Source organism: Lampetra fluviatilis, chromosome 24 (assembly GCF_964198595.1).
Source record: "Lampetra fluviatilis chromosome 24, kcLamFluv1.1, whole genome shotgun sequence".
In the NCBI taxonomy this organism is placed as follows: Eukaryota; Metazoa; Chordata; class Hyperoartia; order Petromyzontiformes; family Petromyzontidae; genus Lampetra; species Lampetra fluviatilis.
The window spans coordinates 6,805,304-6,865,939 of NC_136298.1; the positions used below are offsets into that span (position 1 = coordinate 6,805,304).

At 43.9% G+C, this 60,636-nt stretch overlaps 2 protein-coding genes and 1 non-coding gene across 3 annotated transcripts; 2 read left to right on the forward strand and 1 right to left on the reverse strand.

Annotated features, from left to right (window-relative positions):
- Window positions 1–5,215: 5,215 nt before the first annotated feature.
- Window positions 5,216–17,233, reverse strand: LOC144941098 (von Willebrand factor C domain-containing protein 2-like). Its single transcript, XM_078867581.1, has 3 exons — window positions 16,297–17,233; window positions 8,644–8,773; window positions 5,216–5,632 (listed from the first exon to the last, which is right to left on the reverse strand). The coding sequence occupies exons 1-3, from the start codon at window positions 16,651–16,653 to the stop codon at window positions 5,388–5,390; spliced, it is 732 nt and encodes a 243-aa protein (XP_078723707.1). The 5' UTR covers window positions 16,654–17,233; the 3' UTR covers window positions 5,216–5,387.
- Window positions 17,234–19,682: 2,449 nt separating this feature from the next.
- TRNAQ-CUG (transfer RNA glutamine (anticodon CUG)) lies at window positions 19,683–19,754 on the forward strand. Its single transcript has one exon. It is a non-coding gene; the product is annotated as a tRNA-Gln (tRNA).
- A 5,224-nt stretch (window positions 19,755–24,978) lies between these two features.
- CCDC24 (coiled-coil domain containing 24) lies at window positions 24,979–49,434 on the forward strand. The gene is made up of 9 exons (XM_078867583.1): window positions 24,979–25,231; window positions 28,551–28,737; window positions 32,422–32,603; window positions 37,009–37,248; window positions 37,677–37,781; window positions 43,047–43,101; window positions 43,764–43,824; window positions 47,760–47,856; window positions 48,410–49,434. Exons 2-9 carry the CDS (start codon window positions 28,558–28,560, stop codon window positions 48,978–48,980), a joined length of 1,491 nt encoding a protein of 496 aa, XP_078723709.1. The 5' UTR covers window positions 24,979–25,231; window positions 28,551–28,557; the 3' UTR covers window positions 48,981–49,434.
- The last annotated feature ends 11,202 nt before the right edge of the window (window positions 49,435–60,636 follow it).

Here is a 60,636-nt window from a genome sequence, read left to right on the forward strand (position 1 = left end):
CCATGTGGAGGGACGGCATCAACACCCTGGAGTACAAGCTCATTAAGGCGGAGCAATGGCCCTTGTACACCAAGGTGATCATGGAGGTGGGCAAGCGGTCACCGGGCAATCAAGCGTGGGGGCACCGCAACAAGCGACAACGCCAATGAGCGTCCAAGCCATTCTATATTGGAGGGCACAGCTTCCTCCTTGGGGCAGCCAGAGGGTGGCAGTGTAGGTGGTCCTTTAATTGACGACCGACTGTTCTGTAATTCACGGTGTTCTGCCTCACGGCAGGTGTGTTGCTCCATGCGGGAGTGGGGGTGTGTGTATACAGGAATTTCCTGTTTTGAGGTTGAGGTTGGTCACGTGACCAGGAAGTTCCGATTTGACAGCCCTTCAGCCACGAGGCTGGTGGGTCCGCCATTACACAGAGTTCAAGATGGCGGCACACATCGTGTCCCAGTGAAGCCAGCTGTAATTGGATATTGTGGGACTTTAAGAAGCATTGTCTGTAAGTTCGTTTATGTTCTTATAATACTGGGGATGCTGTTATAATGTTAGAATGGCCGTTATAATGCTGTAAATGCCTTTATAATGCTGTTAAATTGTTATGATAAATGCGAGACCTAGTTAACAACGAAGCCTGCAACACAAATTTTCTTGCTGTGGATTTCACACCTGATGATGATTGCTTGTGTTGCAGTCAAAACGTCGTGAGAAATGTTTTTGTTTTATATTTATATTGTTTTATTATTTCCCTTCTACGTGACTTTACCGAAAGAACCAATAATATCATTTCACTTTGTTTACATGCTTTTTAAATGACAGTAACAATAACATAGAAATCATCAGCTGATGTCCGTATCATTTTGGGGGAAAACAACATATTAACTGGAAAAAAGCTTTTCAAAGGATTTTATTCTTCGACGGTTCAGTTGCTCACATCTTGTTAATAACAACGCTGTACTAGACAAGCAATACATTTGCACGTGTAAACTTATGCAAATGCCAGGTTTACATGAATAATGTGTATAGATTTATAAGCAGATAAAGCAATGTAAAACGATTTTCACAATAAGGTGACCAGGTATCCTTGCAATTTATTGACAGGTTTTACAATTGAACATGCACTATGTCAAAGTAAAAAAAAAGGAATAAATAAGATAAAATAATATTAAAACCATATGCTGCTCTATTGATTAACTACGTACGCAAGATCTGCTGTGCCACATCACAGCAAAACCTATACGTGTGTTCTTGCAATACATTCTGTGTAACCTTAGACACATGTAAAAATAAACATTAAACGGTTGACAGTTAACGTTTTTGCCCACAAACATTTCTGGGCACAACTTTTTCCGTAACTTCTGGCCAGTGTGATATTGATCAAAGAGCCCATTTTTTGCATTATTTTTGTATCACCATATGTAGGGCTTAATCCTTTTGTTTTTACTTGTTGAATACCAAACTAAAAACAAACGTTGTGTTATAAACTGTGCTTTTGGGTTGTACAAGGTGTAGTTCGGCATTATGTCGGACGTTTCGCTGCACTGAATTTAATGCAATACGTGTAGAAGCTCCTGGAACGTGGAGTGAAACGTCGGACCACATACCAAAGAACACGCGGTAACAACCCAGAATACTTTAGAGAGCTACCCTGCCCAGCCGCGACCTGTGCCGGAGTTCATATCTAAAATTGCCCTTCTGTTCAACCAATGGCGTTCATTTTTAGAAAGTAAATTATAATAATTTAACTGTCACTTCAAGAGCAAAAAAAGAAAAAAAGTAATTATCTGAGCTCTGCATCAGAGCTGCGTTTAGAGTTTATGTTGCAGGCATTCTATTACAGTTAAGTTTGTCGGCAATTTGAAAACAAAAAGTTAAGTATTTATGCAAAGCATACTTTACCGTGACACAATCATTACAAAATGTGCCGTTTAATTAGGGCTGCGATCGCGTAAAATACAAAGAGTCGTCTTAAACTCACGCTTTCACGGGTGAAAACGATTGTGTGTGTGTAAAAGCACAGAAAATAAACTTTTTGCGGATTCCCGAAGGTATGCCAAGTGGCTCATACGTTTTTGGGGATCCTTGTCTGATGCCAAGCAACGCTTCAAGGGGCACGTGAAACGATGATGAAGATGATGACAATAATATAATATTGTCTAATACTGTTAATTCAATCTCTAAAATCGTAATATTACAGCGCTGAGGAATGTGGAGTGTGCCCGGGTATTCATCTTAAAGCCTACCATGGCATTTCTTTTTCAAGAGTTTAGTTTCACGTAATTACATTTTGCCCATTAGTGGTAACACAGGAGCACGTCGTCATCATTGTCATCTTAGTCATAATGTTCTATACAAAATAATATTGCGCTTGTGGAACGAATTGCCTCGAACTCCCTGAACATTCTAAAAGTCATCTTTGACATTTGAGAAACTCCAAAGTCATTTAGTGTCGGGCCTTGAACCAATAACTCATTTTGAAAACTGAATCTTGCTGGCTACTTGTTCGACTACAAGATGGTCAGGTGATATAATTAATACAGGTAGGAACAACAGTTCCACACTGCCCACCAGGGAGTATGTGCCTGTCTGTCGTGCATAGCCACGCCCTCGATTTGTATTTCATAGAGTACTTCGGGCGGGCTCAGCACCACGTGACGCGCCGCCCCACGCAGCTTGCGCCGCGTGACACGGATCGCACGAATGCGCTGTCCAACCAAGTTCCTATTTGCCCACTCCGAAGGAACGTGTTGCAAATAGATTATTAAATCCATCTGTGCAGAGCTTTTGAGTGTTACCCCCTCATGTGTGGGAGTTTTCTCCTGGTACTCTGATTTCCTCGCACATGCCTCTCAATAATGGAATTCCCAAACTTCCCAAAAAGGGATTTTAATAAACTATCAGAATTTATTTGCAAAAGGCAGATTGGGTCAATGCCACAGTTAAATGAAATTGTGGCATTGCTGCTGTCCCTGAAATCGAGTGTACCATGCGAAGAAAGGATGCGCGTTTATGCACATTTGTAAAGTGTCATTGACACAAACATACCGCAACCTAGTTTTAACACATTTGATGAAAATTTTCCGTGCTCTGGAGTAAATCACTTGGGCGCAGGGCTTACTAAATAGTTTTGCCTAGAGTAGACACGCGACTAATAGCCACAACCGCAGTGGGAGGTATAGCGCTGAAATGAAGCCCTGCCAGTAAGCATTTACCAGCTAGCTGTAAGTTTTTATACTTCCATATTTAATTTTGGCGTGAACATTCCACACCTAAGATGTGTGCTGTGTGATTTTAACAGGCTCCCTGGCAGGCTGGTGTGCTCACTAATTGCCCGCTGGGCAAGTCGACCTGGTCAGCGTTTGTCTTACTGCTCATCACCCATCACAGGTCGTCGTCAACGTTAGTAACACTCCTCTAAAATTAATATCGACATTGTTGCACTGTCACAATAATGCCATCGTCACGGACAACAACAACAACATAGACCATATCTTAAATTTTAAAAATACCGACAAGTTCTTTGTGATATTTTTCCGCTGATGATGGCGAGACGTGGGCACCCATACCCATGAGGTAGGTGGTGCAGTATTTTGCACGGCTCAATGTCGCATGAATGGATATAAAATGCCAATTGAACGTTCTCCCTTTTTTCCCCACCCCATCACATACGTGTATTACTGAGTAGCGAAACTTTGGGGCTAATGATATGAAGTGATAGGCAACTAAGCCATTAAAATAATCATATGTTGAACTTTCGCACCATACGTTGCCAACTGTGCTGATCGGATGTGCGGAACAATGCGTCACAAGGTGGTCGGGTGGTGGGACAGGAGTTATGCTTAGGAAACAGTGGCATTTGTGGCTCCAATTGGTGGGTTAATACGGTTGCTGGAAAATGCCACCTTTGCTTTTCCAGCATCAGTTGATTACGGGCCAAGTGCTTTCCTAGAACATTTGGAATGCGGAGGCAATAGCTTCATCAGAGCTTCTTCCAGGAGGTAGGAACGAAGTTCACTCAGCTTTTCTGCAATGAGCATCCAACTCACAATCCATCTCACAATCAAGGGGATGAGTTCACACCCGAGTCTGGGATCAATTTAGCCCCTCACCTCTGCAAGCACAATAAAACGAGGATCCCATTATAGAAAGCAGTTGCCTTAGAGAGGACTGGCTCCCCACCATGGGGAATGGGGAGTGTTCACCGCTGACTCAACGGAGGTGAGCACCGCAGCGGCAGCCTCAACAGTCTGCCACGAGTTTGTACATTACCGCAAAGTTCCCGATTATACATTCATCACTTGCCACCTGAAACTGGGAAGGCGAAAAAAAACTCCCAAGGTAGAGGTTTTTTTTGCGGTAGAAGTGGGGCGACTTTTGGCCGAGATTACGAAGTCAACGTTAGACGACCCCGTGTCCTTGACCACCCCACTCGGTCGACACACGGGGCGCAACTCTTCTTCGTGGAGCAGGAGTGGTCGGGGTCCGCTTAGGCTATTGGCAAGACTAAGCTTCACCCCGGTTTGCTTACCAGGACGTCTGCCCCCCGACCGGGCTGAAGGTAACGTGGGACACGCAAAAAAACACAAAGATCCCGTCATATAGCATTAACAGACTGTTGTGGCAAGTGCTGTTAGTCAGCATTTATGAAGGCTGGCACTCTGGCACGCGAGGGGGTGGGCAGCACCACGCCCGGACGCCAACTTTGTCTCCCCGCAGTGGTGATATTTACACACCTCATCAGATACTCATTTGAGGCTAAGTCGACCTCTGGGAGACCTAGGACCGGTTCAAATAATCGTCAATGGTGTTGGCCGTGAGCAGGAATCGAACTCGGGCCGCCGGAATCGTGGTGCAGTGCGCTAACTACTACACTACATGGGATACAGATGCATGCACACACATACACAAAGATGCATGCGCACACAAAGATGCACACACGCACACCAACACTGGGCGACATAAGTAATGAATACGACGAAATAGCGACGTCTTCCATAGTCGTTCTACTTATATGACTCGGATTGCCATCTCTGAGGGACAAACCACTTAAACATATCGTGAGAATAATACGTTGTATAAGCTGAAGATGGGAGAACCACGTGTTAATGCATCATCTCGTGTGGTGGCAATATTACATAACTGACAAAAAGAACTAGACTTTTAACTTTCCCCGGGGGGAACAGTTTACTGGATTCCCAGCACAGCCACGATTATGGGGGAAAACCAGGACAAGGTGGCAACACTATAGCAACAATAATAATAATATAACCCAGACGTCGGTGTTGACGTCGTAGGGTCGCTTATGTCTGCAGCCGCACCAGTCGGCCAAATGGTTGCAACACCGTGCGATGTAGGGAAAGGCGCCACCATACGAACGCAACCCCTCGTGGCACTCTTCAGAGGACCCCCTGCTGCTGCTGCCGTCCCGTCTCCACCGCCGTCGCCGCCTCGGCCGCTTCCTCCTCCCCCTGCTGGCCGGACGCGCACCTGCGGAGGCGTTCGCAGCGCGCCAGGCGGTTGCCCTCCCAGTAGCCGGCCTCGAGGCCATCGTGGCAACGGCAGCGCGTGCACTCGTCCAGCCATACGTGGCTCCCGCCGGGGATCACGCGCCGCCCGCCCGCGTCCGCATAGCAGTTGGGACCTGGCGGGGCAGGGCGGGGAGGAGGTGCCACAGTGAAAGGTCAAGAGGTCAAGAGGTCATCGTGACCCAGGGGATGAGCGGTCGTTGTAGAGGTATCGCAAGGTCTGAGCTCAGCGACCGCCTTGGCTGCAAGCATGTGGGCGCCACGGTGGCGATATGTTAACTACGCTCACCTAGTATACAGGAGGTCGTGGGTTAGATCCTGATGCCTGTTGTATATTTGGAGTATATATGTCACTCCCCATGGTTGGGTGGATTTTTTTCGGGTCCTCCAGTTTTTCCCTCCATATTTAGAATCAACGTGGATTCAGATTATTGAGCTGCTATACGTGACCACGTGATAAGCCATTTAATTGAGCTATAATTTGTGGCCAGGTCGCTTTCGGAAAGAAAAAAAACGGTATAGCTCAGTGGGCCTTACCTGGTAAAATAAAAATTACATATATGTTTATTATCATTACGATTGTTTACCTAGGAAAACATCACTGAGTCTCATGACTCTTTTTTTAGGAGAGACCTGCCGAGTTAAATGCAATGTACGCGCCGTCTGCTTCACGGTTGACGTTAAATATCCCGCGGCATTTTTCGAAAAAGACGAGGAATTCCAACGGGTGCCTGCGTCGCAGTCCAAATTCGATCTACACATCGGACGTAGCGACCCTGCTGGCAGACTCACGTGCAGATGAAGACAGCTGCCACTGAGGGGCAATCCCCTTTATCTAGACTTCAGCGGGGCAATGGAACAGTTGAGATGAGATGTGATTAAAAAAAGCACTTTGACTCACGGAGGAATTTAAGTGCTCTACATAATGCACATCGTTATCCTTCTTGCGGGTAATGCCATCGCATCTGGCTTTCGCTTTTTTTCCGCAAGAGCCCTTGGCTGTTGCACAGTCGACACTTCTAACTGTCCACACATTTATAATTTACAAGGATAAGAACGCGAATGAGCTAACAGCCTTCACCTGTCTTTATCTCTGCAACTTATTTCACCAAACGCTGTATTACCCCTTACCGGAAACGGTAAGGGGTTTGACAATACAATGGCTGGGGAGATATCACGTTTCACGGCCGAGGTGAGAGATAAGTGAATGCACTCTGAATATGGGCAGCGGGCAGTTTTTTGCAGGATGCTATATCATCTCGGGCGCTGCCAATAACAAGAGTGGGACGTGCATTGAATGTGAAATTATCAATAATTCAGTCCGGTGGTAGGAGGTGTTTCCCACACCAGTGAGGTTCATGTTGTCAGGGACGACCAGCGAGTACATCGTGGGTGTGCGCTAATGAGCGATTAATTTACACATTGTTTCATTTTACACGCATTTTGCTTACGCGATGTCGCCCACAAATAAACTTAATATTATAATTTCATTTCTCTCTCTTTTTCTCCCACCATTTAAAGATATACATGTGTAACTGTTCTTATTTGTCTTCAATATATATATTTGCTCTATTTTACTTTTAAAGGATACATTACATATATGAATACTGTGCCACTTTGTGAGGAAGTCAACAGTAGTTTGGTATACTGGGTCCCTCCATATGAATACGTAGCTTCCACTGCTGGCTCAGGGCTGTAAACTCGAGATAAGCACCATCTGAATGCTGATTTGAGCCAGAAATTACGTTGACCTGACATCACGTACATGACATGTGGCTTATTTATATACTTGTTCATCAAGCGGCACATTCTTTACCTTGCTGTCCTGACAACATAACATTGTTGACGTCAGTCCTTCAGTCTACATTCAATGAGTATTCCTGCTGCGTAGGTTTTCGGGTGGGTCCGTGCACTGCTTGTCATCACGTCCGACGTTTCAGCTCCCACGTCCTGAGAGCTTCTTCAGGGACCGAATAGCTCCCAGCACGTGGTGCAAAACTTCGTGCGTCGTGCCGACCAACGTGCGATACACATCGAAGAGCTGTGTAATTTGTATAACTGCATATATGTTAAACTTCTTTCACACCGTACGTAGCCAACCGTGCTTAATCGGAGGTGCAGGGTGAGGGACAACATCGCTTGTCGATGCCAGGTCCATGTGCATATTGCTCATATGCTGAACAGTCACAAGAGGGCGCAGTTGCGTTACTCCAGTAGGACAGGTCTCCCTTGCTTTGATGTCTCAGTATGTGGCCTCTGGCCTGCCTATACTAAGCACATCCATTCATGAAATCCAATTAGGAACATTTCTCCCCCACTTCATACAATGCCAGACATTCCTTTTAAAATAGATATTGCCTTTCAACCATCTCTCAACTTGAGTGATGTAAATATTAATGGGCACCAACCCAGAGACGAAAACCACACAAAATCACACACACACATGCAAAAAATCCATCTATTATTTATAATGTCCATCTCTTTGACTATCCACTGCTGGATGACTCCCTCATGCAAAGTGTGTAAGTCATCGGGGTTGTTTGTATGTATGTAAGTTGAACATCTTCCACATCGTATGTAGCCAACCGTGCTAACCGGAGGTTTTACATTACTTCACCACGCTGGTCGCTGCAGGTTTCGTGAAAGTGGGCGACCAGGATCAGTTCAGATACCACTCCAGTCGTCGGGGTCATAGCGCAGTGTGCTAACCGCTGAACCACCGCTCCATCCGATTAATAATGCAGTCATGTATTTGAAATTAAGAGCCAACCTATTCACGGATGTCAATATCCGAGCCAATGGAGGAAGCATGCATGTTGTGCTGGAATCAAGGGGAAACGTATCGGAGAAAATGCACACGTGCGAGGGGGCAACACTATCTCATACAGAAGAGACAGATGTGACCGTTAGTCCGCAATGCACTCTTAAATCTAGACTGAAGACTAATTTATTTAGAGGTGCTTTTTGTGTTTAGTTTGGTGTCCTTCCCCCGCACCTCCGATAAGCACGGTTGGCTACGCACGGCGCAAAAGAAGTTCAACGTACGTACATACTCTGCTCTACCTCCCCGCCATCTCTTCGCGAGCCAGGGTGCGTGACAGAGCGCGAACCGCGCCCTCACACTCACCGTCCTTGCAGGTGGGGCAGCAGTCGCCCTTCTCGTACACGGGGTTGACACAGGGAGGGGGAGCGCAGTCGGCGACCAGGCAGCGCGGGATCCCGTCCAGCTCGCACGTGCACTGCTCACAGGCGGACGGCTGCTCGCCAAAGGTGGGACGGACAATAATCCCGTACGGTTATTCAACGAAATGCACGACTCTGAGGTCGAAGCGATCTGCTGCTCAAATTAAAACTATGAACTTAACTGGAAACTTTTATCTAACCAGGTAAGGTACACTGAGATATATAGCTCTTTTTCACATGCGACCTGGCCACCAATGATAGCTCAATGGAGTAGCTTATCACGTGGAAATTTATAGCAGCCAAATACTCTGAACGTGTGTTTCTAAATGTGGAGGGAAAAACCGGAGGACCCGGATGAAAATCCACACGACTACGGGGAGAACATGCAAACTCAAAACATACAGCAGGCATCGAGGTCGGGATCAAACACACGACCTGTATACCAGGCGAGGTAATTAACATCTCGCCACCGGGGCATCCCAAATGAGCACTGAGGTGGCGCCCATCTCCTCATTCTCTATCTCTGAGCCGTAGAAGGAAATTACACGTTCCTGTGGCGGAGGTTAGTTTATCCGTAGGACAACTGCTGTTGACTTCCCCACAAAGTGGTACCTTATTTTATAGACCCCCAGAGAGACCATGAGCCGAGTCATTTCACAACTAGGATTTGATCTAGCATCCTTCTAATTGCGAGCCTGGCCGCTTAAAATTATAGAGTGAAATTGGAAAACACAATAATACAGCACAGTTTTATTATTATTGTTATATAACGTACTTTGGATTTTTAAAACATCAAAATGCGACCGCATCTCAAGGCGGGAAGGGACGCGATGCTATGGGATGAACTGAAATAGGGTCAGGGTGTGATGGTAAGGCATAAAAATTGGTCATAATGTGATGGGAAGTGATGGGTTCCACATCGTATGGATGTGTTGGGATGAAATGTGGATTAAATGGGTCAAGATCACTTGTGATGGCGATGCCAGATGTTCTTCTTCCCAAAGTGTGTCCCAATGTTTTTGTACCTTGGAGATATGTATGTCTGTTGAACTTCTTTTCTTACATAGCCAACCGTGCTAATCGAGAGGTAGCAACTCTAGATGAGGCTAGTCTATGATGGGATGAAAAAAAAATGCTTCTCTTAAGAGTAGGCCTGCCTCCGCTGTGTTCAGACTCGAGCAGTTTCAGCCGCAAGCAGAAATCCACGTGGGGCTCGGTGAAATTTCAGGACATCCAGCCCGGCTGCTTTTCTCTACCGCTCGTGTAAACGTGTGTATTCGTGTAGCCACTGGAGCGGCAGTGAATTTGGCAGAGAAAATAGATCAGAGACGAATGGAAGCCTCATCAGTGGCACCCCTCCGGAGACTCCACAACCCGAAGCCGTCAGTGCCCAGCTGCAATGTGAAAAGGTAATTTGAAACGGGACGCGCATATTCCCAACCGTACTTGCGTACGTGCGTGCGTGCATGTCCTGCTCAGCTCACGGCCAACACCAGTGACTATTATCTAAACTGGTCCTGGGGCTCCCCTAGGTCGACTCAGCCTCATATGAGTACCTGATGTGGTGAGTGAACATCAGCACTGGGGAGATAAAGGCGGCCGGGCTTGGTGCTAGCCACCCAACCCCTAGTCTGCCGTGTCAGCCTTCATAGGTGCTCGCTAACAACACTTGCCCCAAAAGTCTGTGAAGGTTATAAGGGAGGTCTTTGTCTTTGTGTATTTGTGCATTGAAATGGCTTGGTTCAGTGGTGGTGCTAGCCCATTGGGGGTCATAAACAGACATACTTGGGGACTGCCTTTCAATGTAAACTCCTAGTAAAGAGATATAAACAAGAGGTAGAGATGTAATGAGGTAAGAAAACATGCAGACAAAAATATAGATTAAGTAAAATGAGATAAGAGAGATGCACACAAGATAGAGATGACACAGATTAATTGCTACTGTTACGTTTATTTCCTTGTTATGTTTATTTTAATATGAACCTCTATTTAAAGCCCCCTTATTTTCCATGAATCCAAGAGCCATTGGGCTTCTTGGTATCATACACTTGTGCTTGGTTTACTTGATGCCAAGCGCCACCACTCACTTGATTGTATGTGCATCGGTTGTTGAGAAAATGTTCGGTTATGATAATGATTATTTTGGCAGCATCATACCTGAATTTGTTTTAGCCCATGAGCCAGCGTTCTATGCGTGGCCAGGTGCGCTGCATTAAAATTGGACAAATTAACAGTGATCAGTCGAACTGGAGATCGAATTATATTGTATAGACGGTGGCCAAATTAATCAGTTTTTAAAATAATCCCTGTAGTAGGTCAGCCGTGCGATGGCTATGAATCGCGGTCGTCACTTGATAACACACATCACGACTCTGTGTTGCCTCTAAAAATATACAACTAATATATTTTGGTAAATATGAAATGAGATGTGGATACCATCCATTATTAATCATTTATGAGCACAGAACCAACGTGGATGGAATCCACATTGTAACCCTTAGCGTGGAAGTGAAATTAATGATGTATGGAGGCTTTTAGTGAAAGATGTCCCACACCAAATGTACACGTTTCAGCTATACTCAAAAGTAATTAATATTGTAAAGTGAAATCCTGATAATAGGTTTTTTCCCTTTTATCTGGCAACAAAACAGGTGTTAAGATGTTAAAACACCAAACTGAAACCTTTTACAAGGAACCATGTCTACATTAACCACAATGCTTGCAGTCAGAATGCAAACTAAAAACATACTCTGATAATATATGCATTGTCCTTGAAACTGATTGGTCCACACCAGAGACAGCTTTCTTTTGAGCCTCGTCTCAAACGGTGTTTGACCAGAGGACGCCAAAATGCGTACAAATCCTGTATGCGAGTCTGCAATCTCTTCAAACTAACTTATACACTACAGATAAAGGTGCAGCCCTCCAATTTTTTGCTATCACCACTGCTACAAGAGGGAGCTCCAGAGAACCCTTCAGGGAGATATTTTTTGCAAACTATTCCACGCTTGCCAGACGTCTTGGGAGCAGTGGGAGTCCCTCCACGCTACCCCACCACACACGACCTGCCAATCGACGAACTTAACTGTTGTGTTACACTCCGCTGCTCCGGATGCAGTTGTCTGGCTTGACCACCTGAATGTGAAATTGTAGTTTGTTGCTCTGCGTCCACATCAGCCATACTGCTGGGTGGTCGGGGTGATTTAAGAAACTCTCTTCATTGTTTCAACTGCTGCCCTGAGATATCAAACTGGAAACCTCTGGATTGCAAGTCCAGTGTGCTAACCATGACACTGGCAGCATCTCAAGATTGTAAAATATAATCCGAAATGCATGTCTGTAACCCAAATGTAAATTATGCGCGTATTATAATTGTTTTACAATGAATAATCTTAGCCCTAGCGCATTTCACAATATGAGCCAGAAAACAAAGTTAATAATTACGTCTTTCCCATGACCAAAAATGTCCACCATCTGTGCTCCGCTGTTCCAAATTGTAGAGAGAGAAACAAATTAGTCTGGGTCTCTTTGGCAACTTGCCATATGCCTCATGTTTTCCGTTTTGCCGAGGAGCCTGCCTGTCCGTGTGTGCCTGTCTAGCATCTCCCAGGAGCTCGTATTTTCTCACAAGTTCTAGGTAAACGCAGCATTGCGAGTTCGTGGGAAGCGAAAAATGCGTGGGTTCCACACGCTCTCGTTTCTATGCGACGTACGTTGGTTCCTATCACGGGAGGGCAGGGACAGAAACGCGTCTGTGAATATAAACGAACTGCGATGTCAACCAAAAAAAAGAACAAAACTCTGACCGGAATGAAAATGCCGAGGTCACAGAACGGACCCAGATCGAGCCAGATGTGCTTCCTTATAACGTTCACCGCATGCGTGTGTGCAAACGGGACGGTCCCTCGGGTGTGACTTTAATGCAAATATGTGGCGTATTGTGGGCCGAGATGGTAACTACCTCGCCTGTTATGCAGGCCGCTCATTGGTTCAATCCTGATCCCGACTCTGACGCCTGCTGTATATTTGAAGTTTGCATGTCTCTCTCTCTCTCCCCGCGGTTATGTTGATTTTTCTAGGGGTTCTCTGGTTTCCCCCTCCACATTTAGAATCAACGTCACGTGTTTGGAGTATTTGGCTGCTACAAATTCCCACGCGATAAGCCACTTCGTTGAGCTATGCTTTGTGATGGCCAGGTCGCTTCTGAGAAAAAAAAGCTGTACAGCTCGTTGTGCCTCACCTGATAAAATAAAAACATTTGTTTAGTTTTATAGCTTAGTGTGTGCGCGCGTGCACAGTGTGTCAACTTTGACAGCAGCGCTGACGTCAATGCACGTGTTCCAACCCCCATCCCATCGTGAAATAATGGGAAGGCCGTCACCCCCCCCCACTTCTCGTGCAGCGATGCAAAGATTCCGAGAGCGAGTGCACCGCGTTGCCTGTGCAACTGTTGGCTGGCGACGACTGACATTGTTAGGGGGGGGAGGCGCGGAGGTTGGTGGCGAGAGAAGAGAGAGGGAGTCTGTAGAGATGGGGGGGGGTGGAGAGAGAGAGGGGCATGGCAACTGGTACCGGGCACCCAAGAACTCTGTCTCGTAATAAAACGATGGGTCGGTTGGGTGAGAGGTCATGTGGGTTTTGAGCGAAAGGAAGAGAGAGACAGAGGGATGGGAAGGAGTTTGTCCCTAATCGCTTTGTGTGCCTCCAGTGAGCCGTTGGGACTGTGTGGGTCAACTCGCGGCCACCTGTCTGCAACTGTGTGGGAGCAGCACATGCTGTGTTGACCGCGCGCCCGATGCATTCGTTTCCAGCCTTGCATACCATACAAAGCTCTCCTCTGTCTGGCCAAGAATTGTATATGGGTCCAATTACGTACTCTATCGTCACACTGATCATTCCGAAGAAATATCTTATGCAACGTTGGTTAGCACACTGAGCGATCGACGGTTCGATCTCCAGGTGCGGTATTTCTTAAATTCACCCCCTTCCGTCCCCCCGCCTCTGTACACCCAGCAGTATAAATGAGTAGTACATCTTAGTTAATCTATCGGCAGGTCGCATGTGATGGGGTAAAGTTTGGGATACTCCCACCTGTTTCCAATATTCATGGCCAGACCAGCATCAAGCAGTAGGAATTAATACGCTGTAGAGGCTCTTCTTCCAGCAGCGGCGTAGGCAGGAAATTGCAGGGCTGCACCTTAACCTTTCACTTATTAGGAAAGCTATCTCACGATGACTTCTGTATGAATTTGAAAAAAACAATCTCTTTGTGCGTGACAGCAATGAGATGGATCAGATTAGTTATAGTCACGACTTTGCTCTTGTGTTATCTATATAAGCTCCATAATTACTGTAATTGTGGATGCCTTAAATCATTGGTGTGGTCATTCATGAATATTTGGTCCGACTTGAGCTGTCTAACTTAAACAAATAAACCTGTCGCTTAACCAGTGGAAGTTTAATTATTATTTTTTATTTAAAATACGGTCACTGATAGTCGTCAATGACTCGCGGTTTTACTCGACTCGCCCTCTTCTACGATATCATAATCAGGAGCAGCAACAATGGCAGCAGATGCAGCGGCGGCAGCAGCGAAAGGCTATCGTGAATTAATTGTTGTTGTTTATTTGTACTGCAGGCAAATGCCGCGAAGGAAATGCTTGTTTATGTCATTGACTGCTGTTTGTAGTTGGCCCCTGGCTGCGCCAACGCGCAGCACTTCTTCTCACGCGACAAAGATCAAACCCCTTCTTACATTTATCTCCACCGCGATTTTCAAAAATGCAAACCTCTCTGCCAAAATGCCCTTCCAACCGCGCACCACATGGAAATGCTTCCAACGTATTAGACACTCGGTCAAAAATGCTTTGGCCAGTCATGAAACGGCGATCCTGCTATTTTTACGAGATGCTAAACCCTACGCGCGAAAGATTGCCACGTTCACTTGCATCCGGCGGAGCAGCGGTATAGCGGTTAGTGTCAAAGCCAATGAACCTCGACACATGAGTTTGATTGCCAGCCATGGCTAAACACCAGTGGTGAGTGATATATGAAGTGGTCACCCGCACTGACCAGCGTGGTGAAGTGTGGTAAAAAAAAAACCATGACTGACACAAACATGGGAAGGCCCGCATCCAGCAGTGGATTAACAAAGGTCTGTAAACATTTCATGTATTTATCAACTCTTAAGTCCAAAACAGATATTTGTCTTATAGATACGACCCAATGTGATAAAATAAAATAATATTAAAAGCAGACAAACGTAAAATAACACGCCTTAAAATATACTCATTTAAAAGTTATCACAACTCAACGTACTTTTCCGCATAAAGCAATTGGTACCACTAATGGTTTGCCATTATCGGTGTTACCAAGTGGACCCAATCCAGATATTTTAACCTGTTGTATCACCTGAAATAAAAAAAACATTGCGTTCATGTCAAAAAATAAAAGTCACCCATTTGCCAACAGTTTTCCATCAACAACACTTTTCATCAGCCATGATTTAGCTACTGCTGGATGAAGGTCTCGCCATGGCATTGCCTTCTCTCACAACCCAGCGATGATGCCACAATCCAACTCGCTCCGGGCCACTGTCTGATCTCTTCGCTCCATCTCCATGCTGGTAATCCTCAAGGGCGTGTGCCCTCCGTTCACTGCACTTCCATCATCAGTCTCGTCCATATGCCACGATTATAGCTATATCCGATTAATGTCTTAACTGTCAATATCACGTCTCCAATGTCAGTGTCTATGTTTCTGATCCATCTGTTAAAGTAGAGGGATGTCAAAATCCTTTTTTGTTGATAGGTCTATCTGTTTGGCAGATTCATCCTATTTTCCGCAAATTATTTTGCAGATAAATGGAATAAATTCACAGATGACACAGTAAATAATATTTTTCGTGATGCCCCCCACCCCCCTACCCAGATAATCACGGATAAGAGGAATTCAACTGTGCTGTACTATAAAGGAGGAGACCCCTACCTCACCTTCCAAGACTAGGCACGCCTTTAGGGGGCAATTTGGTCGTACTCCCCGATGTATATTTTCCTATGTTAGGCCATCGGAGGTCGCGTGGGGGAAATTGAAGGCATTCCTACTTTTTTCAAGATGTCTGGCCAGCGTAGACGAGTATCCCACAACACTCTCACGCAAGGATCCTCTCTCTGTAGGCCCTTCCAGTGGAGGCTCTTCTGCCAGCATTGGCATTAGCAGGTAATTGCACGGGTGCACCTTTTAGCTTGAGTGTCCCATGTTGGCAGGCGGCTTGCAGATTTTGCTGGCAAGACACGCGGTTGCACTCTACAATGTGAATTACATTCGAGGTTTCATCCAAAGGGTAACTAAAACCGCAACGTACATTTGGCCGCAGTTCTATGGAGTACATGGAGTACACGGTGAATCTCAGTGAGCTTTCATTCACTTCAATTGAGTACACAATGAATCTCAGTGAACTCTTACTCACTTCAAAAAAATTACAAAGCAGTGAATCTCAGCGGTGAAAAATCTGTGTAAAAAAACGCACCAAGGGACCGCCTGACCATCTATCGCATCTCAATCATTCACAACCCCCCCCCCACCCCCTCTATCTCACCTGGAACTTGTGGCCCAGCTCGTACACGTGTCCCCGATACTCGCAGCCGACCCGCTCGCATCGCGGGCAGCAGTCGCTCGGGTAGTGGCTCACGTGCACGCAGGCGGGCGGCAGCGCGGCGCACTCAGTGCGCGCGCACGCCGGACCCTCGGTCGTGCACTCGCACTGCGTGCAGTGGTCGGCGTCCGGGAAGAACCACTCGCCCACGTAGTAGACGCTGCCGTTGGCTCGGCAGGTGCGACCCGTTTGGTGGGCCACGGCGGCGGCGCTCGCCACCGGCAGGCAGCCGCACCAGGCGGAGAGCACGATGAGGAGGAAACGCGGCGTGGGTGCCCGAGCGCGCAAAATTGGCCCCATCTTGATAATCGCACGCACGGTGGCACACTTTTCTCTCGCTCTCTCTGTCTCGCTGTGCGCTTGCTACAGTTGGCCGGAAAGGCTTCACACCAGAGCTGGTGTAATTTGTCGAAAGAGTTAATTCGCACTTTTGTTTTGCGCTAAATGTACAATACTTTAGTTAGCCGAAACGCGTGTTACTTTGAGGCTGATTTTTCTTTTTTTTTGAAATGTGTAACTCGAGCCTGACTGGCAATGTAATTTAAAACAAAAACGTTGCTCTCTACCCCAGTTAAACGTTACTTATTAACATATACTGTACTTATAAAACAATGTATATATTTTCAAAACAACATAGCACGCGTCCCGTTCGCTGGCGGCTCTTGGTAAACGCGAAGGAGACGGCGGTGAGTCGAGTCGGTTGCACACAGCGGGCTGAAGATGCTAGAGGTATTTGTATTATGGCTGTTGCTGCTGCCTTGTGATCCTGTGAGTCTATACCGGCGAGACGCGCAGCAGATATGCATCTGTGCGCGGTCACTCTCTCTGGCTGTCGGGAGCTGCTGCCTCCTCCCTCCTCCTTCCTCGCACACCCCTCCAACCTCCATCCCCCCACGCCGTGCCCTGGGGAGTGGCTCGCATCGCAACCCACCCCAGTATGGAAATTCGTAATGCGTAATGCGCAAAAAGAGCTCATGGCTGGCGCTGGGGCGAGCGGTGTTGCGCACCGAAATCCGAGCGTGTTCGGAGTTGTTGGGGGATTCCCATATTTTGTTGACAATGTTTGCTCAGAAATGTATTGCAACCGTGATATCGGTGTCGGCAACAGCAGCAGGGGCCACCGATCTATCCACTGTTGCGTGAAGGCATCCCAAAAGCCATTATCATGGATAGTAAACCACTGCAGCCGGCGTTCCTTCAATTTGAGGAATCAAAAAACTACACGAATTCTCTCTCTCTCCTGAAGGCCTCTCGGGACTTCAGACTTCGACATTGGCATTCAGTTCCTGGATGTACCGCTTACGCAAGAATATAAATTATACAAATGGATATACAGTTGAAATAGTCCACCTAGACCCTGCACACGATACTGATTTGCATCGCTTAATCTATTCTGTGGACGTACTCTCAGACGCGTTCCATTCCTTGGCCGCCACTTAGTGGCGTAGTAACTACATGATCAGCTCAGGGGGGGTTGGTGCGGCAATCGGTCAAGTGGGCCCCAATATTTGATTTGTCTCGCACGATCGCTCCTCGGCTGCTATATATCGCTGCACTCAAGGTCTCGAACATTTAACACTGTAGGGGAGCTCCATCTTCGCAAAATTCAACCACTACAGCTCAGAAGTACCTGCCAGAAATAAGTAATATTTTTTTAAAAACTTTTTAAAAAACACGCTTTCATGAAATCTACCGTACTCGTAATGGCAGAACTCCACGACTCCAGAAAGTGGGCCCGAAGCTTGCCATAACGTAAGAGTCCGTGGTCAATTACAGCCAACGTCAGTTGAGCGTAGACAATTAGAGCCAAGCCGAAACGTAACATATAAAAAAGAATGTTTTAAAATATGTGTTGTTTATGATAGAATATAGTATTGTCATCAGTATGACATAAGTATACCAAATTTGCAGTCGATACCACATTGGGAAGTGGGTTAAAATTGAGTTACACGATTTGAGGATACAACAACGACAACAACGACGACGACGACGACAACAACAACAGACAGAGTGAGTTAATAAAAAGCGTGTAATAATAAAAAGGGGAAAACCTATTCTCATATTTTGGTACTGGCAAAGAAGGTCCCATGATGGCCCGAAGTACCTCTTTGCAATGATACGTTCCTGCTCTAATTACATTCAAATACAATGTGGAAGGTTACGTGAAAGTATTTTCATAAAAAATACATTTAAACCACATTTTTAGTCGGGTTTTTGTACTTTTGACATTGTTGTTGAACACACATCTCAAGGTGGTTGTCAAGGGGGCCCCAACTCGTAGCTTTGGCCACCAGGAGAGGCCAAGGTGGGTGCCCCCACGCTAGTTTGGGGCCGTCCATAAATGACGTCACGCGATTTTGGACGATTTTTTTTACCCCTCCCCCCTCGTCACACGGCGTCACAAAAAGACAGACCCCCCCCCTCAAATATGACGTCACAAAGCTCTGCCCCCCCCTCAAAATAAAACATGCTTCAAATCGCTTTAAACTATTATCATTGTAGTGCGTATTTAATGTGGCGCTGCACTCTGATGTTGTAGGAGAAACATTTATATAAAAAAAAGTATATTTAATTAAGTAGAACGTGTTGTCTATATTTATTTAAAGTTGCGCATTTTCATGTGACGTCACATTTCTCAAACCCCCCCCCCCTCGTCACACATCGTCACAAATGTCTGATCCCCCCCCCCCCCAGGTGCATGACGTCATTTATGGACGGCCCCTTACGCTGCTGCCGCCACTCCGTCATTATTATTGACCATCGGCCATGATGCCCACCGTACTGGTCATGACGTGCCCTGCTCAAGCCCATTTGAACTTTCCTTCGCAGTTTGAATGATGCGACACGAACCTGCCCGCGTGTGTTCTCTCATCGTTGCCCATTATTCTCTAATTCACGAACGCGCTCGATCTCGTCAGATCTTGTAAGATAAGCAAGGGTACGCCTGGATTGCGCTTCAATGAGCAACTGCCTTGCGTGAGAGGTGTTATGAGCGAAATGCTGAGAGGCTGCCTTGTGTACTGCAGAGTCGCAGTGCACCGACGCAATTTGTTGCAGTGTACTTCTATGCTCCAACGTCCGTACTTCCCGCCTTCACCAACACGCACTGAGCAGCGTGGTAAAGTATGGTGAAATAACCAAACAACGTGCGCGGCGTGGGGAGGCTCCTCATCCAGCAGTGGATTGATTAACAAAGGGCTGTACCGTGCGCCATCGGTGTGATGTTATAGTAAGAGGGAGTGTCCAGAGACGTCTTTCACAGAATAGTTGTAGCACCCCGTAGCAGAGAACGACACTCATCTGTAAATGACGAGAGGCACAGGCGTGGCGGTTCCATGGTGTAATGGTTAGCACTCAGGACTCTGAATCCTGCGATCCGAGTTCAAATCTCGGTGGGACCTACATAATTATTTTATTATACTGTACCGATGAGTCTTAATTATGATGAAACCGCTCCGCAGTTCTGCATCACTGCTGCTGTCAGTCACATTTGCTGATTTTTTTTATGGTGACCGAAGACAAGATGACTATAATGCGCGAATAAGTAGATATCACGGAACGACTTCTGAGATTTCCTTCAAGTCATTTGTTGTCTCTACACACAGGGGGCACTACACTGCCCCACGTGTCCCGCTAGAGAGAGGCTTTCGTAGCCAAGATAGGCGAAACACTATATTAAATGTGATTGCGTTTATTTGTTTATATATGCAGTCAATTGTGAATAGACGGAGATAATAAACCCTTTATACTTGAAAACAATATTGGACAGACAGGGCGTAACGTTAGTGTAAGACTAAAAGAACACCAGAGAAATATTAAACTATCGCAAACACAACTGTCGGCAGTGGCAGAACATGCTTGTCAACAGGGACACTCAATTGATTTTGACAACGTTGAAGTGTTGTGTAAAACTAGTTACTACTGGCAAAGACTAATTAGAGAATCCATTGAGATTGAGAGAAACAGAAATAACTTTAATCGCTCAGACAGCTACAGGCTTAGTGCGGCCTGGAAGCGTATTATTAAATAAGATGCATTACAATTCCTTATAAGGGAAATAAGCACTAACTGATTATTAATGTAGCATAATCACAATAGAACACATTCCAAATGATTACTAATCTACAACTCGCATCGTAACAATAGCCTTATTACTAATCAAGTATATAATTACAATAACCCCCCCCCTCAAATCTTTGCACCTGATGAGTTAATGAGTTAATGATGACGTCACCCTGCTGCTGCTCTATATAAGAACGGGAGACACAGCAGAGCCTCACCATTCTGGCGAATTGCCCGATGATGCTGGATGCAATTACCAGCGAAACGTCGTACTCAAATTGTAAATGTTGTGGTTTCACGCTTCAACACACCGGTGGGCTAAAGCAGTGAACTATTTGTCTTTTGTCAACGTGACACTTTTTTACTGATTGGCCGTGTCGGGTGGTGGAGGGTTACGACACATTTATAAATAACGCGATCTAAACCCAAAAATCGTTGATTATGAAAACAAGGTATATTCGCAGGTATCTGAAACCTGGAATTTAACCCAGGCTCTCAGTAGCACTATCATTGTGCTCTGACCACGAAGTCAACCAGACACCTAGTTTCAGGATAAAAAAAATAATGTCCATGCTAACTACTGTTTATCAATAATAAACATGATGACATGAATGTGTTCAGGAAAAAAAATCCATGAGACTTACAGTTCTTTCACATTTGACAAACTACAGGGTCCACTCTTATGGTCTCATCAACACTTTCATCTATTTTAAAAAAATCCCCTTGTTACACAGTCGAGAGGAGCTGGAGCTTCAACGACCGTTCTTCCAGTCTCACTCCCACCTGGCTTTTGGACTTGGACTTAGTTACCGGACTCTAGGTTCCATTCCAATGGCTGGCGTGGTAACTTTCCCTCCCCCACCTTGCACACGTGCCCCACTCATCGCAGCCTCCTCCTCTCAACGATGCCCACACATAGTCAAAGCCACCACACCTTGCCATCGCCTATTTCTGTTCGACCCTTCCGTTGTTGCACAGTAAGCATTTAACCTCAAAGGTCTGCACTTATAATATCCCAACAATCTGGCTTGAGGTCTTCACCTTGGTTGCTGTCTTGTTAACCGGCATGATAGACACGTGTCCCACCCATCACAACCTCCATTTCCGTCTTTAAGAATGTTTTGGTAAATATTAGCAGGAGTGTTACAATCGCAGGACTGCGAGAGATGGCAATAGCTTAGGGAGGCCATTAATCCAGCAGTGAATCGATTATGGCTGATAACAGTGATGATGGTGATGAGCAGGATAAATGTTGGGTGACTGCATCTACCCTTTCCTCTGTCAACTCACTTTGTATGGTTAGGATGGTCAGTTTGTGTTATTACATGCGCTGCTTACGTTGACATGATTTTTTTATCCTGTTTTATCATTAATTATTATGGTAATTTAATACATTTCTTTGTTACCACTCTACCCTTGCATCAAACCTACTCAATGTCGAGACCCTTTCCAGCTCGTTCCCCCAAATATCTTCCCTGTCGCCATTTGATTCGGCTTTTTCCTGCGATTTTGCTCGATTCTTTGTTTTGAGTTGGGTGTGAAGATTGGTCTGCCCGATTTCCTGGAGGGGCTGCCTGAGAGAGCATCGGACTCTCCCAGGGCCTTTCCGAGAGCTGTGGTAGTATGGCAACTCTTGAGGCCTATCTTTGAGACAACGTGGTGGTGTGGAGGCTTCCTTGGGGCCTGTGTTTAATACGATGTGGGGGCTTGTGAGAATGCAGAGGCCTGAGTGACGATGTGGTAGATAGTGGATTAGACTGGCCTTTTCATCCATCTAGTTACAGAACTTCAGTTATTTTGACTTTGATTTCTTTTGTGCCCAATTTTGTGTGGTCCCATTGTGTGATGTGTTACATTTGTTGTCGTTTGGTATGTTATCAGTCTCAAAATGTTCCCTTTTTTGCCTGGATATTTTGTATATCTCGTTTGCGTTGCAAAGCCGTCGAGTCCCTGTTTGTGGAAATGAGCGCTCAATCACTAAACATTCTTATTAATATCTTGACTTAAAGCTTTCGTGACTGTAGGAATTCATATTCTTTGGGTCTTTCGGTAAAGCCACGTAGATAGAAAAATAATACAATTATTAAATTAATAACAATATCACGACGTTTCGATCGCAACACAAGCATAAATATATGGCCATATATTTTTCCTGCCTCAGCAGCTCTCCCGCTATATTTTTCACCTGATAGCGATTGCTTGTGTTGCGATCGAAACGTCGTGATATTGTTATTATTTTATTTATTTTATTATTATTTTATCTACGTGCCTTTACCGAAAGACCCAAAGAATATGAATTCTTATTCATCTAAATTTCGAGGTTTATTTCCATATACTGTCGTATAAATTCCAAGCACACTCCCTGGTGTTGGAGGAGCAATTAAGGTTCAGCTTGAAATATTTATGCACATGTGTTTTCCACTATCCCAGGAAAGACATGTTTACGACGAAAATAATAAGTTAGGACCCTCGGTGTATCCAAAAATAACCACAGAAGTGCTGCTACCCCCTACCCCTATCCATGCACCCCTGTGCCATAATTAAACGCGGCAGAGAGCCATACAGTCACGCGGGATGACGCATTGGTGTGTTGTATAAATAGCCGATTGTGAGTGGTGATAGTTCTAGCCGTGTTCCCAATGGGCTAAAGCTATGTGTACTGTGGGCTTTATATTTAGGGCAGCAAGTCCCCAAAATATCAGCAGCATTGATTGACTACACGCAAACGCTGGTTCGGTTTTGACACGCAGTTTTCTCATTCATTCATTCATAAGATTTGTACTGCGCACACGTTAAACTTTAAAGTATGTATTCAGGGGCGCGGGAGACTACACTAAGCAGAGGAGGGAGAGTAAAGTATTATAATCCTGACAGGAGGGAAGACGGCGCCAATACGTGATGCAGTGAGAGCAAAGGGAGTGAATTCCAGGCAACCGGAGCAGCGGCGTTCGCATTGTCTGGTTCGAGACATGGGCTTGAGGAACATCGGAGGTTGCGAGATGGAAAAGACGATGGTTTACCCAGCCTCAAAATGAGTACCTAGTGCGGTGTGTATACATCGCCACTAGGGAGACAAAGGCGACCGTGCGTGGTGCTGGTCACCAACCCACTTCGCGTGCCGTTCCGGCCTTCATCTGTGCGCTAACAGCACTTGCCCCAGCAGTCTGTAATGACTATAGGGGGATTTTTGTGTGCGTTGTAGCAGACAGGACAGCGACTCTGTATAGGACGCGTTGTTTAAATGAAAGCCATTGGAGTTTATTTAGAAGGCCAGAGGAGTGGGTGATGGGATCGTGTCTTGCGACTAGTGATCCAGTTGCGAATGCGTTTTAAGATGCTTTAGATGTGTTTTCCCACGCTCATTAGCGGTCAGGCTGCAATTATGCACTCCCAGACGTATGTTGGTCGAATGGGTTGTGTACGAAACTTGTTTGTACAGAGACAGACATATGAATGAGACATTTTGATTGCCTGCCTCTTTTGTTATTCATATTCTATTTTGCATGGATGTTGAACTTCTTTCGCACAGTATGTAGCCAACCGTGCTAATCGGAGGTGCGAACCACCCAGTCGTCAGAATACTTATTGATACTGGAGGAATCCGATGAGCTGTAAAGCTCTTTTTCACATGTCCAGTAACTTGGAACGTTGATCCAACTGTTCCAACCACATTCCGACGTTAGCCCAGCGTCGAACATTTACTGTGTAGGACCCGTGTCTTAAAGAGAGGGCCCTTACCTAGGACATCGGCAGTTCACCAGCGCTGGCTGACTGCCGTTGAGACACCGTGTGTTGAGACGGGTCCAGGGATTGTTTGTACTCAATCAATGGTGCTGAAATGATTCACTCCCAGAAGGCCGTGAGACAGGATGGGGTTTGTGTAAGAAACGCTTTTGGGTTTTATTTTTTTACGTGGAGAGACGGCTACAGTATATGAAGCAGACATTGTTTTGTCTATTTTTTTTTTAAACAAAATTGGTGATTCCGTACTGCGGTGGAATTGGCGCATTTCTTTAAAACAGTTTTTGTGTCTGAGCGCGGTTGGCTACGTACGGTGCGAACGAAGTTCAAGATACATTCAAAAAACAACTCGGCACGTCCGTCCGTGTGTAAATACTACCACAAAATAATAATATAAAATAAGCGACGTTTCGGGAAATTGCCCTTATTTATGGCACATAAAACGTGCCATTAAAATAAATATGACACGTAATTTTTTAATCATTTGATGTGCTATGAATAAGGGCCATTGCTCGAAACGTCGAATATTATATACGCCCCCCCCCCATAGATACATACCTGTCAACCCCTTATCAGTGCCTAGCTTATTACAGACCAATTCAGACCTTATATTCGTGGTTCTTTCGGTAAAGTCACGTAGAAGGGAAATAATAAAATAATAAAAATAAAACAATAAAATTCTCACGACGTTTAGATTGCAACACAAGCAATCATCAGGTGTGAAAAACCACAGCAAATTTTCTTGCAACACAAGCAATCATCATCAGGTGTGAAAACCACAGCAACTTTTCTTGCTGTGGTTGCAATAGAAACATTGTGAGATTTTTATTGTTTTGTTTTTATTATTTTATTATTTCCCTTCTACGTGACTTTACCGAAAGAACCAAGAATATGAATCCCTGCAGTCACGAAAGCTTTAAATCGAAATTTAATTCAGACCTTATTGTTGCTCTGGGTGTGTGTCAATAAAGTTGTCCCGTCTCCTCCCCCACAGCGCGCTGTCAATAAAGTTGTTCCGATCGTCGCCGTGGTTACCGACGACGCCGCTGCGCGCTGGGATCAGCTGACGCCGCGGGTACAAATCGTCTTAACATTTTCTAAGTTTTATATTTAGCGTGCACGGTAGCTGCTTTCTTGATGTTTTAATTCGAAGTTGTTGTTTCGCGCTGTCTGCTGAGCGTGACTTCGTGGCCACGGCGTACTGTGTGTCACTATAATGGTTTTACGGTACAATGCTGTTCGTGTACAGTCCCCTATTATCGATCCACTGCTGGATAAAGGCCTCCTTCACGACCGTGCAGGTCGTCGGGGGTTGCGTGAGCATACTTCACCACGCTAGTCACTGCGGGTCTGGTGAAGTCGGGGGGCGTATGCGTACCGTACATGGGAACATAGAATTACAGTACAACACTATTTTTCTGGACTGTCTTCTATCCAAAACCTACAGCAGCAGCAGCAGCCTATAGCACCTGTGATGTTTATGGTGATCGCCCATCGCAGCACTATCCAGGCTCACGGCTGATTGGCTTCAAAGTTGGCCATATTCCAAATGATTTGGTCAATAGATCACATTTCATCATTCATTTTTCACGTATCGTCGTCAATCCATCCACAATCAATCCGTTATCATTAACCCATCGTGTGCATAGTCATTATTATTCCATCATCCATCTGTCCCTCCATCATGAACACGTTACGTTAGTTACAGCAGACACAAATAAACAACATTTCATCTCGCCCGAGTATAGTGATAGCCTTAATAATCGTAGAGGGAGCCCTGGTCTGGCAAGTTGATAGGTCCGGCTAGTTGCGATTTCGATTAAAAACAAGGTAAGAAAAACCCAACAACAATAACAAATAACCTGTATGCTGTACAATATAAATCTACAGATGTATAATGCATACATTACTGTGTGTAGTTTGCTTGTTAGTGTACAGACCAACAAACAATACGCATTGCTGTGTACTGTGTAAAGATCGCGTGAATAATGCCCGCCGGTTCACTCAACAGGACCCTGCGGGGTGGGCTGGTAGGAATAATACTAATACCGGTACAGGGATATCGACCGCACACACACGCGCACACACACACGCACATACGCGCACACACGCACATACACGTACACACACACACACACCGCACGCACACACACACACACACACGTACACACACATGCACGCACGCACACGTAATGAAGTTGTGTTGCTACGCTTCCAGTTCGCCGTGAATAACGATCCGAAGCCCAATAGCGCCCATTCATCACGCCGCTCGAGTGGGCCGGACACGCACACACGCACGCACACACACGCACACAGTCACACATATACACACACGCACGCACACACGCACACACAGACACGCACACACACGCGCATACACACGCACACACACGCACGCAAACACACACACACACACGCGCATACACACGCACACATACACGCACGCACGCGCACACACGCGCACACACACACGCACCTCTCACCTGCAAGGCAGCGGTCGCCGCTTCTCCTCCCACATCTCTCGTCGCGGCAGCTGTAACGATGGTGCAAGTTTGTTTTTATCATCAATTCCTCCTCCACCCCTCCCCGCCACTGTTCACCCACCAGAATAAATGAGTTCGCCCATAGTCAGTCGATCAAAAAGTTTCGCCGTGAGGCGCCGGAAGCGACGGCCATCTTGTTTAATTCACAGATCGCAGGGGGAGCGGGCGGCCATCTTGTCGGACAGGGTCATGCCAAGTGTTTGCAGTAGGGGGCGATGTTGATACACGGACGGACGGACGGACACATTAATATATTGGTGGTCTGGTCCACTTCGTTCCTACCAGTAGTAACTACCGCCTCTCCCCAATCGCTCCTCCCTTAATAAGATTTACATAACTTAGAAATGATCCTAATACATTGTGTTACAAATGGTATATTACATAATGTAATCGAAAGTATACAGTATGGACATACTTTATACATCTGATGTATTATATAAAGATTGTATAATATCTACTGTATTGTGCATTAAAAATATTGCATGTAGATTGTTTTTATGAATTTGTCAGTTACGTATTTACACATTCATCCATTTACCGTTTAGTAAAATTCTATTTTTCTGTTTCTCATTCACGAAACATGTTCATGAAATTGCCCATGCATCACCTGATCAATTTTTCACGATCAGTCCATCATTAATTAATTAGTCCATCAGTTAACCATAATCATATACACAGGATCTCACTTACGGTATCAATTGATTTCCCATCAGTCCATCTTCATCTTCAAAACCATTCGTCTTTTTTTCTGTCACATGGAAATGGACAGAGGTGTGGACTCGAGTCATGTGACTTGGACTCGAGTCAGACTCGAGTCATGAATTTGATGACTTGCGACTCGACTTGGACTTGCATAACAATGACTTTGTCCCACCTATGAGATGTGGACTCGAGTCATGTGACTTGGACTCGAGTCAGACTCGAGTCATGAATTTGATGACTTGCGACTCGACTTGGACTTGCATAACAATGACTTTGTCCCACCTCTGGAAATGGAAACATAAACAAGGGTACATCGTCACTGGATGCGGATAAACTTTTGCCATCGTCTCGCTGGAAAGTGAATATAAGGTGAAGCTGTTCCATTATGTGTAGTTTGCCACTGTTTCAGTGCATTCATCAAAGGGAATCGGTCCTAATTCATCATAATTATCAGTTCATTGTCCACCAAAACTTCAGTCATCAATACAATAATACAATAATACATTTACATGCCATATATACTGTACCTAAAACTTCATGTAGTACAGTACCGACAAGATACTTGGATTGTGAGGGCTATCCCATTAAAATTACTCAAAATGACACGGAATTGCTCCTCTTCAGTGATGTTAAGGTATTATATTATTAATACGTTTAGTTTATTTTACCCCACAACGCATTCTTGTGAGCTGTAAATATACACCAGATGTAATTCAAGACCGAGGCATGTGCATTTCACTGTCGCATAACTGACATACGTTGCACATTTTAATCACTCTAACATAACCGTCGCTCATGCGGTCATGATACTCATGCATAAAGGGGTGCCGCGGTGGCGAGATGTTAACTACCTCGACTGATATACGGGAGGTTGTGGGTTCGATCCCAATCCTGATACCTGTACATTTGGAGTTTGCATGTTCTCCCCGTGGTCGTGTGGACTTTTCTCAAGGTCCTCCGGTTTTCCCCTCCACATTTAGAACATGCATTTATCGTATTTGGCTGCTATAGGTTTCTACATGATAAGCCACTTCATTGGGCTATCATTTGTGACCAGGTCATTGCTGAAAAAAGCTATATAGCTCTTGGGCCTTACCTGGTAACATATTTTTGATATATATGAAGGTCGCTTGACTGCTCTATTTCCAGGTGAGCGATGGCTAGGTGTGCTGTCCCATCGCCCAACGCAGAGGCATCTTCTGCGGAGTGGGAGCTGAGGCCTCCTTCCTCTCTGTGGCTACTGATAGAGGAAAATGTACCCCCCGCGGAGCGGGGCGAGGTCAGGGCCGCGCTGGGAGATGGGGCCGTCACCTATAGCCAGGAGCTGCATGCAGAGGTGCCCTACCACTACTTACACCTGCACTCGTTTATGTTTTTACTTTAAATCAAGTTAAATTCCATTGACGTGAATCAATGATACCTGATGGTGTCAGCCCACGAGCTTTGATTACACTAAAGTGTTGAACTAAATGTGCGATGGACATCAGACATACCAGACTATATCAGGTTCACAGTTGTTCTTTATGAGGCTAAAAATGTCAATGGCAAAATGTTATGTTGTCAATAAGGCATTAACGAATTCGAGATAACAATATAAAATAAATGTTGTACATAATAAATAATCTGGGGGTGGAGTGATGGTTAGTTAGTGCGCTGTGCTAGAAACTCAGCGATGATTTTGATTCCTGATCATAGCAAGTGGTGAGTGATACCTGATTCTGCCTTGTCTCCCTTCAACCAAAAATAACCAACATGATAGAATGGTAAAATAACCCACGTGACCAACACAGCATGGGAAGCCCATCATCTCACAATGGATTCACAAAGGATTGAAAATTATATATAATTATTAAACAATCTGGACATTTTACAAAGATTATCACATTACCTGGAGGGATATTTAATTTGCTCTGCGAGTACATTAATGATTCAAAGAAACGTGGTGGAAAGTGATATGATGCATATATAAAAAAAGTCAAAATGCATTTTAAAATAACAAAAAGTATGGCTTGGTAAACATACCGTGTTGTCTATTCATTAAACCCAACTTTATTCATTATATATGTTGGCATGGATTATTACCAAGGTTTGAGAAGAGTTGATTTCTCTCTTCCAATGGCTATGTATGTATGGTGAACTTATTTCGCACTGTACGTAGCCAGGACAACAAACTAAACACAAAAAACTGTTCTAAAGTAATTAGTTTTCAATCTATATTTAAAAGCACATAGCTCCAGTGGCCTGCCTAATATCGCAAGGAGGCGCGATGCAGTGATCATCTTTGTTCAATGGTTAGCTATAGGCTGAAGTGTTATTTTAGTGTGGAGGTATTTTATCGTCAGAGCTTGGATGTTTTTGCAATGTGAATGTGCTCTGGGCGGCTCAACTAGGGGACAGACAGACAAGGTTTAGTTGCCATAATGTGTGCAAAGAAACAAGGGCTCTTTGTTTTGGATAGTGAAACCAATGAGGACATTTATCAGGCCGGCAGTTAGTGGGGAATTCTTATTACAGTATTTTCTTATTTATTTTTGCCCCCCCCCCCCATTTAGATTTATCTGTCGTCAGTCTGTCAGGCAACATGAAATGATACCACTCCCTTAGTCCAATTTCTTTTTTCACTTAAATTATAGCTGGAAAGTTGAAGGTTTCACAGTCTAAAAATTCATACTGTGGTTTTGTGTAATAGGCCCCGTGCAAACACATATTTGCGGTTTGGTTTATAAATTTAAGCTCTAATCAGTAATTTATAAGATTCGTTAAATTTTTAATGGATTAAAAAAATGCATTTCATGGTACAATAAATATTTTGTATACAAACCCATCGCAATGATGCAGTAAAATACATTTGAATGAATTTTTTCATTTTTGTGAAAATGCTTCAACAAAATGTATTTTTGTTTTCTTCTTTACTCCAAAATTTCTCAGAAATGGCATTTTTTTTATTTTAAAAAGCAAAGCTTTATGTTGGCCCTTAACTGTGCACTTTTAAATGGTTGCAGTTGTCTGATTACTGTAAGTTAAATACAGGACACTTTCCAACATGTTTCCAAAATTCTGAGCCACAAAGTAGAGTTTTGGAAAATAAGCCTTTACTTTCTGTATATTTGTCCAAAAATAACATCAATAAATAGGGAGTTGCCCAAGTGCTATTAAGTGTGTTTTCAACATCAAGCAAACCTTAATAATCGTAAACTTTACATATTTCTTTTAGTTGAGAAAATGCCAACTTCAGACTGTTTTATTGCCTTTAATCCCCCACAGCCTTTCCAAAACACGATTTTTTCTAGACCTTTCCACTAACTATAGCCACAGAAATGAATAACCTCCCTCAAGCATTATATCATGATCTGAACTTCGCAATGCTGCACTGCGGTTAATGAACGTTGCAATATCAGCATGTGCACGTTTTTTTTGTGGCCATTATGGTTTTTTAAAGCTAGTTTACTCCAGAGGACTGTTTTTTGGGGTAATTTTAGTGATATTAAAGCTACCAGTTAGTCTCGGAGCTCATGGCAGATGGATGAGGTTTTGTCACAGACATTGGTTTCAGATGGTGCACAATTCGAGTGCAATCTGGATTGGTATTTCCCCCAAGCTCTTGGCTTAACATTCTCAAATCTTTGAGTTTTCACAATCCTCAGATACATAGGAAGGGGTTTCATCGCAGATATTAAAGCTGCCACTGCAATGTATCCTCCGCGATCACCAGTTGCGTTCGAAATTACTATCATCTGATTTTTTTAGTTAACCTTATATAGGCATTAATGGATGGTATTAAATAGCATTAGAAAAAACACATGGATATTCTTTATAATGGCCTGTTTAAATTGTACTTCGAGCCATATGCAAGATTTAATACACAAATCTGAGCCGCAGAGGGACATTTGTTTTTCACTCACGTTTTCCACTCAAGACTCTTTATTTTGTTTTCACTTGACATAAATCTTAACAATAGTGAATACATGGCACAGCTTTCCACACAATTGAATTCAATACATCTCCTCCGAATATTAAAGTTTGCACTGTTGCTTGCTGAGTGAGCTTATAGCAGTTTTTAATCTGCACGGTAATAATGAATGGCGACAGCCAGCAGGTTCTTGCAACCAAAGATTGCTGCTGGATTTCCTAGCTGTTTCACTGAATAGATGTTAAGAAAGGCAATTCTATCTTCTGTACCCTTAAAAATCATGCCTCTTATACAATTCAGAGTATGCACATATGTTACATTTATTTCTCACCGTACGTAGCCAACGATGCTAATCGGAGGTACAGGAGTACCACTGACCTTAATTCGCCTGCAAGCAACTTAGGCAGTTAACACGAACGTTTCATATGTACAATGTTGTGGAGCTTTGTTTTGTGTATTATTAGTTCAATGTTGAATATGCAGTACAATGTATGACTCATGCAAAGTGCATGTCCAAAGTAATGGTCGAATACACATGCTCGAAAACTTCCAGTTATTTTAATGTCCTCACGATAGTCCAATCTTCCACGCCTACCGATCAAGACAATTATTGCAATTCACTTTACCTACTTTACATGTGAATTAATATGTGGGTAAACTTGAAAAGCTGGCCCAATTGTTTGAGTCTATCATATTAGTCCTCCCTAAGTGGCAAAGACACCTTAGCTACATAAGTGCCTATGTGGTAGTCGGCAGAGGCCAGTGCAGCAAAATAAATTATTGTAGGGTATTCTATGGGTCTTTCGGTGGCGATCGAAACGTCGTGATATTTTTAATATTTTTCTTTCTTCGTGGCTTTACCAAAAGACCCATAGAATATGTATTCCTGCAGTCACGAAAGCTTTAAGTCAAGATGTATTGAATGGTACTGATTGCTGTTACCAACCTGTACTGACAACTGGTGAAGTATGGTCAAATCACCCCCAACAACTGGCAGAGGCCTTCATCCAGCACTGGATTGACAAAACGGCAGTCATCACGCTGCAATGTTAGAGTTTAAGGAAGCAGGCGCACGTGAGCGCATTAATCCTTTCCTTTGCCATCACGCAGATGGAGTGCTTGTTGGAGATTTGGAGGGAAGTATGCTCTGAGAACGGAGCAATCCAGGACACCGTTGTTCAGCAATCCCGACCTCGCCCGCTGGCCGACCCGCCATCTGTGAAGGCCATGCTGCGGCAGGAGATTTGGCTACTGCTGCTTGGCCTGCGAGAGAAGGCACGCCAGCATGGACGGTATGCAGACGCTCGCCTTCCGGCTACAGCGAGCCCAGCCAGTCCGTGTGTCTGGAGCAAGGCTTGACAGGAATCGATGGGTTGTACCACTCCGAAAGAGGGGGCCATGGGTGGGGGTGGATGGGAATAAAGTGATTGGTGGGGACAGCACAAAACCCAAGTTAAGATAAACCGGGAGCGATGGATGTTTAGGAATTCCAAAGTTGTTGCTGCAATGGAGAAAAACAAACCGTGCATCCTTCCTTATGCCAACGTTTGTGGAATAGATCATGGTTCTGCTGCTTTGTAGAATGAACCCATTGAGAAGCTATAAGTATACAAAAGTAGGCACTGTGGTTTTTGCAAAACTCCTATTGTACTATATTGCAACATGTTTCTTTTAATTTCAAATAAAATATGAATGTCTAAATTCATAATAGATGCATAGACTAGTAAAATACGTATTTGTATAATGGTTGATGCACTCTAAACAAAGATTAATATCCCCCAAAACGTGTCTGTTCTAAAGTTATTATTTGTTTTACTTTCAGCTAAAAGGAATGTATTTACGAAAGCCAGTCTGAAAAGCCTTACCTCCTCTTAAAGTATTATTATATGGATGGTTTCCATGAAAAATGTGGATGGAGGACGCAACGGTGGTACAGTGGTTAGCACACTGCACCACCTAAACCTGGAGGTCTGAGTTCAGTTGACGGTCATGGCCAGGGGTTGGCAACCTACAACTCCGGAACTGCACGTGGCTGTTTAAGGACTGCTTTGTGACGGTGTTTATGAAGGGCCACCGTCTCGTATTCAGATGCATTGCGGCTCTTGAAATATGTGCAGAGACAGACACATTTTGAGCCTTTTTTTTTTACCAAATTCGAAAAAATGGCTTTTCTTTGTTATTTTGGTTTTCTGACCTCTGGCCATGGCCAAAATTACGTGTCGAGTGATCATCTGAACTTGTCCTTGAACCCCGACCTCCAGACTAACCAAACTCTGCAACCGACGTGGCACAGAGGCATTAATTGGACATTGATTTGACAAATATCTCTTGATTCTTTTATTTTATTATTTGCATATTATGTTCATATAGGCATACATAATGAGACACCTCAATCTCTCACTTATAAACATATCTACATTTCTTCTTTGGGTCTTTCGATGAAGTCACGTAGATAGGTTCAAATTAATAAAATAAAATAAACCAAAAAAAGCTACGTTTTAATCGCAACATCGTAGTTTTTGTTTATTTTATTTTTAACAATTTGAACCTATCTACGTGATTTTACCGAAATACCCAAAGAATATGAATTCCTGCAGTCACGAAAGCTTTAAGTCAAGATGTATACATTATTTATCTATCTTGTGTCAACCTCATAAATCATGGGAATATTCAGCTTCATTTCTGGAAATTCCCATACAGCTGCTCACATTTTAACACCAATTCATAATTATCCTTCCTCTTAATATACCTTGATTACCTTTCCATTTGCCCTTGCAGAATCAGCTTCATGATGCTCCTGCTGACTATCTTCATAATATGCCGCACGTATATTATGTTAATGTTAGACTTCCCAAGAAATTCCTCCTAGTAGCTGTTCTCTCAACGCCTCATTCATATTCTTATCACACCGGCTCACACTACATCCTCCTGTCACACCACTTCTCAAATGCATTCAATCTTGTTTTACCTTCTATCAATAAGTAGTAAGCGCAATCTGTATTCAGTGGTAGAATACATATGGTAGGTCAATATTATAGCACAGTTATTTTTGTGCTCAATCAAGAAATACCATGTGTTTGCGAGACAATTGCATAACAGAAGCATGTGTTAGTAGATCGACTCTTATTGTGACTAGAGGTTGCACGCGCTGGCTGTAACCCCCTTTGGTCCCCCACGTTCCTCAAATCCCTCATCCCTCCCCTGGATGGTTTTTCTGGGTGTGCCGGTGTACTTTTTATAGAACTGCTTTCAATCAACTGAGAGCGAAAACAAGCGGTAGCAAGTAGCATTGGACGAGTGGTGGTTGGCAAAAGACAGCCTCTTTATAAAAAGGTTTTAATGTGAGATACATGGGATCATCCTCTTCCATAGCTTGAACACATTTGTGGTTCATTTGGTTTATGGGCCAAGTGTGGATAATAAAACAACATTCTGTTCTGACAGCAAAGGTTTAGGGATTATTTTGCATTCCTTTGAAAGGCTATCCTCCTGCAACTGTGGCCTCCACATACACACACCGGCTGTTTTTTGGAAGTTGGTCAGCCAGACCTGCGACTGCTTACTACCCTTTCCTTGTTACCCCAGGGCTATAGTTTTCTACAATATGGAACTGCCAACAGTTGTGTAACTAGAGCCATTCCCAGGGGCCAGGGAAATGAGCAGCTAATGGGGGTTCCCTTGCGTACAAGGGGTCCCAACAGAGGTGCTGGGCAGAAGGTGGTCTCCAAGTGACACGGGCTAGGTTAAGGAATGGCGAGTTAACGGGGCAAGCACTCTTGGCATCCGTTTTATGACAGATGTTAAAGTTGGCATGCATTTACTGCAGGCAAACTTGGCTGGCGTTTAACCTGGCACTTGTGTTTACTGCCCCATTCTACCTGGTGTGTGTTTGGAGGTTTCAGTGGGAAGAGTGTGATCGATTTTGGAGCTGGATCTTTCTAACTCCCGGTTGACATTTAAAAATTACATTTTTAATACGATGAACAGGAAAAATGTTCTGAATTTACCAGAAATCTATGTTAATGTCACACTACCCTTTCAGAAATACATATTAGAGCATATTTTTTGCAGAAATTGTTATTTAAAAAAGGGTTCAGTCTTTTTTTTTAGTGAACATTCAGAATATAATTCCTGTAATAGTGTGCACATATTTACTGCGACCTAAACAAAATTGGCCTTGTATCTTGGAAAACTGTGAAATATATTTAGAAGTGATTGCCTAGATTTTAAAGACCGGTGATTTTGATCACGCAAGAATCTATGCCTTTTTTTATACCTTTGATCATAGCACACATACACATGTGGCTGAGTGAGGGCACTCAGTGCACAGTCTTGTCCACTCACTACAGTTCTCAGGCTCCAGGATAAACATCGCACCTCCTGGCTTAGACATTCCTCGAAGACACCGGTGTAACCATTAACTGTATCGGAACCTCACAGACTGATGCGCACATCTCTTTCATGAATGGAAATTAAAGGCAAGCCACAGTACGACTGTGGCCATGCAACCCGCACTATGGACCATGTAGTAAACCACTGTAGTCGCTCCTTCAGGAAAAGCAAAACTACGCCAACTCTCTCCTGGAGCCCTCTCTCATGGCTGGCATACCTCGACATTGACATTTAGCTTCTGAATGTATTGCCATACTCAATAATACAAAGACTATTTCACAGGCTTTTTCCCTTTAAACAATATCATAATCTATGATACTCATCGTGCATGTTTACAATCAGAACTGGAATTTTACTGAGAAGGTAAATTATCCAAACTTTCTAAATACAGTACTTGATATTTGTGGCAAGTGTACAAAATATGCAAAGTGCAACTGGGCACATGGAAATCATTTAGATTGCTTACTGGCAATTTTTTTATATGGATGCCATCATAGTCCCAATTACCAACAACAATCTGCTTTTGTGTTGTAATTTTATTTTTAAAGACTTATCTGCCATTTATCTCCCTCAACATGTACAGTTTATATATGATTTGATGGCAGGGATGGCAGGTCTTATGCTGAAAGAGATAACGAAAAGAAACACAAAAATAAGGACAAACATAGCTGCCTAATGATTTACAACCAGGCACACAAACATTAAAACAGATGGTATCTAGTGACTTAAGCAGCACTGCTATAGCTCATAGTGTACCACTACCAATATTAATGGGTGCTGTAAGTTGCTTTGGCGCACAAAATGTCTTCACCGTATGCTTACATTACACATCCCTGCAGTAAATGCCCTTTATAGTCAGCTGCAGGGCTGACATTGATTCTATTACTCATCCAGATACCCTTTTAGAATCGAATTATCTCACTTGTTACGTGGAGTCTTGTCAAAATCGGCAGCCTGGGCATTGGACCCCTTCTCACTCACTATCCCCTGTATGCGGTTCCAAGGATGGAGATAATATTTATTTGCCATTAGTGGTGGTGATAGGCTGTCAAGTGTGACTTTTACATATATATGGCTGGGAATTGATGGAGGCATGTGCTGACATTCATGGTTACAAGTCAATCACTGCATTGGTGATATACGTTTATAAAAAAAATGAAAATACAATTTTAGACCCGTGTGCCACGAAAGAGAATATCTTATTTTAAAAAATGTAATTAGAGCAGCAATTAGAGCAGCGAGAGGTATCAAATTAAATTTAAATCCATTATGTGCATTAATCGCTAAGAGTTGTTCCTATTGCAGGGATGAAACGGAAGTGATGTCGCGGTACAGTCAAGAAGTGGTGGAATTTGCAATGGACACACGGTCGCCCAGCCTTCCTGTGGCCTCACAGCCACCTGGGTCCTACAAAGATCCAGGAGGCAGCTCTGCCGGCAGGCAGAAGCTTAGGCACCCATCCACTGGCGGAATCCTGAAGAACCCCATTCATCCAAAGTGGGGGATTACCAGGCCACGCACAGCAGCAGTGCCACAACAACTCAGGTACATAGAGGACAAAATCATGGCCTCTTGGTACTTCATTATTTTAAGCCTCTTGTGCTTTGGTCAATAAACAATATTGTGGCGCTTGCAGGACAGGCTGTAATAAAAAGCAAACTTTTGTATAATGTCTATTAAACTGTTCTGAAAAATGTATCTTAAATCGTAGCCAGTACTGTATATGCACATAACATTTCTCTACAGCAGAGTATATGGTTAAAGTGGTCAATTGAAGGGATATCAGAAGTAGTTCCTAAATATGTGCTGCCATCAACCATTGGCTAATACAGAGTGATGTACTGCTCTGCTCGAGATAGTGGGATTCTTCCATGACATGTCACTGGTAGCACAATTTGGGACCTGTGTCGGTACTTTACATCAATGGAAATTTCTGTAAATATATTGGCCACTAATTTGGGATTATCCAACAGGCCCTTGTCGAGTCTGTCGATGTCTTCAAACCTGCCAGACGAAATTGAGGCTCTGAAGGAGAAACTCAATGTGAGCCGCATTGATGAGGTGATCGAACATCTTCGGTGAGGCATAGACACACACACATGCACAGCACATGCAGTAGCAGCAAATACAAAGCCAAGATTCCCCCATGTAATGTACATAGACTCTTAGGCTATGTGCTTTTAGCAAGCACCCATCAAAGTTCGTCATCGTGGATGAGTGGTACTGTTGCCAGCACCAGCCTTTGTCTCCCCAGCAGTGGTAATCACACATCACACAAAGGACTCATTTAAGGTTAAGTCAACCGAGAGGATGTTCAGGATTGTTCAACCATAGTCAGTGTGGATGAAAGAGGGGTGGAGGGGCACCTAGGACTGATTCAGATATCACTCACCACTGATGTTCGCCATGGCCAGGAATCGAACCCAAGTTGCAGAGTTTTGTAGCACAAAGTGCTAACCACTGTGGTCCCGCACATGTGTGCATGCGCGTGCATCACACATGCATGCGCGCACATGCGCAGAAGGATATATGTGGCACAGAAGTTGCAGCAAGTTCTCGGCAAATGTACTTGCACATGTTCTTTTGTGAATGCAGTAAATCATTTGCAGGGTTTCGTCAGATATTAGACCACAAACGGGTGCATTTCCACCCTGACGGTAATTTAAAAACGCTGAGGATAAAATGATGCATTATCAGCAGAAGACACCAGATGACCAGCAGAGCCATTTATCATTAAATAACTAAAAATGCTAATATCTCAATCGAATAAAAATTCAATTAATGACTGAAAATTATTGCAAAGTTGCCTTTTGTTTTTGCTGTCAAAATCTAAATTATGGTAGGCACAATTACTTCAAACACGAACAATGTTTTCTCATAAAATAGTTACTATCTTCTTCTTTGTTTTGACTTTGCCATACTAATTTGGAAAGTGAGTCAACATTTGTTATGAAAATGTAATGCCCTCATTTGAATACTCCCTTAAGATTCACACAGCCATTTTAATGCATATTTATGGCCATTGTAAATTTAAAATATATATATTTGTAAGCTATTTTCACAATGTTACATTGTTGACTCTAATAAATTCAACATCATCAGTATAAAATTAACTATATATTCATAAGAGGCAATATTATACCAAAGGATGAACGCAAGTAAAGTGGGTAATCATTTCAAATCTGTTTTCTTTTTTAATTACACTTTAAGGCCTTGTTAGCTGCCCTTCGTGAATCTTATTTGGCAAGTTCCTTAACAGTTTATTTTCTGCTTTTGATCTAGGGCCCCGTTTTAAAGTGGAACATTGCACGCACACTGAGCAGTTATAGAGCAGGGATTTAGAGAGTACTGTAAAGAGGTAACAGGATCAAGGGTAAAGCTGTGCCTGCGAGCTGTGAGTGAATACCATGTGCTGCACATTCAGTTCACCCCGCATGGCTCTGCTTTACCACAAACTGCTATCTGAAGTGCCTTTTTTCTGGCCGCAGGACAGAAACACATCCACTGCACGGCTCCAGCCCAAACATGTCCACATGTGCACGGGGGCGATTTGATTCACGTCATTTATTTGTCACCGAGATATACAGCCTAATGTGACATGACTAATTTTCATTATAGCCCTGTGGGTGTGTAGAGGGTTGTGTATTATTTTGGCTGGCCTGCAATGGCAGTGCGTAGTCAAGATGGATTAAAATACTCAACGTGAAAACACGTTCTAAGCAACTTTTTAAAGACGATTTACAAATTAACTTGTATTCGCTTTTCATGGTGCAATATTTTCTGAAATACAAAAGTATAGGCAGAGTTGGTGTTGAATAGTGTAGAACTAATGATGTTAAATTGCTACATATGAGCCAGGGCTTTTTTGTGATAATGGGTTAGTGGTAATATAAACATGAGTAATATGAAACAGGTTTTACCATTTACTCAAGGCACAGGGCATTTTAGGTCATTACATAAATATACCTTTGTGAGTATCCACAAATGTGTTTTCTGATTAAGGTGCATTAAAATGACATTTCAATAAAGTTATTAAGCATGCAACTTGACAACCTCCTGGAGTAAGTCCGTGCAGATTCCAAGAACACAGGATGAGATGTTACTATCCTTTGTGCAAGCACTTCCAAGAGTTCATGAACAGTGAGCCTGGTGAAATTTGGGGAGCGCATCGTCAGTAGTGTACCTTTGGTTCCTAGGGTGTTTCGGCCTTTCACACTATACACCCTCCCCAAAGGCGGCCAGCGACAGGGTGATCAATCCTACGCTTGCGTCCCATTCCCAATTAGTCATAGGAGTTGCCTTGTTGTTGATAGCCAACATCCCATGGGACTATGCATGGCAGGGGCGTCCTCCTCCCTGAGTCAAGCATTGTTGACCGCATACCTCCTGGCCCTCTCACTTCGGGGCCCAGCTGGGGTCTTTCCTCTTCATCCAGAACCACTGACTGCGGCCTTCTGCCGCCTCCGATACGGCTCTGATTGCCGAACGCTGGCTCTGGCCCTTAATTCCCAGGTCTCTAAGCAGTCTGGTTGTAGATGTTGCCACAAAACCTCTGCAGCCCACCTCCACTGGTCGGACTTCGGTGTTCCAGCCATGATGCCGTGCTTCGGCAGCTAGATCGGCATAGCGCAGATGTTTTCACTCATAAGCCTCATCTACTGAGTCCTCCCAGGGTACTGTGAGCTGAATGATGAAGACCTTGAGCGAATGGGACCAGAGCACCATGTCAGGTCTTAGGGTGGTGGTTGCGATCTCCGGAGGAAACACAAGTTGCCGGCCAATGTCAGCTAGCATTTTTCAGTTGCGGGCCAAGCGCAGCTGGTGTCGCTCTAATGGTGTAGAGCCGCTCTTCGGTGGTTTAGCCCCTTCGCGGACAAAGGTCGTCCGTAAGGGGTGTGATGCTGCTGGGGGTGGTAGGGAGTTGGTGGCAGCTCGCTTGTCCTCCAGGGCGGATGCAAGGTTTTTAAGGACTTGGTTGTGACGCCAAGTGTAGCGTCCTTGGGTGAGGCTTGTTTTACACCCTGTGAGAATGTGCCTGAGGTTGGCTGGCATGGAACAGAGGGCACAGTCTGGATCTTCACCATACCATTGGTGAAGATTAACTGGTGTTGGAAGGACGTCATATGTTGCTCTGATGGAAAAGCTCAACCGCCTCGCTTCCATGGCCCACAGATCCTTCCAGCTGATCTTCCTCTTCTCCACACTGTCCCATCGAGTTCACTGTCCCTGTTTGGCAAGAGAGACTGCGTTGGCCCACCTTGCAGCCTCCTCCTGATGGCGTACTTCCTGCACTACCATCTTCCGCCGCTCTGGTGCAGTGGTCTTACTCCAAGCAGCGCGGCTAGTTAGCCCAAGGCCTCCTCTCCCTTGCTGAACATGACCCACAATGTCAGCATGTCTGAGGGCTGCTGTTGCCTCCTGGACTGCTTTTCCTGGCCTCTATTTACGCCCAGTTGCCAAACAATGTGCTGTGTTTAATAATTAATGCACTTCTTTGATTTTTCCCACATTTTCATTCCGTATGTACTCATGGTATCATGTCATGTGAAGTAATAATATTAATTGAATAATGTGTATAGCCTTTTGTCAATCCACTACTGGATGAAGGCCTTCTTACGCAGTGTTGGTCATGGAGGTTTGTTTAACTGTACTTTGCCGTGCTGGTCTGTGCAGGTTTGCGAAGAAGGGGGAGCCAGTACTGGTTTAGATATCACTCACCCCGAACGTTAGCCATGGCCAGGAATCAAACTCAGGTCTCCAGGTTCATAGTGAAGTGTCATAATCCATTTCACGACCTTTTCAATTGCAATATCTCACACGACCTACACAAATCAAATGTTTTGTCACATGGAAGTCAAAGTGATATTTTTAATTCTCAGAGATGGAATTCAGCCCAATTAACTGAAAAACAGGTTTCTCGTGATTTTTGAGCACTCCTTAATTACCAGCCTGAATCTACACTTGCAAACATAGTTTAATCATGGGTGGCTACCTGGATTTGTGCCCAGAATCTCAGGAGTACCAGCTGAATTATCTTTGATCTCTGAGAAATCACGTATTGCACTTTTCACCAATTTAGCAAATATAAAGAAGGTAATTTTTACATCTGGATTGGTGTACAACATTTTTTGGGAGAAAATAAATATATCAGTAAAACATTCAGAAACCTAACACCCCATTATTGCAATTCACTTTTAGCAGAACTAACCATCCCACAATTGCCTGTTGGCCAATGCCTTACATGGTAACTGGAAAATGCATGTGCAATTTAATCTGGAAATGATGCTGACTTTGTGGAATGTTGCCGTTTTTTATTTTGTCCCAATTAAAAAAAAAGTATTTGTTGGAGTGCATAAGGGATGTGAAAAATGAGTCCAGAAGCTCTGCACAACATTTGGAAACCTTTTAGTACAGTGTGGTACATATTGAAGCGTAATTAAATCCCAACCTATGACTTTGGCAGCCGACAAAGATATACATTGTTACACAACTGACAGAATCTGCAGTGTCAGTGAAAAGCCAGCTGGCAACATGAGCACTTCTAAATAATGAACCAGCAAATGAAAAAAAAGTGTTTTCATTTGGCAGCAACTGAGGAAATAAAATGAATTGCCAATTGTTGCGCTGCATTTTCCATTTTTTTTCCCAAATGCAGACTTTGACAATGACCATCAAAAAATTAAACAATCTTGCAGTTGCACAAATATTATTTGAAATTAGTTTTGAACGAACTTTTGCAAGTATCAACATTTCGAATGTTGCGTGTCATAATTTTTTCATAGTTTACGAATGGTAAATTGGCAGTGATGGGGTGGAAATGCCTTGTATTATTTCTTAAACCAACGCAAAATGTTTACACGACAGTAATCGTATATCATATAATTAATCACACATGACATTACTAAATTATTGATGTCAGATTAAGGATGCCAATGTATTATACAGTGTTGGAGGTTCGCATGGGGCATTCGGTGCACAGGTACAGAATGTTTTTTTCCTAGGTCTGCAGTTCTTTGCCCAAGTGCTGTTATGCCTTCCTGCACTTTCAGCGTAATTTTAGACAGACAGAACCTAGGGAAATCCTCACTCGTGTCACGACCTGAAATTGAATTGAGGTCACTTGTCCAAGGGAAGGAAATGGCTCATGAGTAATTATGCCACCTTGTGTTTTTGCCTACAGAATGAGTACAGACCACCACTCCAAATAGGGTCATCGTATGCTTAATTATTTAGGTTATATGGAGCTGTGGACCCATTAGCTTCATACATATATTTTAATAAGAATGGTTAAGGTATATTATTCTCATAGGAGTTCATCTGTTTTGACTTCATTATGTTTGCAGGAGTTTGCTTAACGAAGAATGCAGTACTTTGGAGAAAGACATCCAAAGTTTGCAGGTACAGAAAATTGAATGCATCGCCGGCTTTTTCAATCACTTAAGCTCAAGCTTGTCAACCTTGCTAACCCCAATAAATGAAGCAAAGTCTATTTGCTGATGTATTACTTTGTTAAGTGGGACCATATAATAGTGTCATTCTTCACAGTATGCTAAACCATTCTGTCCTCGCTTTGAAGTGTTTTGTTTAACTGCCTTTGAATCTCTTTACAAAGACCTGAATCAAATCAGACAAGATGACGTTGATGGACGGTGTCTTCACTCTCATTGTGACTATAGCAAACAAAATGTGGCACTCACTACTCATGAACAACACTGCTCAGTGTCATGATTGTCGCAACAGCAGTGCGTTCAAGCGAGCTTAAACCCCATTAAAACCAGAGCAAACGTCTGTTTTTGTTGTTGCCTTTTTGCCATTGTAGTTGGACTCGAATGTAGACTGTGGGATTTTCAATAAATATGCAAACACCCACCCAGATGGGGAACAACGCTGAGTGCATGAGATGTGTGCAGTTTTGGGGGCCCAGGAACAAGGAGGCAGGCTTTGGGAAAGTGGGCCATGTTGTCCCACTGGTGCTATTTGGCAGCTAAAGAAGGTCCACTCCATCCCACTACCCCCCTCCGTCTTTTTCCCCTCCTGTCTTTGTCTCTCCGCAACCTCAGGAACACTTGGCGGAGGGGCGCAGGGGACCGGCATTGCCTAGGAATGAGCCTTCCATCACAGGTCTGAATCACTGCCACTTGAGCAGAAAACCACTGCAGGACGCATACGTCTCTCAACAGAAGCTTTATTCATATACTCTGCTCTTTAGTCTTAGGACAAATGCATGATTAAAAAGGCTTTCATGCTGCAAACGTGAATTTAATTTTGCTACATGCTAATTTTAAAAATATCGCTGCATATCTTGGTGATGATAACTATAAACTGTTGTTTTTTGTCAGCTATCAATTAACCATCTGTGTCTTACAATAGTTGCCTTCATCTACTTACCGAGTTCTGGCAGGAGAAATTCTGAAAAATGTAACGAGTTATGGGTATTTTTTTACTTGTTCGCATTGAGAGATATGCTGTGTTGTTAGTGGTCTTCATTTATATGTAGTGTCGTGGCACTTCCACGGATTTTATACAGCACAGAGTGCAGAGGCACAAAGCAGAGTCTGTGGCAGTTGCCATGGCAGTACATCAGAGCCTGTATTGTCGTGTGCCATGGCACTTGGAGCATGCTGCTAATTCACTCAGAATCCCTTAAGTATAGCACTGCACCATGAAAGAAAAAACTTACTTCGTGTGGTAGACATTCTGGCGTCTGTAACATGGATAGTAAACGTCCACAATATATAACTTTTAATTTTTACAACTCGTGGATGAAAAAAAAATATGGATACTAACTTGAAAGCCAACACGTGTTTTGGCAATTCGTCTTGTTGTTTCTGCGGTAGCATTCATTAAAGAAAATGACTGGGAAAAGTATTATTGAATGCATTGGGCATTTCAGTTGTGAAAACTTTTCAGCCAGTGGTGGAGACAGTATGTACATCGGCACTAACTTTCCATTCCAAAAAATAAATATCTGGATATCACAGTGTAGCTATCTGCCCACACAGCTGTCTCCAGTTATTTTGCTCTATCTAAATTCTTGTTCATGCCACTATATATAGAATGGCCCTGCTTGTCACGAGAATGGATTCCTTTCTTGCCAGCAGTCCGCTTAAAAGTGGCAAGCTGCGTTCAATCGCGCGGCTGCATGGTGAGTGTACACAGTATAACTTGAAATGTCTGCGTGCACAACAGGCAGTGGGATGTGCCTGCGTGACTGCCTCAAGTAAACCATCTGCGGCACCGTTTACCTTGCTTTATTTTAGACTCATGGCTTCCCTTTTTACTTAAGTCGCGTAGCGTATATATTAGGCATGTTACAATGCATTGATTCATCGATCCTTATGGATTCTTAATGTTGGCAATACACGCATCGAATTATGACGTGTAGCAATCGATTACTATGTCACGTACAAATTATATATTCATGTTACATATAGGCTAATGGTGCAAACACAACTCTATGAATGAGACGGGGGGAGGGAACAATACAATGGTAAATACAAAACAAAATCAATTGATTCTTGAGTAGAATTGCGAGCCCTGGCTCGTGATAATTAATCAAATCACAGTGGGAAGGCGGTTGGGGGAGGGTTTTTCGCTGCATGGCTAATTCCTTTAGTATTGCAGCCCGGTTGTGTGGTTTTAATTCATGATCACGAACAAAAGCGCCTCGAAAAATATTAAACCTCGAAATGCTAATTGATTAAAAATTGTATTTACAGCATTTACTTATCACGAGAGTACCTAATTTCCAGCTTTGTACTGAATTATGTACTGTCAAGTATGTTTCTGTTGGGACATTATCATCAGCATCATAAACCTCATGTAACCCGGTAGGAACCCATTGAGACGTCCACTCCTGACAGCAGCACATTGCACTGCAGGCCTAACACACGCGACTAAGGATGACTGAGAAAAATATAATTATGCAAAAGAGTCCAGCACATTTCAAAGCATACAAAACATCAAGCATATCCAATCAAGTACTGACAAATGAGAATATAATACTTTGTTAACTTTCGGCACCTTTAGAGAGGTTTCGTGAACTTATGTGGTGCGTTCCAGCACTCATAAGCACGAATCGTTGTTCCAAGCCATTTGCTTTTCATCCCATGCCAAAACTCTGTGAGTTTAGTGAGATTTTAAAACCAGGGGCCACATGGACCAAATTTGGAGCTTAAAATTTGGCTTCAGAAAGAAAAGAAAAAAACGGTCTTGGGCTATGGCATGAGCACATAAGGAAAACTCGTAGCATCAACCTTGAAAATTTGAAGCAAGACATTGCGAGTGAATTATGGAATTATATTACAGAGCCAGCCCAGGATATTTAAAATGTCCATTTCAAACTCGGCTTGGATAATAATTATTATAATTTACAGCCCTTTGTCAATCCACTGGTGGACAAAGGCTGTCCCATGATGCATCAGTCATGGGGACTGTTGGATCATAATTGACCACGTTGGTCAATGTATTGGTATAAGACGCAGCCAGCACCAGTTCAAATATCACTCGCCACTGATGTTAGCCATGGCTGGAATTGAACTCAGGTTGCCACATTCATTGTGTAGTGCGCTATCTACCACGCCACTGTTCCTACATTTTATAAATAGCAAAGCAAAATAAATAACTGGTTGTTTTTTTCGTTTTGCATAACCTATGCTACGATAACAGGAGAGGTAAGTCGTTCAAATATTATGAGCTACACGAAGGTGAATCTTTGTTCCACAAAGCAGGAATGAAAATCACCCTCCCAGTCTTCTGGAACCAATTTGCAAGCCACTTGACTTAAAAAAAATCTGCCTCATGATTCCACAGCTCAAGAATTGCTTGCACACACCAGCCAGGCAAAAGGATGACATGATGTTTGTGTGGGGTCATGGTGGGAGGGCTTGGACTGAAATGTCCTGACACCAGGAATTTTAACAGCCCATGGGAGAACATGGCAGTGTTAAATGAGCAGCACTTATTGTGCTGCACTGAAGCAGTGTTGCTGAGCTTCACAAGCACTACACGTAATGTACAGTGTATTGGTCCTCCTGTTGGCCTTTAGAAACCAAGCAAGAATAAGTATGTTTTGTTGAAACATGCCTTTCTCGTGCAAACACATTGGTGTGCAACACTGCTAATGCGGTGTTTTACTCAATTTACACGAAACGATGACATTTTGGTTTCCCAGGAATCCTAAAGTTCACCCATGACCGCCTTGCTATTGTCAGTTGTGACAGCTTGACTGTGACCGTGAGCAGAAAGGTCCAGATGGGAAACAGCTTGAGCTACACCATGTGGTGTCTTTTTGTACGTGCGTAGGCATGTCGACATGAATATACTCGTATTTTTACACGTGTGCGCATGTGCGTGCATGTGTGTAAAGCCCATGAGTGCCGAGTTTTACTGAACACTCATTTTGTCCCTTAATCTATTTTATTTTCAAGGGACACAAAAGACCTTTATCTCTACGTGGGCACAGGCCATAGTTTATTCACATTCCACATAAACAGCAGACTTGGCTTTACAGTCACACAAAAAAACATTAATGATATCATATTAGATGGTAATATGATGTATTGGTGACAGTTATGATTGTGATTGACTCGTGTCGATTCTTAGGAATGCTAGAACGCTGAAACTTGTTACAAATATAGGCAAGTCTATGCTTACAACTCGACACATACGAAAAATTAAAAGAATATATTTGGGCCCCCAATAAATTGTGACATGGAGGTTGATTGTTTTCACTGATAGGGCACAATTGGCCTAAAGTTTTAGTGTTGTAATTATGACGCTAAACACTTACAACTATACAACCCCTCATCGTCGGTGAACCAAGTACATCACCACCCGTGGAATGTTGAGGCAAAGTCGATATACAGTAAAAAAAAAATCACGCCCCTTCCCCCAGGTCGGTAGCACAATATGAAAATAGCTATTGCTTTCAAATTAAACCTGATTCAGTGCGATACTTTAAAATAGCCTATTCTCAGAGCGTCAGGCCCTTTGACGATTGTTTTCACACCCGCCTCCTGGCGTCTGTAACACTCCTTCCGTGCTACATGGAACAGAGCTCAAGGAGCAGCGCAAGGTCCTGGAGAGTGATCTGCGGGTCATGTCAGCCGAAGAGAGGCCGTCGGCACCCGCGCTCACGACGCGCACACTCAGGCACGTGACATTGTTCTTCCTGGTGATTTTAGGGAAAATCCATGACCGCAGGTATGCGGATGCAAATAGACGTTTTTTTTACGTTTCACTTTTAGTTCTGCATTTAGTCGCGTAGTTTTCGGCCGCTTACAGGACGTGAGTGTTGTTTTTGTCGTATTTTTTTATATATATAAATCTTTGCAGGCTGTTTTCATAGTATATGGTTCGCCTTTAAAGGTAAAACACTTCATGCATGTTAATTAACCAAAAAGCTTGTTCGAGATAATATTTGTAAACAGAAACCATTAGAAATCCACTGCTATCTTTTTTCAACATTACTAAATACAGACCGCCTTATTCAAGCGGGTGCAGCAAGTTAATGGGAAATCAGATGGTTTTCATAAAAAATACAGTACCTTTAAGCTTTAACTATTTTGTCAGGACAGCTTCACGCTTGCATGAATAACCTCGTTCACGTAAATAGCTAAGAGGGAAATTGTCTCAGGCTCTTGTTTCCATGTTATTTTTCTCACTTCAGCCGTGTTGACAGGGTTCCTCACGCCGTTTCTGCCAGATCACCCGGTGAAGCGTTGGCCCCTAAAGCGGCGACGGTTCGACTGCCGCCACCCTCCCCTCTCACGCCGGACAACGATGAGTCCCCCGCAACTCAGCAGGGAGGATTCTACCCGGGTAGGCCACCTCCAATGGTCCCCCTTCGTCATCCACACACAACCCAGGCTCCATTTAATCCCTTCGAGCGACAATTCGCCGAATCTCAGAATCCATCAAGTCCAGCACCTTCTGATGGACAACGCTTGCAAGTGACTCCCAGAAGCCATGACAGGGAAGAGGAGGACACCGATGGATGCGATAGTGAGATAACGGGGAGCGGTGACATCTTGGAGGTTCGCACGTCGGCCGGTTTGGCTGAAGGGAGGCGGCCGCTGGTGTGTGCGAGAGGTGTTCCAGTGCTGACACCTCTGACAATGGGCACCCGGGCAGCGCTCACACCTATGCCGCATGCACGGGAGATGTCGGGAGCCCGGCTGTTGGTGCCCACACCACCCAAAGGAGCCAGGCCGCTGGGAAAACATGCTAGGCCAACACACAGGATCAGGATGACGCTCGCCGATGGAGTACCTTGATGGCACATGCTGCTTGCCCCTTCTTACGGCAGGCTGATGTGGACCCGCAGGCCATTGCTGCATTCACAGTTGCTGCTGGGGGGTCCCCTTGGCTAGACTACAGAAAAGGCATTGCAAGCACTTCGGAGTTGCTGAGGCATGTAAGCAACCTATACATGTGAAATGTTCGGTCTAAGATGTGCAGTGTTTATTTTTCAGCAGGTTCCCCTGGGGCTTTCTTTTGTGTTCAGCATGCAACAATAGCAAATGAGGTTGTTTTGAGACATCAGTATCTCTACCAGAGACTTGAGATCACAGTTTGTTGTTGGTTAAAGAACAAGCTGAGCTGCTGGAATTGCATTGAAAAGTAATTCGTCTTGATTTCTAACTTGTTTGGGGCATTCTATTAAGTAGAAAGCATTGCCATTTTATTGTTGGGAAGCTGTTGCTCTTTAAACAAAAATTGTGAATGCACTCTGTGAATATACTCTTTGGTTCTTTCGGTAAAGTGACGTAGGTAGAAAATAAAATAAATTACATTAAAATGTAATTTTATGTTATACATACGTGACTTTACCGAAAGAACCAACGAGTATGGATCCCTGCAGTCACGCAAACTTCAAATCTACACTCTGTGAACATCAAGGGCTTAGGCAGAATTTGGATAGTGCTCTAATGGAACAGATTTCTTCTTAAGATCCTTTGTAAATATCACACCGGAACGAATTGGTCTATATTAAAGCCATCTTGAATATATTTAATCGACTGTAGCTTTATTTGTCCTATCAGAATTCACATTTTAACTGCAGTGTTGTTGTTGTTTGCCACCTAGTGGGCAATCTGTAAAGCAGCATTCGGGTCTGTTATTCAAGCTTCAGAACACCATGGAAATAGTACGGCCTAAGGCATGTAGTCTATCGCCAGCAATGTAAAACACTTATAATTACATTATGCCCCATGAAACACCAAAAAATATTTTATTTGCTGTCGGGAAAAATTCATTTTTTTATATATAAATTGTATACTCATTACAGCCAACATCTCGAAATTCATCGGACCTCCCCATGGCCCATTCTTTCAGGTGTACCAGTATACCCAATTATGCCATAAACTACGCGGCTGTGGAACATATGTAGGCAATTGAACCGATGCTCAAAATGTTAATGTGTGTTCCTTCCCCGCAATGTGTGTTCCTTCCCCGCAGGCTCGCTGCCTGCGGGGAAGGAACACACCCTGTATGTTAGCTTTGCCCCACACTGCATTTGGCGTCTGTTTATACAGTAGTACCATTCGACCCGACATAGGGGGCAACGCAAGACCGCTGGATGCGACTCGCAATCTGCTTGTAAAATAAAGGACGGTTATAGGTACGTTCTTAGAAATGTGTAAAGGGCCTTTTGTAGGGAATTGGGAGGATACATGGTAAAACACTCGACACATAACGATGCGTTGATTCGTCGAATAAAATACATGGTATGCATTTTGAATGCTTATGATACGTGTAGCAAATTACATTGGTGAGAATTTATACTAATAATATGCGAATGTAATACTATATTGAGTGAGCAGGCAAGTATTGATACTACCATGGCATATGAACAATATAAAATAGAACGTAAAAATTAGAAAAGAGTTTATTATTTATTAAAATAATAACCCCAAATCATAGAAATGCATCAAATCTCTAAGTAGGTGACTTATTACATGCCCTGTGCAAATCCCATATTTACATGCAGAACACTCAACGACAGATTTTACTACAAATTTTGCTACATCTTTGTTGAACGGGTGATTCTGCGTCTTCGAGCACGCGACTCGCAAATCTGTGCATTGTAAGTTTCAATCCTGATGAGGGTTTCATTCAACATGCCTTGGGGGAACGATAAAACAGGTACCACTTAATCAGAACTCAACAGTCGTTGTATGGACACTGTGAGACAATAGTAATTCCACCACTGGCTCAAGGTCATAAACATGTGATGAGCACTGACCCACACTCAGTTTACTGAGTAAACACTTCAAGGTTTGTTTGTTTTTTGCCTGCCACGTCTAGCCAAATACACTGTCCAGTTTGCGAGTCGTCTCAATTACGGGATGTGGCCTTTAAAAACATAACACCATAGCACCGTTCCACGCGTATTCAATAGTCAGAAGAGAATTGCCCTCAAGCCCTCTAAAACTCCCCCAGCGAACTGCAACTACCCCTGCCCCGTGGCCAACGTGCACCCCCAATTCGCTTCCTCACCCTTGCCCTTAGAATGAATGCTTGTGCATTTTTCTTCCCAAGCAACGGAAGGTAAATGGGTGCATATCCCAGCGGTGCCTGGAAAACCAGCAGCCTGTAACAGCCACCGCTTTGTATCTGCCATTAGTGCCTCCCCCTTACTTGCACCTCCCCAACTATTTTTACATTCAAATGTATATATTTTTTCACCATCACTGCAAAACAGTCTTGAGCCACATTATCTGGAGTGCTTATTTTACAATTGTGCTCTCGGATTTCCCTAAACTGTTGCCAGAGTAAATACAGTATGTCGATGTACAGCTCCTTTGCCAATCTGCTTCTGGATGAGGGCCTTCCCAGACAGGGGAGACCATTACTTCACCATACTTGGCAATGTGGGTTGGTGAAGGCGTGGAGCATTAATGTGGAACCATAAAAGTACAGTACAGTACTGTTTTCCAGTGGATGTTGCTGCATTGCCCTTTGCTGCCAGCAACTTAGCCCCTAATAAATATCCACGAGTATTTATAATGAATATTATATAGATACAACCGTAATGTCTGAGTGAATTGGTCCATCATCAGCTAAAAGGTTGTGTGCTTTACTATTTGTGAGAGCGATGAAAGGCCGTATTGCAAAAGATATAACCATTCAGTATGTGTGTATATATATGGAGTGGCACCCAGATGTCAGTCACCAAGATAAAGACCTCCAGCCAGATGAAGGGATAATGTAAGAACAGAACTTGGAGGTCAGGTGTCAACGTTACAATTGCTCCGTGGTCTAGCAGAAGAAAGAGGTGAGGTGTTGTACGTATTTTTATGTTTTACTTCTTTTGCACCGTACATAGCCAACTGTTAAACTGCTGTAGCATCAACAGCAATGTCTAATTTTTACTTTGCCCAGAAAAGTATAGAATTCTCCAGACGTTTTCAAGCGTGGTCTGCTTGAGATATTTAGCCAATGCATGTTGTAATTTTCCATATGTGAGGAAACTCGACGGCGGTGTTTTGGTGTACATCTATATCTCAAACTCTGCCAGACGCTGTAGCTGCCACAGTTTTAGTGATCGTGGCATCTGTTGAGCACAAAAGCGCCCGTGACCAATGCTCTGTGCCGCGATTATTAATGCACAAGGGGTGGCTGACGGGGGAGTTGAGAGTCCCTTGAATTGCAGGTTTATTGCTGTCGAGCTGGCGCTACTGCCAAAGCCACTTTCAGTCTTGTAGAGGACAGAGAAAAAAGCAATTGGTCACAGGCATCAGTCTGACTCTTGCATTGTTACTTTAGACTTTCGAGACTGTATAAAGCGGGGAGATATTCACGCACGTTACTAAGAAACCATCAATAGCATCTATTAGCTGAAAATCCATAGCCAGATAACACTCAATGAGATCAGCAGACATTAGGATGCATATCCGCACAAGTACAACACTTTTCCAATGTATTGACACATTACTCTTTCTGGTACCAAAGACCCCCTATGTGTATCCCAAATCAAGGATAAAGTCACCCTTCAAGGTCCTTCTGGACTCCCACCTGCCTATCTCTCCTTTATCATATGGCTCTGCTCGCCTCTTATGTGCTTTCATCTCAAACTTACCCAAGGGCCTTCTGTCGAGACCCCCAGGCAACCTTCTCTCATTGGCAGGTCACTCTTTCTCTGCTGTGTCCGCAACTCACTCCCACTGATTATATTATTCACACCACTGAGAAAATTGTCCCGGTGCAATCTGGACTTAAGACTTTTTAATCTTCTGTCTCCCTACGAGCAGTCTTAAATTGTAAATGTATCATAATGCTACCCTTACCTTATGTGCCTTGTAGTCTGTTAACGCCTCCACTACTGTCTGAAATAACCCCCAATCAAAGCCTCCCTTGCCAATGTGGCACCGTATAGTCAAACAACCTCCAGCGGTGGATGGATAAAGGGTCATACATTGTTTAGTCATTTATTTTTTGGACAATACAGGTGACAGAGTATCAGCCAGTGGAAGGATAATGCCTGAGAGAACGACCGCCGAGGAGTTGGAGTGATGAGAATAGCTCATGCGCGAGAACGATATAGTTTATGGGATTGTAAGATTGTGGCATTGCGTGGTGACGGCGTGGGTAGGCATTCATCCAGAAGTGGAGAGAACAAGACTGCTGGTTATTTCGTGGCTGCTATTGAATTATGGAGCCCCGAACAGTTGCCATGATTATCACGTGGTTTATTTTGAATCACTTTGCTGTACAGAAATTGTCGTTGTGAATACTTCCGCATGAGGGTCTTGAGTTTCAGGTGGTTGACTAAAAATAAACATTTCTTACTCAAAACAGTGGTCTCATGTTGTTGTTTTTTTACCTCGTATTTTACAATAGAGAGTGCACTTTGGTCATTCCCCTGCCCTACCTGTATAGCATTTGATATCCCGACTGAGGGTTGGGGGTTTTCTCTAAAGGCACCAAATGTATGTATGATTGATAAGCCGAACTGACAATGTGTGACCCAGTACCCTTTGTAATATTACAGCACACATAACAATCGTGTTCGTGTAAACGTTATTTTTTGGTACTGTGCTGAAATCCATATGGGGTTTGAAATGATATGTCCAGGTGCATTTCATAACAGTTTTTAAGTGGAAACAGTTTCATACACTTACTAGCATAAGTACCCGGCGTTGCCCGGGTGAAAAATATATTTCTTAATAACCTTACATATATACACAGATGGGCTGCTACCCCTGCCCCCCCCCAGCCACGATCTCCTGGGCCGCTGTGCAGTAATATGTACGGCCTATAGTGTGGTGGGGTGTCGAGGCCTAGTACCGTGCAGAGCCTCCGGCCTCGCCTAAATTGCCCACCCGGCTGAGGCTGGGTACAGGGGCCGTTACCCCCCCCCCCCCCCGCGCTACAATAATACTGTCTAATCGCTATAATTGTATTATCTACCGACCCTATTATAGTAATTGCACACATTGTGGTGGGGGGGGGAGTGAAGAGGACGTGAAACTTTGATGAATTTACCTCAGAGTCGCGTGGTGGGTGTCGAGGCCTAGTACCGTGCAGAGCCTCCGGCCTCGCCTAAATTGCCCACCCGGCTGAGGCTGGGTACGGGTGCCGTTCCCCCCCCCCCCCCGCGCTACAATAATACTGTCTAATCTCTATAATTGTATTATCTACCGACCCTATAATAGTAATTGCACACATTGGGGTGGGAGGGGAGTGAAGAGGACGTGAAACTTTGATGAATTTACCTCAGAGTCGCGTGTTAATGCGTGCGCATATTTTTTACGGGAATTAAAAATGGCGTCCACCCCGCAGCGAATGCGTCGCTACCCGTTGCCAGGGGCAACCGCCATGGAAAACCAAACGGACCAATCGTGTCTCGCAAATCCCTCACATTTCGTCCAATGAAACTGCGTATGGTCCGGCGACACACAGACAGACAGACACACACACAGACACACACACAGACAGACAGACAGATTTGCGATTTTATATATATAGATCTAGAGCACATTCCAATACTGCAACATAGGGCCCATTCGGTCGTCGTAGCTTGTAATCTTCTAGTTTGTTGTGTACTTCCGTTTAAAAGCCACCAGTCTAATCTTGATTTTAAGCTTTCGTGAATGCAGGAAACCATACTCTTTGGTTCTTTCGGTGAAGTCACGTAGGTAGAAAAACTAAATAAAAATATATCACGACGTTTCGATCGCCACACAAGCGGTCGTCCTCAGGCAGAAAAAATAATCCAGGAGTGGAACTGCTGAACCAGTGAGAGCTTTTGCAACAAGTTGTAACAGTCACGTAAGTTGTAACAGATCTCTCGCTGGTTCAGCAGTTCCACTTAGGCCTCGGCAAGGTAAGGTAATTTACCCTTTTTACCGGGTAAAAGGGTTAAGGTAAAGGGTAAAGATATCGACATGCCAAGGGGTAAAGTAGCTCGGAAGAATGACCCGGTAGGGTAAAGGTAGCACGAAGTATTACCCGGTAAATACGGTACCTTGTTTACCGCTAAAAGCTCCGTGGCGCAGTCCGTGGCCTCCATTTAATAAGTAATATTTTAAAAAACTTTTTTTTTTAATGCTTTTATGTAATGTGCTAGTAATGGCAGAACTCCACGACTCCAGGAAGTGGCCCCGAAGCTTGCCATAACGTAAGGGACCATGGCCGATTACAGCCAACGTCAGTTGACCGTGGACAATTAGACACAAGCCAAAAAATAACATATAAAAATAATGTTAAAACATTTTTTATGATATAATATAGTATTGTCATCAGTATGACATAAGTATACCAAGTTTGCAGTCGATACGACATTGGGAAGTGGGTTAAAATTGCGTTACAAGATTTGAGGATACGACAACAACAACAACAAAAATGACAACAAGCGTGTAAAGTTGGAATCATCCAGAGTATTCTATATGAATAAAGCGCTCTACCTAACATTTACCGTTATAAACCTTTTTCATGTGGAGTACCCCAGTAATTACCCTGTAATTGGGTAATTTCTATGGGGTAAGGGTAAAAGGTAGGGTAAAAGGTAGGCCTGTTGCTTTTTACCTTTTACCTTACCTGCTGAAGGGTAAAAGGTAGGGTAGAGTGATTGTATTGTGGTAAAGTAAAAGGTAAGGGAAGGTAGGCTCGTTGTTTTTACCTTTAACCTTACCTGCTAAAGGGTAAAAGGTAGGGTAGAGTGATTGTATTGTGGTAAGGTAAAAGGTAGGGTAAAGGTAGGCTCGTTGTTTTTACCTTTAACCTTACCTGCTAAAGGGTAAAAGGTAGGGTAGAGTGATTGTATTGTGGTAAGGTAAAAGGTAAGGGAAGGTAGGCTCGTTGTTTTTACCTTTTACCTTACCTGCTAAAGGGTAAAAGGTAGGGTAGAGTGATTGTATTGTGGTAAGGTAAAAGGTAGGGCAAAGGTAGGCTCGTTGTTTTTACCTTTTACCTTACCTTGCAGAGGCCAAGTTCCACTGCTGGATATTTTTTTTCCACCCGAGGACGACTGCTTGTGTTGCGATCGAAACGTCGTGATATATTATTTTTATTTTGTTTAATTGTTCTACCTACGTGACTTTACCGAAAGAACCAAAGAGTAAAAGCCACCAGTCTATATAAACATTGAGTGTAATTAAACACTCAGAATGTAGGCTAATAAGTTATTCATGGAAAGTGCCATTGAGTGGAAATTTTGCGACCTGTACAATACACGCACGAGTCGGCGTATGCATTTACTGTATCGTATTCATTTTCATTGTTGGCCTCTTTATTAAGTTTTTTGGTTTATTTTGGGTCAGGCCATTTTTTTTACAGTACCTAACCCACAATTAATTAATTATGAATCATAATATTGGTCCCGACCGCCAACGTATACAATTAATCTCGATTAAGTATATATGGTCAAATAGAAACCCCATGATTCGCGTGATGAGGCACTCATCGAGCAGTGGATTGACAAAAAATGGGCTGGGTAATAATCAAGCCACGATACGTTTGCCACAAAATAAATAAAAATGTATCAATTGACCGGAGGGTGAGCGGGTTTACTCGAGTGTGGCCAACGCATCTCTCGAGGAGCGCTCGAGTGGCTCCGAATATCCACGCGTCCTTCTTTGGCAGCTCCTCTGGCCCGTTTAGCTTCTTCTTGTCGGGCTCCGTCCACCGTCTTGATCCATCCCTTCGGGTTGTCCATCGCATGAACATGCAACAAGAGCGAACGATGTGAATGACAATCGGTGCCGTTGCCCACCACCGGGTTATCCGATTCAATGCTCTTTATTTTCAGCCGGGCATATTGCACCGCGCTGCAAATGCGACCGAATGCCACCACGGCGGCCCCACCACACCGTGCCATTCATTAGCGAGCCGCCTCCACGTGATTCCGCTTCAAAGCGTGAAACCCGACCACCCCCCCGCCCCCGTGCACACCATTAACATTTCAACAACAAAAAAAGACGCCGCTTCTACCAAATTGGCGTGAGTGGGCGCCGCCGCCAATTTTCTTTCAAGTGTTTTATTTACATTTACATTGGCCGCTACGATGTCTACTCGTAAGCTACACCACCTAACGAGCCCCAGCAAGCTACGAAAATTTGATCCTGGTCAGTACTTAGATGGGCGGGTGACCAACAGGATTTGCTCTGTGTTGTCATGCCTGGGAGTGCGAGATCCGCCTGGTTCTATTCTCGCGTATGATTGCAGCCATACGTTCTGGAGCTCGGTGCCAATGTCCAGGTGTGATCGCCACGAGAGGGCTTCAGGAGAGCGTTCATGATGTTGTAGCTCTGCCTCTGTTGAAGAAGCCCAGACTACCATGGGTTTACTGTCAGAACTGCGAGGTGTGGCCAGTAGATGGCAGTGTCGAGTGCTGCTCCTCCTCTGATATCCGTGTTGTGTTTTCTCACGTTTCCTCCCACGCGAGGTCTTGTTAAAATACTGGATTCACCACCACCAATACTGCAAGTCAAAAACTTCTCTTTCAGCATCTTCCGTGGCAATTCAAGAAAGATGTTAACTTATTTATTACAACTTTGATGGCGCCGTTTGTTGCTGACTGCTTGGCGTTTTTAGGCCTGTTGCTCAATCGCTATTTTTGTTTAATAGACACTCAAAAGGGATTGGCCAAAAATCCCAAATGCAGGATCCCCAATTAAATATTTAGACTGGGAGACGTTTAGATGGAGTTAAATAACATTATGTACGACCAGCCTTTTGATCAACCCCCTTCTACATGAGAACCTATCCATAACACTTTACCACGCTGGCCAGCGCGAGTTGGTGGGCGGTGAGTATTGTGGTGGGAGCATAGAAGTACAATGCAACGATTAAGTACAGTTGCAACAACGTAGCCCCACAACGGAATTGTAAAATTGCGGGGGATTAGGTCATAGGCATTGTTAATACTGCATGCCCGTATTTTTAAATACCGCATTTCCAAGTTGGTTAGCTGGCTGCTTGTTTGATTCCTGGAAAACGGGAAAGCGTGGGGGATGATGATGCTGGTGACCCATGCAATAGTAGTGTTATAATCCCAGGAAAGCATCACACGATATAGGCTGTAGGGGGAGAATGGAAAAGTGTTGCGCGAGCATACGGGATATGGCAGAGGCATTAGTAAGCGCTGTGGACGTTATCGTTGGCAACCATGCAAGTAGTGTATTTCACACGCGCAAGTGGTCATTGTGTGAGTGTAAATGTTGCGGTGCGCTCCACGCACGGCGCAATATACGCTGCGAGATTAATTCTCCGGCTGATTTTTATCAGAGAGTTGGGTTTAAATTTAACATACTGTACATATACGGATGTTGTATTTAATTGATTGCAAAAGACTCCTGAGTTATGTAGTTTATGGGGAGTATAAGCGCTTCGTCGCTACCGTGTGTTGTGTAATGGTTCGCGCACTCGACTTGCGATCCAGAGGTTGCCCGTTCCATCTCCCAGCGCGCCAGTTTAAATGCCCCCCACCAACTCCATCCAAACAGCAGTATGCATGGGTACACCACAGTCGATCGATAGGTCGTGATTGGGCACTCCCCGCTCTTCCAAGATGTTTGGTCAGTCTGGAAGAGTAGGCCAAAACGCCCTCTCTGGGCTCTCTACATGTGCGTATTTTGAACTTCTTTCACACTGTACGTAGCCAGCCGTGCTAATCGGAGGTGCTGGGGATGGCAACAAATTTCCACCAGCGGTGACGTGCGTACGTAATTGTATGGCTGGGCTCTTTACATTTTTAATATAATGCACGCATCATATAAATGCGAGTCCTGTGACAGTCTTACTCCCACAATTGTAACTGCCTATACATACTTATTGGTCACGCACACCAGATTATAATCTCCTGTACATTGTGTTGTTTAAGACATCAATGGATATGTTATCATTCACATATTTTAAATTATCTATTGTAGTTCACACCACTTTGCCATCCCTCTGCTTGGCGAAAGCCTCCCAACGCCGTGTCGAGCGTGGGTGATGATTGACCATACTTTACCACGCTGGGCAGTGCGGGTTGGTTGGTAAACAGAAAGGGGAGCCCATGACCATTGCAGATATCAATCAACACTGATGTTAGCCGTGCTCCGGTTATATAAGCATCTAAATGCGACGAACATTTCACGGTGTCTTGTATGGTGCAGAACCAAATTTTGACGACATCGATGGACATTTCGACGAATTCATTCTCTTCATACGAGTCCCAAAAAACAAAGAAAGCGTAGCTTGTGTTCTGACAGAATACTGGGTACAGCAATCGCTTTACTAGTTAATACACCTGCAAGTGGCATACGGATACAGGGGGTTGGAGGGATTTCCCCGGTTCTGTTTATTGTTTTTCGCCGGTGGTGATTTTTTGTTCCTCCCACTGCCCCCCAATGTAACAAAAATAAATGTTGAGTTGAAAATGCCAGGGCTAAGTCTGGTTGGTACTTGAATGGGAGACAACTTAGGGAATTGCAGGTGATGCAGGGTTGGGGCTGGCTGCAAGGTGACCAGCAAATGAGAGCACAGAGATGGATTCTTGGATTTCCCGATACGGAGGTTTGAGTGTAACCCCCTCTTATGCTTTGGTGGGGGGTTTCTGTGGGTTGTCCGGTTTCTTCCCAACGAGAAGCCAAATAATGGTGATTTGAATTTTGCCCCAAACTTCCCAATGTAGCAGCACTCTCCTGAAAACGAGTATTGAGACTCAGTGAGACTTCCCAGGATAAAGTGCAATACGATTAGTTTGAAAGTGCGTACACCACATTTAGTTAATATTACCTCTTACATGTTCAATTATCATATTCAGTTATTTGTCAGTATTTTATTGGATGAAGGCCGTCTCACCTCGTATAGTTTATGGGGGTTGTTTGACCATACTTCACCACGCTGGTCAGTGCGTGTTGGTAAAAGTCTATTTCATTCTCCCCCATTGGAAATGTGACAAATTGCACCCAGTATAGGCTCACAATTGCACCCGACTTTCACATGATGCTCTGGTTAGAGTTTATGACAATTCTATCTGTTTAAATGTAGACAGTAATATACAGAAATGTATCAATCCACTGTTGAATGAAGACCTCCCCGAGTCGTGGTGTTGATTGGCCATACTTCACCACACTTGATCAGTGCGGGTTTTGCGAAAAGGGAGGAGAGGCCCAGGAAAACCACTCATGTTAGCCGTGGCCTACGAGGGATCGTCGGGATTCTGAGCGCTAACCACTACACTTCCATTCCACGTCAATACATGCATACGCCTGCATTAATAAGTGGATCATTAGAATCTGTGTTTATGTCCGAAAAAACTCTTCTTAGACTGCTCCACTAATTTCAAGGGTTTGTGTTGGGGGCTCGGGATCAAATTCAGGTCACTAGGTTCGTAGCGCAGTGCGCTAACCACTGCGCCACTGCTCCCCACCAATTGACAAAGATGTCCATGATACCCTAAACAGATTGCTAGGACAAGTGCTGTTAGCGAGCACTTATGAA

Coding starts and splice junctions, on each gene's coding strand:
- LOC144941098 (XM_078867581.1), bottom strand. CDS start 16,653: ATGGGGCCAATTTTGCGCGCTCGGGCACCCACGCCGCGTTTCCTCCTC. Junction 8,774..16,296: donor AGCTGGGCCACAAGTTCCAG/GTGAGATAGAGG, acceptor TTTGGCGAGCAG/CCGTCCGCCTGTGAGCAGTG. Junction 5,633..8,643: donor CTGCCCCACCTGCAAGGACG/GTGAGTGTGAGG, acceptor CTGCCCCGCCAG/GTCCCAACTGCTATGCGGAC.
- CCDC24 (XM_078867583.1), top strand. CDS start 28,558: ATGGCTAGGTGTGCTGTCCCATCGCCCAACGCAGAGGCATCTTCTGCG. Junction 32,604..37,008: donor AAGGCACGCCAGCATGGACG/GTATGCAGACGC, acceptor TTCCTATTGCAG/GGATGAAACGGAAGTGATGT. Junction 37,782..43,046: donor GAGGTGATCGAACATCTTCG/GTGAGGCATAGA, acceptor TTATGTTTGCAG/GAGTTTGCTTAACGAAGAAT.